Source organism: Pocillopora verrucosa, chromosome 2, assembly GCF_036669915.1.
Source record: "Pocillopora verrucosa isolate sample1 chromosome 2, ASM3666991v2, whole genome shotgun sequence".
NCBI lineage: Eukaryota > Metazoa > Cnidaria > Anthozoa > Scleractinia > Pocilloporidae > Pocillopora > Pocillopora verrucosa.
Window position 1 is genome coordinate 9,361,728 of NC_089313.1, and position 72,089 is coordinate 9,433,816.

The 72,089-nt window shown below is 38.7% G+C and overlaps 4 protein-coding genes and 2 pseudogenes across 4 annotated transcripts; 3 read left to right on the forward strand and 3 right to left on the reverse strand.

The window, feature by feature from the left end:
* Positions 1-979: 979 nt before the first annotated feature.
* On the reverse strand, positions 980-3,846 carry LOC131799589 (uncharacterized protein C22orf15). Its single transcript, XM_059117299.1, has 5 exons — positions 3,819-3,846; positions 3,615-3,701; positions 2,153-2,269; positions 1,626-1,700; positions 980-1,212 (listed from the first exon to the last, which is right to left on the reverse strand). The coding sequence occupies exons 1-5, from the start codon at positions 3,844-3,846 to the stop codon at positions 980-982; spliced, it is 540 nt and encodes a 179-aa protein (XP_058973282.1).
* A 711-nt stretch (positions 3,847-4,557) lies between these two features.
* LOC131799555 (uncharacterized) lies at positions 4,558-13,854 on the reverse strand. Its single transcript, XM_059117273.2, has 3 exons — positions 13,580-13,854; positions 7,339-9,046; positions 4,558-6,573 (listed from the first exon to the last, which is right to left on the reverse strand). The coding sequence occupies exons 1-3, from the start codon at positions 13,601-13,603 to the stop codon at positions 4,985-4,987; spliced, it is 3,321 nt and encodes a 1,106-aa protein (XP_058973256.2). The 5' UTR covers positions 13,604-13,854; the 3' UTR covers positions 4,558-4,984.
* A 12,444-nt stretch (positions 13,855-26,298) lies between these two features.
* Positions 26,299-26,862, reverse strand: LOC136279221 (S-antigen protein-like). The gene has a single exon (XM_066162818.1). The coding sequence runs from the start codon at positions 26,860-26,862 to the stop codon at positions 26,299-26,301; it is 564 nt and encodes a 187-aa protein (XP_066018915.1).
* Positions 26,863-27,138: 276 nt separating this feature from the next.
* On the forward strand, positions 27,139-33,190 carry LOC131799614 (uncharacterized). The gene has a single exon (XM_059117319.2). The coding sequence runs from the start codon at positions 27,314-27,316 to the stop codon at positions 29,384-29,386; it is 2,073 nt and encodes a 690-aa protein (XP_058973302.2). The 5' UTR covers positions 27,139-27,313; the 3' UTR covers positions 29,387-33,190.
* Positions 33,191-62,497: 29,307 nt separating this feature from the next.
* Positions 62,498-66,085, forward strand: LOC131799590 (mRNA export factor GLE1-like; annotated as a pseudogene).
* Positions 66,086-66,135: 50 nt separating this feature from the next.
* On the forward strand, positions 66,136-69,052 carry LOC131799592 (uncharacterized; annotated as a pseudogene).
* The last annotated feature ends 3,037 nt before the right edge of the window (positions 69,053-72,089 follow it).

Sequence of the window (72,089 nt, forward strand, 5' to 3'; positions counted from 1 at the left end):
CGCCTTTTTCACTTGTCTTGGTCAACATCGACTCGAATTCTGGGCATTTTTTGCCTCGCTAGGATAAAACCTTTTCCTTTTGGGGGAGGCTAGATCTTGCTTAAAAAAAAAAAGAAAAAGATTGAAATAATAGCGCAAGGTCAAAGTTGGGTACTGTGCCTAATATTCCAACTCTCCGTCCAGACCTCCAACTCATCAGGGATGTAATATTGCATCTTTTGCTCTATTATGTTTGATTGGCTACAAGAAAGCAAGGGTATGTACTCTTTTCTTTAATAACTGTAATTAACGAATTCAAACTCTACATTGACCCTTCATAACTTTTAGTGTCTGTGATATGAAAGAAAATAAGCAATTGTTAACTTTGGCTAACATTTATGCTCCTGGAAAAGATAACCAAACCTTTCTGTCAAATTTTTTTCACCACCTCGCTGATTTCAAAAGCGAGAATATTGTTATAGGAAACGATTCCAATCTTGTGCTTGACCTAGAAAGGGTCCTCCATATAAAGATTAGATAAAGGACCTTTTGCATGGCAGAGCTGTTTTAACCTCGCAAAAAAAGAGAGAACTATGTTGAAATTTCTTTAATTGCGAACTGTTGGGCTGTTTTTTTATCTGTTTCTGAACGTAAAGCTGTGCCAGGATATTTGGCTCTTCGTTTTTTTTCATAAGACCTTAAAAGCTTCTGAAAAGCTAGAGCAACGTGTTTTAACTAATGCCGTACGACTACTGACAGATGTTAGTAATGAGCATGAAAAAACGTTTTAAACTGCTTTCAGAAACCATCAAAATTCCCTTGATCCAACCAAGTTGACCCGGGTCAATCCTTTCAAATATCTGATGAAATAACTCGGTTAACACTCCAGTGAGTTTAAATAACCCTCATAGAACCAAATATTTTTTAAAGATGTTTCGTGATTAACAACAAGTTATTGTTTCATAAACTCGTACTTTCAAAACGAAGTACTGGTGATGCTTCAAGTTTTGGAAACTTTCCTTTGACGCAATTTCCCAGGTGGGGAAGGAGTGGGGCCAAGAGTTTTATTTTCCCCTCTAGAGTTAGTATTGGATTCTGATCGGTTGCGTCCTGCACTTGGCATACCACCGCGAAGCTTTCGTATTTTTGCAACATTGTTCCAGAGCGACTCCTTCCTTTGTCCAGATTTAGGTTTGGAATCAGTACAGGACTTCGATAACGTCTCTAAGCGAGCTGTGGAGAGGGCAGCCATTTAACATTATAACTCAACCATTAATCTTCATGCGATTAAATGGGCTACTTTACGTCGAGTGGTTGCAAGCAATAACACCCGTCTGCGTGGATATCTGTCCTCCGGTTACTTCCGTCGAAAGGAAGCAAAGCCATCGGAAAAAAGCCAGCTCAAGACCAGAGATTGGTTTGCGTTCTTTCATTCTATCATAAAGGAAACCTGAAAAACTATCTAATGATCTTTTCGCTGATCAGGCTTCCTCAGTACTGATTTTCTGAAGACTCACCAACACCTCCCTTTGACGACTTTAACCCACAGTTCTATTATACTCCAAGGGAGAAGGATCCCAAGAACAAAACAAGTGGGGACCTTAGTTTCGACCAGGGCACTTGTTCAGTTAACTCAGTTTACCCACCAAGAAGTTTAGGGTTTGATCTTTCCAGATCATTCAACAGTGCTGTGTACGTCGTAGGCTGATCACCTTGGCCTTCTGTAGAAAGTATATACACGAAACAAAACAAAAAAAAAACAAAAGATAAAAGAAAACAACCAAAAAGTAAGCAAAACAGGATTATTATTTGTATGAATAAATTTTACCTGAAATAAGCAGCTTATCTTATTATAAATGGAATTCCCTTTACGTAAATATCCAAACTTATGAACTCCACGTTATCTCGACTATGGTTCATTCCCTTTTCAGTGGACTTGTGTCATTGTGCCCCCCCTCCTCACCCCCACCCTATCCTTAATTATAACCCGGTATTTCAATCAACCGGTATTTGAAAGCCCCTAGTATCTCAAACATCCAGGATCTCAAGCACACCAGGGTCTTGAACCTCGTGGTTCAAGATCCCGCGGAAGCTCATACCATTTTCCTGCTCTCCAATACGTCACTCCGATCTCTTTAGGTTTTTGGTTATACGGGTCAGTCTCACAACTTACTTTCAACTTTGATGAGAACAAACACTTCCCTTCCTTTCAGGAATCTGTGAGCGTACTGAGTTGGGAATTCGTTTAGATTTTTTATTTCACCATCTTCATCGGACAAGTCCACCGTTACTGCCAAAGGGTCAAGATGAAAGAATGAACTGTTTGTGAAGTTTATAAAGAATACCACCCTCTCTTAAGGGAGGATTTGTTATGAACGAACTATTGTATGGTTACTTATAAATTTTAAATGAAAGCATCTTTCTTCACAACCCTACAGATTGCTCCTTTATGAATCCTCTTTGTCTTATCCCACAATTTCAAACCAATGATTCACAAAACGGGCGGTCTTGTGAAAAGAACAATCAGATATGTGTAAGCCACTCGGTCGCCTAGCAACTCGGTCTATTTGTTTCAAAACACGAAAATCATTCTTTGGAATTCTTGCTTGATAAAACAATTATGTCAACGAGCTTACATTTAGTTTATAAACTGAGTTGACTAATTATCTTCGTAAAGTGTGTAAGGAAAGTAAAGGCGGTAACGTCTTACGATCAATCTTTTGGGATTTTGACCGACATCGAGTAAAACCGATTCTCGCTTTGATCGCATAAATGAAAAGTTTAAGATAAATCTGAACAATTTCTACGAGGAATTTTTGAGTGAAGACCATCACATTTCACTCAACTCATGGTTATGTGCAAAAACGTCGCTCATGTCTCATCGACAATTTTAGGTCACAGCTGTCTGAGCGATGCGATAAAATTTTTTTCCAGATGGTGACAAATGTTTAATTAAAAACTAGACGTCTCAGTAACACCATTTTCAAGAAAATCATAATGAAGATAGGGAGAAGACTTCACAGAGTTGAATGAATGAACATAAGACATCAAACAAAAATATCAGAACATAGAGTCAGTTTGAACTTTCAAGTTTGGGATTAGCCTACGTAAAAAAATTACACAACTGGTTACAAACACCAAAGGAAAGGCTTCCGCAGTCGGCAAAGACTTCAAGAATGAACACAATAGCCAAATTCCTGCGAACGTTGAAAATTAGTCAATTTTACGTTCTTGCTGAGAGTAAAAACAAGTTGACGAGAAATTCTTTATACGAAAGCTACTTCTGAGTTCCGGATTTACGATGTAAACGTGTAGTCTGACTCCGTTTGTGCTGTTTTTTTTTTTTTTTTGATGGTTAATGTTAATTCCTGCAAATCTGCTTAGTTTTTCCGTTATCGAAGAATAAGTATTTGCATGTCTTTGCCGCTTACGCAAATCTCTGTTAATCAAGAGTCTCCAGATAATAAATCATTACTCTCCAATTGCTCCTCTGATAACGTATGTTTAGATTTCTGTTGGTAAGTTGCAAGGTGAAGCGGTAGTCATTGTGTTTGTATGCGACACGATTAACTAGCTTTACATTTCTTGAAAACAAGGAACCCTAACTCAAAGAAAAATGTAATTGGTTCTCCTACTTCCTTTTTGACAACCGCATCTTCTTCTCAGGTTATCCAGTAAATTGACGGTAACACAATTCGGATTAAACAACTCTTCTTCATTATCTGCCAGAATCGATCAGAAACAAGTAGTTAAGTACGACATAGCAAGCGCCTTCACCAGCAACTCAGCTTGGAAAAAAAACCCTCCAGATCAAACACTCATTTAGATTGATAGCTTACCACCAAATTTAACGGTTATAAATGACATGGGATACGATAGCTCTGCTAGTTCATTAGTCACTAAATCCTTTCCTTCGCCGTTGTTTAAATAAACGAAGCAAGGTTCTTAGTGCCTTTTGATAACACTTCCCACGGGAATAAAACAGATAGTCAATTTGCTTGACAACAGAAGAAAGAGAAAGGACCCCGCAGCAAAAAGCATCCTCATAAAGTCTGTTTTGAATTCAAAAGATAATGAGGCGTTTCTTTTGAGGTATCCTTACCGCCTTTAAAATCGATACTGGCAGCGCAATTGTTAGATCCTACCAGCATAAACGGCCCCATAGATGGGTCCGCAGATTTCACTAGAAATCTCAAAGGCTGGGACAAAGAAGAGGAATTGAGTTTAACCCTTCAAAAAACAGAGCCGAATTAAGAATAGGTAAACATGAGTTTTTCACTATATTGAAGGATTTTTTGGAAGGAGCCGTTGCTCCATTCTCAGCTTAGCTCTGGAGTATTTTGAGGCTATCTAGTTGCTTTCCTCTCAGGGTCACTTCTTTGAGCAATCTGTATAATTTAAGGCGGACTGGTCTGTGGTTCGAGATGTCGAGGTCAAACCCCCCTTCCCTTGGAAGACGGACTTCTGTATAACGACTAGATGGGGACGCTCCGTCATGAAGGGACAGTGAAACTTTATAGTTTATAGTGACTTTCCTTAATGGGAATGCACGAAGACTCAAGACCCAATTATCTCCATGTTAAGTTTATCTTCTTTAAAGTGTCCTTTACAATTCTTAAAAATTTTCTTTTTTGTTACGTGCCCATAAAAACGTTGTTTTTTCAATCTTAAGTCCAAATATCACAATCTTAAAAGTAGCCAAAAATTACCAAAATCATCCGAACCTGATCTGTTTGATTTTACATTTCAAGTGACTCTTTTGATGTTCTATGGTATGAGTCTTTCCTACATCACTTGACTAGCAATTGGTGCACAGCCACAACGGAGGAAAATTGCTATTCGTCGAGCGGACAAATACCGAGGTTAAAATCTTAAAACTCCAGTTAATCCCAATCCCAATTTCCCCGCTCATACATCTTAGAGACCTCAGAAACTTTTCTTCCCTACCCGGGATAAAAGCTTCCTCGTGTAAAAAAGAAACAGATTATCATTACACTTATTTACATCACTGTCTATTAGAGTCGTACTTCTTCAATTCGACTTTGAATGCCTCGATTTCTTTTTTCCTCGCAGCAATTCCGGCATGCAAAGCGCCTTCCTCTTGAGCAGCAGCAGTGACTTCTCTCCAGTTCTTCTGGAGTTCTTCCAACAACTTTCGTTTACGTTCCTCTAAATCGCTTTTTCGCCGCTGCACTTGAGCCAACGCGTTTTTATTATCAGCTAATTCTCTTTGTGACTGGGTCAACTTCGTTTGCACAGAGTCGCGCAAAGACTTCACGAGGCCCGGCATCCTCATGATTACAGACAAAATAGAAGAATCCATGTTCCTGTTCTTGGACACATTGTTTGCGTCGGGGTCGGAAGCCAATGTTATATTGTTTTCCGTTCTACCATTGACTGACGAGGAAGCCCTAGTATCCACATCTTGTATCGCAGGCGGAGACAAAGTAGGGATCATACTCTTTAATTTTCCAGGTACAAATTTGGTAGCAGTGAGAGATGGGACATCAGCCAGCACTTCAGAAAAACCAGAAGAGTCGTTAACTTCATCGGGGCTTTCTCTTGAAGGTTCCGCCGAAAAACCGTCTTCTGGGGGCTCCTCCTTGACTAGAACTTGAACACCAGTGCTCAAAGAGCTCTCCATAGGATGGAAAAGGGTGGCTGGTGGCGAGTTCATGGCTGATAATTCTGGTGGGGCTTTTCTCTCAGGAGTCGGTGGTGACTCCTCTACAGGGTTATCGCAGGCCTCTTTGGCGGAAGTCTCCTGGTTGCGTGGGCGAAGAATTTCCGCCATTTCGTAGGAGCAAAGATCCTCGGCGAGATCCGAAGGAGTTTTGCCATCTGCATTTACTGTCGCCTGGAGGGTGGCCATAATGTCTGGTTCGATGTTCCGCAGTAGATTCTTTATAACACGATGACCAACTCCGTGTCGACAAGCTAAAATATGCAAGAAGTTTTCTCGACTACCGTTAGTTTTCAAAAGAAGGTCTCGCACATCCTCTGACGTCAGCTTGTCAGATCTCCTCAAACGGTTTAACTCTTTCACTAAATGTTCAAAATAACCTTCGAAGGTGTTCATTCTCTCCAGGTCTCCCGTACTATCGAGTATCACCTTTGCCAAGCAGTGAAACGGCGAGTCTCCCTCTTTGTTACAAACAGTTATTATACTAGGCAGACTGTCGGTTAATATTCTCAACGTCTTGGAAAACACTTTTAGTATTGCCTTGCTAGGGCTTTTCTTTCGAATTAAGGCTTGATGAAGAGAGAAAAGCATTCGATGCAATCCTGTTTCTCCGGTGCGTGCAGATTTAACACCCAAATCAAATTCTTTCATGGCGGCTAGTTTCTCTAACACTTTGAATTTGCCCAATACACAGACCCAGTGCACCAAGGGGTACTTGAAGGAATCAACCGGGTCGGGTAGGTCAGCATTGGCGCGAACGTCTGAAAACTTTCCCAGTTGATTAACGTACTCTTTGACTTGTTTTATGAAGGAGTCGACGGAACGGTAATTGGAGGATTTCAAGAGACCCAAAAGGAGCCTATCGTGTTGTACATTACAGTTCTTCCCGCAAAACGGCGTATGCTTTAGTCCTGTATCAACAAAAATAAATGTAAATATGGAGCAATATTCAAGACTTGACCCAAACGTGCTCCGTTTTATTAACTGAATAGGTGGAACACGCTTCGGCGGACTAATAAGAACTTTATTATCTTCCAAGAAACTGGCATCTTATCTACTGCTAAGTCAATAACAGAACAATAAAAAAACCCAAATGATTTTTTACGCAAATCAGCTTCGAGAAACTTGCTTACAATAAGACTTTGTGGTAAGAACGTTGCTTCTTTGCTTTTCCAGTAAATTTACAAATCACTCGAAGTGCAATTTTCCTCATTGTTTGTCTGGTAGGTCCTGTTTTCATTGTAAGCATAATTACAGTCAAAAATGTATTGAGCAATACCGCACAAATTCACGCTCGTTTTCATTTAAGCGATGGTTGAGGGGATAAAACGAGTGGCCTCGCCCTGTATTCGGTAGCTTTACACGAAGGAATTGGTATCTTTCCCTAAACAAAGTATCAGAAGCCCTGTATATCATAACATTTGGGGTGCAACAGTAGAATCCAGGGCGGAAGGAAAACGAAAGGAGAATACAATTTTGAAGTAAACAACAACAACAAAACAAGGTATCGACGCGACTCTTAATAGGAATATCAATGTTCACCTCGCGTCGCCGTACTACTCCTTTCTTGTGCTTCACGTACACAACGTGAAAAAACACGGCGAAAGTAAAAAAAAAAACAAAGAAACAAAGAACAAAGACGAAGAAAGAGGAACGAACATATCGATATCACTTACCTGCTTCCTCCAAATCTACATCAGTTTCCACTAGGTTTTTTCCTTCCTTTTCTCCTTGTTTAAGGTCATCATCTTTATTGATTTCAACCACCATATCTTCCTCATCCTCTTCTTCGTCTTCTTGCCCAGCAGATTCAAGGTTATCATCTGAGTCATCGTCAGGGGCTACCCAGTCTGCATCCTCTTTGTAATCGCTGTCTGAATCTGACGACAAATCAGTACACACTCTCTTCTTTCTAGGACCCTTAGCCCTGCTGGATCCTGGAGCTTTCCTCTTTTGAGTGACATTATTAATGCTATTTGAAAGACTGACAAAAGAGTTGCGCTCGCCACGAGTGGGATCAGCTTCCAGTGCACCAGATGCACGAGACAAATCATCAACAGTGACAGCATTAACCAGATCCATCGAATCGGCAGGGGGTGACACGATGTACTTAGGAACAACAGAAGGCATTTCTGGTGTTATATTCTTTTCATTTGAAACATGATAAAGCTGAGGAAATGGCTCGAGTGGTCTTTTGGTTGGCACACTACAATCGTTCTCCACAGAAGATGGCAGAGGTTCACATGAACTCATTTTGAAATCTGCTGCGTGTAACTCTCTATCACTGATGATTGACACTTCAGGTTGTTCTGCACATGACACACCTAATGCACCTTTAACAACTGAACCCAAATGATTGGGAGCTGCTTTAGAGTTTCGATTCTCCTTGTCGCTAGATGTGGCATTCAAACTCGAGGAGGGTTTAGGCACCGTTATTGGAGTTTCCTTATTGTTTTGTTGGGAAGCCTTAGCTGCGGCAAGAGAGTTCTTTGGTTTACTGGAGACAGCCTTTTTTAAAGTGTTTATGACCACATCCGGTGCTCCAAGAGCCTTGAGCATTTTTATAGACCTTTTCTGTACAGCAATCTGCCGAGGTGTCTCACCAAGACTGTTTCTGACTTTAGAAATCTTCTCACCAAATTCGCTGAAATTTGCAAAAAAGTATGTCAGTGTGTCAGTGGACATTTCATCCGATACCATAAGATGAAGGAAAGTATCGCCTTCCTTGTTTACCGCTAATAATATTTCTTCTTCTTTCTCAGGTGGAAACTTCTCACTCTCCTTGATCTTTACCAAGAGAACTTCCAAATATTTTCTAGAAAGCGAATCTTCACAACACCGTTTGGCACAGAAATGCAATATGGTATTGTCGTTACTTGATTCTCTCTCAAACAAGCTTTCTGGGCTGTACTTCATGAAGATATCTATAACATTTCCAAACATATTTCCGAGCTTTTCTCTGGAGCTCTTGGGATGCATACCACTACTTAGATGCTGAACCATAGAAAACAGTGGCCCCTCCTTGTTCCTTCCGACGTTTACCTTGAGCTCAAAGCCTTTTTCACGAACGAGATACTCCAGGTGTTTGTATTGTCCAAAAATGCACGCCCAGTGTATTAATGGAAATTGGAGTTGATCATTTTTATCGGGGATGCAACCATCACGAATCCACCTTGTTTTAATAAACTTATCTAGAATGTTTTTGAAGTCAGATTTTTCAATGTCATTGCCCTGATTTGAACATTTGAAAAGTGATAAGATCAACTCATGATGCTTGCCAGAGTATGAGCATCCTGCTGACCTGGGGCACAGTGGCGTACAATTGTTGGGTGGCCAAACATTTCCTGTAGAAGACTGCATTCTTCTGGTCGCAGTGCTTGGTGTCTATGCAATTAAAAAATAAAAATTAACATATAACTATAATTCTCTTAGCTAAAAAAAAGAGATGCATGCATTTCCAATGGGCAACAATTATACCACATGCCACTATAATAAAAAAAAGTTATCTTCCAATTGATTTTTTATTGTTTCCTAAGCTAAAATAAATAAAACAGAATTTGATAATCTCTTGAGTAATTATTAACCTTATTGTGTCAATAACAAAATGCTCACAAATGATTGGTTCTCAGCATTCCATATTTGTGACATATTTGGCTATTTAAATCTTTTTAATTCTATCTGTCCAATTACAGACACTTAAACAGGCCAAATCAGACAGTAAGCAGCCAATACAAATTAAGTACCAGTACCTTAAACAATCAGGTGACAAAATTCAACTACCTAGCCAATGCTAGCCAAACAAAATGGAGAGAAATTCTTAAGTGAGCTGGTTGAAAGGTTCACATTGAAAACAAACAAGGACAAAATATAGTGGCTCAAGGACTATTTTTTAGCCTCAGTGATGAAAGTATATGCTTATGCTAAATTTTTCACTCCCGAGTTTCTGGCATTTTGTTATTGACTCAATTCATTGGTAATCTGACTCTGTGTCATACAATTCTGGAGTGATCATGTTCGTGATTTCAAATTAGCCCCACACAGTGCACTCAGCAAATTAGAAATCGCTCACCCAATTACCACCTCAATTGTACTCCACTCAATCCTATTACCACAACTACTACAAAGTCAAGAGTTATGTTAGGTCAAGTTTAAAACTACTGCAAGTAAACCAAGCAAAATGTCAAGCCTTTGATGTGGCACAATGGAGATGCTCAAATACAAGATGACAATACCATACATACTTTAGTGTAACAGAATCTTGATCCATGCACATATGGATCCATAACCACCAATAATGAATTCAAGCAGCCTTATCATGAAGAAAACAACACCCACTAGCAAAGGGGAAACTTAGTTGTGAATAAGTTGTTTAAAGAGTTCTGCCACCCAATTGACAACCTCATTAATTGTGGTTGCAAGCCATTGCCATCCTCATGTTCAGATAATTATACATCATTACTGCATTATCTTAAAAGCCCACATTGTAGAACAGTGCGGAGTTTCAGTATGCTGCAAAGCCTGGGTTTGTGAGAGTACTAGATTTCTAGAGGTGGATAAGATAATAACTGGTCATAAAAAAGATGGTCTGTATTGGTATATTGGACTACAGTTCGCTATTTGGAGCTGCAGGGACAGGAAGACAACATTCACCCCTTTGACTGTGTAGATGCAATTTCCAAAAAGCCCCCTACCTCAAGAGTCTCAGAGAGTTGGCCATAGTTATTTGGAGGAGAGATATGATCCACTATTGAAAAGCAAATATGATGTTGTGACACTAACAATAGCACAAGATTTCAAAGAGAACTCTATTTTTTTTAATTGTCTTCACACTCCAAAGATTTAGTAACAGATGTCTGCATTTTGAATCTTTCCTAAGAATCTGGTTGCTTTCTTGTGAAGAAACAAAGTCTCCTTTCCATCTTATTCATCTCTTGCTTATTTGATTCAACAATCAGGGGGAAACAAAAGAAGGCAATCTAGGTTTAAATAATGGTGCTTTTGTGATTACCAGAGCAGTAGCTCTTAATGATGTATTATATCATATTATATGATATATTTCACAGGTCCTACAAATGACTGTGGACTTTAGAGGGAAATCATGGCCCATTTCAAAAGCTTCCAAACAAACTTTGAAACATTTTTTTCAAGTATCTGTCACAATCTCACACCTGTTTTCAAAATGGAGAAACCACAACACTAAAGCCTTTCCAAAAGGTTAATGTTTAGGAGGTTTTGTCTAACAGAGCTAAAACTGAAATAGCCCTTGTTATTTTGGAGTTTTTATGATGTCACTTGAAAACCAAGGATCGTAACTGTTGATTTAAAACAAATGTGACTATCAACTACAAACATAGGCAGGTGATGCATTACAGCTGTTTTATCACTTGTGAACTACCCTCTAGGTGTGCTGACATATGAGACAAACTGTAGAAATATACAAATAAAATAACTGGAAAACTGCATAATAAAACTTTATATAATAATTTTTAAATGGATCTTTAAGTCTGAAAAGTCCCAAAAAGTGAATGGAAATGTTAACACACTTCTGTGTGAAGGTTTTTTCCCTCTAGTGACCATCCAAAATGTCCTTTTTAGAGAATTGTTCAAGACTGCTGGCTTCTAACATATGAAAGGCCAAGATGAGGAGAAGAAATGCAGGGAATTCATATTATCTATAATTACCAATCAGTGTAAGGAACAAGATGTCAACAGAGATGCAACATGGCGAAAAGGTAAGCACTTTTAAATGAAAAATATTATGACACTGACCAATTATTACAAATCTGATTTTACTACTACAGACCTTTACAAAGTGAAACTACTACAACACAGCTCCCACTACTGTAAGGCAAGAGTCACATTTTATTTATTCAAATGACTGATATATATATCCTTCTTCTCTCCAGAAAAATAACTGCTGTCCACTTTCAGTAAACCTCATCTACCATTGAATTAATTTGATGTATTTGCAAACAACATGGAGACTTTTTTATAATGAAAACAACATTAGAAAATGAGAACAATGGTATTTATTGGGAAGAACTTCACAGTGTGGAAGTCTTGGGAAGAACACTTTCCCTTTCATCTAAAGCATTTCCCATGTGCCAAGGACCTTAATCTAGGCAAACTCTTAGTTCTGTTTCTTTCTCTGGGAACACAACATCCCTGTTATGATGTCTCCTAATATTTGCTTAAGTAATACAATGGCCCACTTCCAAGTTTATCATGAACATTGACGATACTACACATGTTATGTATCTACAATACAGTTACAATTTCAGTATTTGATATCTCAAGTTTGTGTTCCATTAATTACAGCAACCATAAGAGCCTGTCATCCTTCATTGTGCATGTGCAGTAAATCTACACCAGACCCACTTTACTCAAGCATAAAACCAGTTTGCTTGAGAAATATTAGCACAGCTTTGCCACAATTACACCACCCAACCACTTGTACACCAAGAAGCAAGTCAACTATATTGATATAAGCCACACATTAAACACAGACCTTGATACAGTGTATCAGTTTTTCACGCTGAAGCCAAGGTGTTTCAGTACAAATCTTAGCAAAAGCAAAGCTATCATGATGCACAATATAAGTCCAGGTCTTTTGTTAAAGCCAGTCCAAGTTTAGCTGAATTGCTGGCTGCCAGTTTACTTATTAACAAATCTGCATGAATTCTCTTCTTGCGATGATGTAGAAATGTTTAATTTAGCTGAAAAATACTCAGTCATTCTGCCAGTTCAGTTCGAAGTGATAAAAGAGACAAGGAACCCTCACAGGTTTTGAAATTGTTTCACTTTATAGAACACAGACAGAAGAGAAAACAAGTTAAACTTATTTTCCAAAATTATTTTTCTAGGTCATCAGGACTTCATTACTTCTGCAAAAGGTTTAAAATCTGGTCTCCAAATTCCAAGATACTGCTATGAAAGTTGTTTTCTCTACTATCACTTTGGATCAAAGCTAAATGCGAAAAAGTTCCAGTTAGAAAGAATTTTTTTCCAAAATTATAGTGTGATAATTCAAAGTCTTAATTGAAAACTCCTCTAGGGTTATACTTTTAACATCATTTTCTGGTGGTATGAATCTAGACAATAGACACATATCTCAAATGCATACAAATGCTTCTAAGGCAAGTGCTGAAAACAGTTGACCAAATTATTAATAGACCATGTCAAAAAGTTTTACATGCCCTCATCATTATAAGTACTGGGCATCCCCCACTGACCATACATTGCAGAATAAAACTTTTATTTACCCAACAACACCAGGCATTGTCCTCGCTCACTTTGGCTATTACTAGCTGAACCTGTATAAAGTGGTCAGCCTGTATTAAGTGGTCAGTTGTCAAAGTCCTGAGTTTGTTTCCCCTTAATCACTTTTCACCTCTATTGATTGGTCACCTTATTTTAGAACCACTCAAATAAAACTAGAAATAATCTTTCCATTAAAATTTGATCCATGTTTCTCTCCCAAAATCAATTTTGGAAGTATTTTTGAGAGAGTGTTTATACATTAAGTGGTCAACTATGGCATAAAATGGCATTTTCATCGCATTTTTATATATTACTCCTCCTCTGTGAAACCTGTGCAAAGCGGTCAACCTGCATTAGGTGGCCAACTAATACAGGTTTAAATGTACTAACATTAAGTCGCGCAAATCGCGATGGGAATCACTAAATACAGGTTGTCTTCGACCTCATTTGTATTAAACAAGCTTTCCGCTCTGAATGTTTATAGTGAGGGTTGGCCAACCTCAGGCTTTCATAATTCTCTTTTAACTAACTGTTATGAACTGATCGTACATTGCTTACTCAGTAACATTCGTGCAAAACTATACTGAAGTTCTTTTCTTTGAAGTCCATGAGCTGAATGCATTCAAGTGAACATCTGCCGATTAAATAGGATCTTACCTTTGTTGCGTTCTTGGACGCCATTCACAATAACTGATGATCGTAAATAAAACCGACAGGGATTTCAAAAATCTTTCCAGAAATCTTGATAGTAGGAGAAAACGCTGACAATATCACAATGTGTAATTGAGATCGTTCCACAATGCACTCTCCCTTCATTGAATGTAAAAGATGTCACGTGATTAGAAATGTGTACTACAACGAAACAACAATTCGCCTCGCACGTGGTTCATTGTCAAACGCAATGCCTCGATACCTCACTGTTACTGTGCATACCTTTGATAGACAACATAGGATTTTATGTTGACAAGTCTTAACTGTCTCATCGGAATGAAAATGAGAAGAGATCCAGGCTATTTCAATGCAGCTTGGTACACGCAAAGATTTGTAGTGCCCACTTCCGATGTGAAGATTTGGTCGATCCAGCTACTAAAAAACGCCGACGGAAAAAAGGAGCAGTTCCTTCTATCTTTGCTTGGACAAAAGATACGAATAAGAGAGAAAAGATACAAGATAATTTAGCCAGAGGCAAGGTGGAGAAAGAAAGGTTATTAGAAGTAGACGCACAGATACTGCGTCCGAAGGTATTACAAAGTTCTATGAGGCCGGTCTATTTCAGACAAGCAGATTATTTTAAGGTCTGGATTCCCTGGATACTCTTAAAGCGATACTACTCACTGTGGAATTGCTAAAAGAGGATGCTATCATGGCAGACAAGGGCTTTAATATCGCAGATAAAATGGAGAAGCTTGGTCTGTGTTTAAATATTCCTCCCTTCATATTTTGATGAGGGTAATGAGCTCAAATCAAAGACAATTAACATACTAAGGATTTATATTGAGAAATTATTTTTTTCTCAGTTTGTGAGCGGGCGGTATTCTACAAATCCTACAATCTGATTGGTTCCGAGAGCGGGCAGTATTCTTCCCATTCGGCCCGCTCACAGCGGGCGGTATCCGATCCTTTGCGTGATGATATTACATCAATTGCGCCGTTGCAACTTTTCATTTACTTATCGTGTAAACTTTTCACTTTTTACTGTAAATATTAATTTCGGCGTGGACTCAAACCACAACGAGAGCGTGTTTTATTACCCTGATGAGGTAGAAAAGTTCAGTGACAAAGAAAATATCGGTTCGCAACATAAAGAAAACCAACAAAAGGCTCAGTTTACGATAGCTAGTGTGCAAAAGTATATTTTCACACAACGTCCAGAAAACACGGTGAAAAAAACAGAATACGACCTACACGTTTGGAAGTGTTAAGCACCGGCCCCATGGGCCACTTGGGATCGTATAAAGGCTTTTTACTTTTATCATTCACGTAGAGTGTGTCGTCGGGGATAGACAATTTTCTCACAGGTGCCTAAATTCACAAGACGTATTTGACCAGTCAAGGATGGTACACCTCTACACCTACGGTCTTTTGGTATCAATGTATTCATTGTTGGTATTTCACACCCTATCCTACCCTACAATGTCCCCATTGTAATTGTGCATTACGTCAGCTTCAGTTAATGAAGAACGAATGGGTATCTCCTAACTCACATCACGTCTGTATAAAAGTAAAGCACAAGGTCAATACGTTCCAACCCGGGGTCTTCTTTGGCATATCGATGACACTTTAGACACCATAGAGAATGAAGCAGACGACGATGATCTGAGACGTATGTTAAAAGAAGATTACACACTACCTCCTGACGAAGACGATCCAGAGTATGTAGAAAAGAGAAATCGTGTCATGGATGCATTGATGGATTTCCTCAGACTTTTGGAAGAAAGAGAAATGAATCGCGAACCCTGCGATTGTGAAGAATGTAGAGATACACCGGAACGATAAATAATAAAGCGTGTTTCAATATATATATACTCTTAGTTGTTTGAACTCATGGCTTGTGATGGAGCTCCCAATACTACTAAAGAATTGACCTATCGCAGTTAAGCCTGTCCACACCGTGAGTACAAATTCGATATAGATGAGAGTAAAAAGACAGGTCGCGCTCGTGTCTTGTTACATCAGATTTTGGGATGGGAAGAAAGCCCATTTGAAGAGGTAAGACATCGCATGGTCTTGTGTGTCCAAGATTACCACGATATCTGGATGTTTTTAAATGTTTCACGCGAAGTCTTTAAACGTCAAGATGACATTCCTAAACGCCACCATGGGGATCCTACAGGTCGCGAAGATTACAAGTGGTTTTGTGAAGAAGTGATTCACGAAACCATTTTAGATAAAATGCAACATTTTGCGTCACCCGTGGAAGCTCATGGGTAAATGAATATATTTACACACTGGTTTGATTTCGGCCGTTTGGGAAAGAGGATCCAAGAATGGGGGCATGAGTTTGAGGATGTCATGAAAGCCTACGACAGTTGGAAAAATTGTGAGAAAAGTGTGCCTCAATTGGTGGGTGAGATTCAAGCCATGACAACCGTCAAACATTCATCACGTTGGTATGTTTTTACCTTGAATCTCAATTCAAGGTAAAAACAGGAGAGAGAATTTCTATGGTCACAAATCTAAGTACCGTCTTGGATGCACATGTCTAAAAGGGGCAAGAAAACACGACGCCGTCGCATAAGAAACCTGTTTCGTGTGTTAAAAGTGTTTATAGAAGATGGGAGGATCTTCGCATGGTAAAAAAGTGCGTCGCCTTAAGCGCAAGATTCGTTAGCAAGCATTCTCAAACTGAATGAGGTTTGGATATGTGATCTTAATTATCATAAAATCTGGTGAACTTTCGCTTTGATTTTCTCCAAGAATTGTTAATGGTTTGAGAAGCTATATCAAACATTCTAAAGGGTGTTTCATCCGATATCCAAACACCTTGAAGTTGGTTAAAAAAAACTCGGCTGCGCCTCGTTTTCTCAACCACTTCTCGGTGTTTGGATATCGGATGAAACACTCTTCCTCGTGTTTGATATATTACTTGAAACATGCACAAGATGTGGAAAGGTATCAGAAAGAAATTCAGGAGTTGAAATTACGGGAGAGACATCATGACATTATATTCCGCGATGCCTTGCGACACATTTACCACCCCTATGGAAACGAACGATGTATTTACTATACTAACTGGGATAAAGAAATGGCAGACGGCTTTTTTTTCTGCATTTCACGAGTTAGATCATAGATAAGACAACAAACATGTAAAAACCAAGGTAAAGTTTATTTTTATACAAATGGAGTACAATAAAAATGAAAAATGTTATGACTGTTTCTGTTGGGAATGGTATCTAACCATGTACAATTCTCTAGATGTGGTGGTACCTCTTGATAGGGGATAAAATTGAAACAATTAATGTTCATGACATTATAAACGTAATTGACATTCATAAAAAAATCAAAATGGTTTAAAAGGACCAGAATTTCATCCTCGGGATCTTGATGATATAAAAAGACCCATAGCGTAAATAAAAATTTGTAGTAATCCATAAAGGGATACTCAATCTGAAAAAGTTGAAAAAAATCTAGCGTTACAAAAAGGATAATTGAGGAATACAATCAAGAAAAAATATGTATGACCTTATGAGTATCTCTGTGGTAATTGGTGGTTAACCATATATAATCATAATGAATTATAATATATATAGTATAATATATTATATATATATATATAATATATAATAATATAGGTGGCGCTACATCTTCATCATACTCGACGAAACCAAAACTTATTCAGGGTATAATATTATAAATATGGGTGACAATCATAAAAAACCTAAACTGATTAAAAAGGACACAGATTTCATCTTGGATATCATGCCACCATAATAATGATTTAAATGTTTCCAAAAAATCCACAATGTCCTCCAATGGAAATTCAGTCTAAAAATAAATTGTATAAAAATTAATTTCATGGTCATTGCTTGACCACATAATGGCTAACCATTCATATGGGTATAACTCTCCTTACATATCATGAAAACAATCTAAAAATTGTCTTATGTTATATAGTGAAACTACACGATTCAAAAAATCTACATCTTGAAATTGTATAGCTATATTGATACCGTCTACTCTTAAAACCATTTTTAAATTACTAAAGAACCAATAGATGACATCTCTGTCTACATAGTTTTGATGTATCTAAGAAAGAGAAATACCATATAAATGAATATGAAAAAGCTGGCCAAAAATGTAGGTTCGAAGGTGGTAGCTATAAAACAGAAAATAAACGAACTTACATAAATAAATTGCTATGACAGTACACTTGGTCTAAGCGTCTTGTTTCCAAGATACCTGCATGTATTCCTAATCTATGTCTAATGATCGTTTTTCCAAAGAGAACATCAAAAAGAAATTGATAACAAAAATGTGAGGAGATTGATGATGGGCTTGAAAAAACTCGTTTGAAATTCCCTACAAAAAGATATTTGAATTACATAACATTCCATTCTACATCTTCTAATGATTAAAGCTTGAAAAAGACTTAAGAGCGAATCTTGAAAATAACCTCTATCTGTCACATAGAGTGCACATAAAGTATAATTAGTCACATAGAGTGCACATAAAGATTACTTAAAATAGTAATTCATGGGAATCGATCTGAAAACATAAAAGAGCTGATGTATGGCTTAGCTGCAAATCTTTTGGACTAGTGTTACAAAGCATACTGTATACGGAACTAACTACCAACTCAGATAGCCCAGTTAAAGGGTTTAATTTCTGTTGATTTAAGGAAACGATGCTGTTAACTTTGGGATAACAAAAGGTTGAGATGATGATTCTAAGGTCGGAAACAACAATATTAAGAACCTTTATTTTTGCGACCATAAATCGTAAAAAAAAACTAAATCATAGACACGATGATAATCAACTGGTTACCCTCTGTTTGGACTCCAAACCAGTCTCTGTTCTCTGTCAAATGTGAGATTTTGGATGTGGAGTTGGAGGAGGGACGACGGTCAGGAAAATTGACGGCAATAAGGTGCATTTTGTACTCTTTTGTACATTTTGCACTGGTTTCCTAATTTGTTGATTGTATCATAGCTAAAGCAAATTTATGGCCCAGCCACAAATCTTCCAGTGTTACAAAGCATACTGTATACCAAGGGCGTAGCGTCCATATGCGCACGTACGCCCTTGGAAAAAAAAAAATTCCCTTCTAGCATTTGTTACAGTTACCATAAAAATAGGATCGATTTTTAAATTTCGAATTATAATGGTGTGTGTTTGTTTTTCCAGTACCTTTTCATTAGTCCATAAACGACAAGAAACGTTACTTGGCTTCCTAGACTTGTTAACTCTCTAGTTACTTTAGGAAGCCAAAACCCTTTTAGCTTTAATTGTTATTTGATGTAAATGTATTCTTTACTAAATATAAGGGCTAATAAAGTTATTGTTGTCGTAAAGTAATGGTGGTGAAAACGAAAAAAAAAATTCTACCCTCTGCGGTCCTCGCCTTTCCCCAATCCCCTGTCCAGGGTTATTTTTTAAGGACAAGTTACCCCTAAATGCTGTGTGGCTCCAGAAATAATTGCACTCAACTCAGATCAGGAATATATATATGCAAATACAACTGAAGTCATTGACTGTGTAAAGCCTGAAAACCCCAAGAAACAATTAGAGATCCGCGGAAATAGTTGGAAATGGCATTTTCGAGACCCTAAATTTCAAAATTTTCTGGGGGAGCATGCCCCCAGACCCCCCTGGTTTGGGGCGCCTTCGGCGCTCCCAATTTCCACGCTGTGAACACCTTCAAAACCTCACGCTACGCCCCTTTATACGGAACTTATAATACAAATGGCTCAAAGCTCGAAAAGTTAAAGGGTTTAGAGAAGACAAATTTAGAGACTAATATGCGTAACTTTTCTACTTTTTTAAAATTTCTGATAACGATTCTTATGAATTTTAGATAAATACAGGTTGAGATGATGATTATAAGGACAGAAACAACAATAGATCAACTAACAATTATAGTTTCCCATGGAAAAAGAAATCCTTTTCAAATGTTGAACAAGAGTGGGATGACTTGAATTTGTTTGTAAGATGAATATTACAGAAGTAGTGAACCCGCCTAAACCGTTAGCGAACTGTGTCGTTACCGAAACGATTGCAATTCCCTCAGTGGTAGTTTTGCAGAAAAAGCTTGGTTAAACTAAAAAACAAATACCTTCGCCTGAATGCTCTGCCGGGCGCCCAAATACATCATGTAGATAGGTGTTCGTTTTGAAGAACCCCATAAGAAAGCGTTGTAGACGTTTATACAACAAAGCATAACGAACAATGTCATGTGTTTTGCGGCCTGACTAAGCGTTTTGGCAAACGTTTTCCTTTTGCAGTTAAGGCTACTTTTCTACAACACCAGGACCTAAACGAAGTCGGGGTAGATAAACACGAAAAAAAATGAACTAGGAAATTATCTAGCCATCTTGACCACACAAGTAGGCTAATAAAGGATTTCTCGTTATTTGTATTTTGACTCGTCCTACGGGCTCGTCAAAATACGGCACAACTCATAAAAATACTCAGCGATACTACACAACAAAACGTCTAACAAGACATATTTATTTAAATTATTTAAAAAATATTAAAGTTACTCTTATGGAATGGACTCAAGTTATAGTATTATTATAGTTACAGGTTACATTACGAATGAGATGACGTATAATTTCACCTATGCGGTTTACTCCTTAATTTGTTATTTATGTTGCTCCTTGAATTAGCTCTCTGAGCCACCCCTCAAGGGAGCACTAGCCTTTACTGTGAACTGCAGGCCCCTTGGCCTGTGAACAGGCCTACGGGGAGCTGGTCATTACGTTGGTTCCTAATAAACCCGCGAAGTGATGAATCAATAGGTGCGGTTACACGCAGCACGGTAAATGGCATTTCCCGTGGTAAATTTTCCCACGGTACATCACATTCGGGTTTTCTTATACCGTGGTTCCAGCGGTTACACGCGAATGGCGATTTCCCAACGTAAAACAAATGTCAAGCATATGTGGTGTGAAAGGATCTTGACTTCGTTTGTTTACATTCGCTGAGCCAGAACCTGAGGAACCCGACGGGCTCTCACTGTGAAAAGGACTTTCATCGTGACTAGTAAATACATTAGGGTGAAACTGCTGACATTGCTGATAACCAGGATAGATTGCTAGGCCGGACGGTCCAGGTTGATGTTCGTTAGATTCTTGTGTCTGGTATCGCTGCAGGCGGTGTGTGCACTCCGATTGCGTTGCATTGTGGTAGCTTCATTTTCAATATGGCGGTGAAAGCAACAGAATTCGGCAGATTTTGACTGAACATTCCGTAAAAGTTAGGCCGTTCCTTTTTCCTTTCACCATAGGTAAATGTAATTAGATTTATTCTGAATGTGTAAAAGTATTTTTTGTTCGTATTTGTCGGGTATTCTATGGTTCTCAAGGACAAACGCGATCACTGTTTTTTTGTATGTAATTTGAGACCGGATTTCAAGAAGGTCAAATTTGATGTACGTCGTAGTTTGGAGCCTTTCAAAGATTTGGATAGATAAGATAACAGCTCTGACTAAACGCTCTCAAACGCTCTCCAACGGTACATGTGTTTCTCGCATTTTAAGTGCGGGTGTTTGAGATCGAGTATGGCCGACAAAAGGCTTATTGTTGCGTTACACAGCGTTACTATTATATACTCAATTGTGTTGTAAATCTACTTTCCTGATTAAAAGGAAATTAACTTATCGCGAGTGTTGTATGGTAAATCTACTATCTTGATCATTGAATGAAGGACAGTTGAATTTGAGCCATGAACGGAATCACTTGACCAATGAATAACTCTACAATGCGCACGGCGACACACCAGGTAAGCCGGAAAGCAAAAGGTAGTCGATCGTTAAACGGTGTTGATTGCTTGAGCGACTTCTGCCATTCGCTTGCGCTTTTAAATCTTCTAACCTGAAAGCTTAGCTGTTATTAGGATATCCTTTAATGACTTCCGTTTACGATGTGATATTAGGGGTTAGTTTTAAGGTGTCATTTCCCCATCTGTATGTTCTTGAGGTTTGGCAAAGCCGGATGAGATTGGTATTCTATATTCTTTAAGCATATTTGAAACTCTGTACGTTTTTTAATAAACGTTGAGCGTTATGAATTTGGTGTTAGGAGGTGTAAGGCTTCTCCTTTCGCGAATCCCGTATTCACGCCTTTAAGTGTATGACATGGAAAATAGTTCGTGTATTAGAAGGTCGCTGCCTCTTTGGAATGCGTTTGCATGTCAAGGGAAGATTCTCCGTTAAATAACTCGCGGATTTGATATTATTCACACAGCCATCAGCTGTGTGTGAAACTGCTGCCAAATGAATAGATTCTGGGGCAAGACTGCAGTTTCGATTCTTTCTGAATGTCTTCAATAGCCTCCTAACAACGAATTTGTCACGGAGGACAAAGAGAACTCCATAGTACAAGTCACCATGCATATTCGAATTTCTAACAAGAATAAAAATACTTTTGGTTTTAGCCGCTGTTAAAATAGCCAGTCAATCAATGGAAAGACATAAAATACTCACAGCATTGCGCGAAATTCCGCCATCTCCACAATCTCAAAGCCTCAGATATTCATTCCGGCGCAAACGAGTTTGTCATTTGGCGCGAATGAAAGCTGCAAAGAAACGTGTTGCTGTCAAACGGAGCATCGTGATTGGCTCTTGTACCTCGGACATCAAAACACCATTGCAACTTACCACGCTAAATGTCGTGGGCGCTTCGTCTGATCTTTTTGACGTATCCATGGATATTTAACAGAAGAAATTTACCTCGGGAAACGTCGGACAGGCTTCTAAATACAATTTCCCGAGGTAAAAGGACAATTTACCACGATAAAAGTGCCCCGTGTAACCGCAACTATTGACTGTGAATAAATGAAAATCATATATGTGAACTGCGGTTTAAGAAATGAATATGAAATGGCTATGAACAGTTGCCAAGTCAAGTCTAACGAGCAGAGTAAAGTCTCTTTCTCCTCTATTTCCCACCTTCTCCTAAATGTGCCTCCAGACAGTCCATGACCCCCCTCCCCCCTCCCTCCTCTCTCATAATTTTCTCAACTTGATCCGTTACACTACGTTATCACTGTGACCATGACTGCGCACATGAAAGTCAGTCTAAAGTATTATTAAATGACAACAATACACGAGCGTTAGACTTCTATATCGTGATTCAGGTGTCATGTCAAAACTCCTCTTAGCCAAAACAAAGAACTTAGAAACTCTCATTGACTCGGGAACGCCTCATGCCGCTCGATTCCCAAAGAAACTAAAAATAATATTTAAACAAAGTGGGACAAAAGGTGGCTACCTTAGAGGGCCTTGGAACTAGGTTGCAATTCTCCTCGCCGTGTCACCGTTTGCATTTGTAGCGTTGTAATTGTGACTCCCGTTATGTCCTCACACCCAGTAACCAATCGAAATGCGGTTTTATTTCTTCCAATCAAAGTGCTTTGTGATTATGACTTCTGCGAGTTTCTTCCAACCAGGGGAGGGGAGCATTGCAAAAGAGTATTTTTCCTCGCTCGAAGTTTTGGAATTTCACAGGCTATCTTTGATGCGTTTTGGGATGCTTCGGATTGGTGAAAGAATAAGAGTCTGGTAGTGTTTTTCGTTTTTAAGTGCGAAGTATTCGCGAATTTTTTTTCGATACGTTTGAGAGCTTAATAGGAAGCCGAAAATTTGACATTGAATCGTGGCTTTCCCTGTTGGTTTTCATCAAGCGTTTAGAGTGCGCAGGTGATCGAAGTTGTGCTTTTCTTTCGGAGCTAGTATAATACATTAGGTAAGGTATTAGTTACAGTTCATGCCACTATTTTTGTTAAATATGAGAATGATGGTGAAGACAGAACGGCACGGACTCCCTACGTGGCTTTTGTTGCGTCTTGAAGGGATTTTCCCTTTTTGTGAAAGATGATCGGAGGTTTGTCCAAGATTCCATCTGGGGCATCAAAACCCAATACAAGCCGACCGAGACCTTCCAATTTACGCACTTCGCCTCTTGCCCCTCCACCAGGCGTAAAATATGGTTTCATCAAAGGTGAAGCAATAAGATTGTTTGGAACTAATTCTTCGTAGGAGACATTTGATGAGAGGCTTTTGAAATTCAAACAACGCCCCAAAGCAGGAGGGTACCCAGAAAACACAACAGGAAGGTCATTGTAGGGGGTCAACTTTGCCTCCAGACAGTCAGCTCTTGCACAAACACAAACGCCAAAAGGTCACGAAAGTTTATTGCCATTTGTCATACCGTTCCACCCGGCAGTCAATAAATTTTAAAATATGGATGGAACAACGGAGTTTGATGCACAATTAGCCCATGCTAAAAACAATCTAGCCGATACGGGAAAATACAGGTCAAATTTTCCACTTATCCTGACCCGCTTTGATAAGTACTTTTGCTCAAAGACAACCACAATAACGGGTGTATAATAACATTATACACAAAAAACACAGGATTTTGGATCATGTATTTATTTTAAAAAAAAATATCCATACAACTACAATGAAAAGAAACATAAGATTCACCTTTCTGATCGTGAAATTAATACTATTCGCACTGTTATCGTAGCTACGTTCCCTGGCATCAAGTGAATCCAACATGGCGTCTTTCTTCACGAGCAGTTTGCATCTATTAGAGTTTTGTTCTTCAGTCTCACGGTAGTAGTGTTGTTCAATAGATTGCATAGAGTATATGAAGTTTGGTTTCAGATTTCAGATTTTGCTTTTTACAACAAGTGTACGTTTTTCAACTAAGACATTGGCATATTTGGCATACATGACAAGGCATACAAGGCATACAAGGCATTCAAATCTTTCATGGCTTTCAAGCGTTGGCGACTCAATCCGTTCCAAAATTACCGCTCAATTACATCTTTTAGTGTGGATTGGCCACGAACAATAAGACTTGTGTAAGACTGTCTGTAAGCATTTTGAGCGTTAGCGCCATAATGCTCCAGGTGATTGTAATCCAATCACGTTAAAATACAAAATAACTGGCCAAAGAGTTTTATAAGCAAAAATCTCGTGGTTCGTCATGTGACCCGGCCCTGTCCGTGCATGACAACGTCAATCATCATCAAGATAACACGCGTGATCAGCATGTGAACACCTCATTGGATCACAGTTAGTTGTCATGGTGCTGAGGGCCCAATGACCACTGGGTACCATTGCGCAATTTTTCCATTTCTTGGCGGTGGAAAAAAAAAGACGACAAAAAAACAAAGGCATTTTATGATTGGGCTACCACAGGTATCCCAGTAATAATTTCAGCATTAGAATCTTTATTTTGATCAACATGTTTCGTTGCGGCAATTCCCTTTCTAATAACATAGCGTGGTGAACAGCTCAATTTTTCGCTGTTTGTTCAAGTGCGAAATATACAACTTTGTCTAAACAAACTGTCGCGCTTCTTCATTAACAGTCATAGAAAATCCGTACTGTCAAGCACCGACTTTAATTTGAACGCGTGAGAGGGCTATACAAACGACATTAAACAGGATTCGGCGGAAAATAAATCTTAATTAAGGGTAGTATGTACGTGCAGAAACATAAATACGGTAATGTGACGGTGTCTACACAAACTTGCATGTTTCACGCTTGAACGAATACGTAGAAAGCTGAATGCTCTAAACAAAAATACTCCCCGCAGCTAAGAACACTACTGAAACTAGTAGTTGTAAGTAGGACCTGAAAAAAATTTCAGGCCCGTACGGGATTTGAACCCATGACCTCTGCGATACCGGTGCAGCGCTCTACCAATTGAGCTAACAAGCCAACTGGGAGCTGGTCAATGAATTGGGTACAAATAAACATCCGAGTGAATGAAGATTTAGATATATGAAAATTCACATATTTGCACTGCGGTGGAAAGATGAAATTAAAAGATCCTCGCAGCTAAGAACACTACTGAAACTAGTAGTTGTAAGTAGGACCTGAAAAAAATTTCATCTTTCCACCGCAGTGCAAATATGTGAATTTTCATATATCTAAATCTTCATTCACTCGGATGTTTATTTGTACCCAATTCATTGACCAGCTCCCAGTTGGCTTGTTAGCTCAATTGGTAGAGCGCTGCACCGGTATCGCAGAGGTCATGGGTTCAAATCCCGTACGGGCCTGAAATTTTTTTCAGGTCCTACTTACAACTACTAGTTTCAGTAGTGTTCTTAGCTGCGAGGATCTTTTAATTTCATCTTTCCACCGCAGTGCAAATATGTGAATTTTCATATATCTAAATCTTCAAAAATACTCCCTGTAGCACGCTTCAAATTTCGAAACTTTGTACTCGTGTACGTTTCCAAAAAGCTTTTAAAACATTTCTTGGTTACTCTATTGTCTGATACGAAATGTTCGTCATAACATGACAGCGACTTTAACTTCAGTTGGACGATTAATAAGTATAATATTGTCTATAAAATTCTATTTCTTTGGTGAAAAATTAACGGCAAGTGTGCTGAAAGTTCCAGCTGCCGCCGGCAGCCGCTATTATTTTGAAGCCTGAAGATCATACCGGAAAACGATGTAGATTAAAGTATCCAATAAGGCCAATAAAAGAATTATAATCGAGTGCCACTACTGTCCGCCAAAGAGAAATTGTTACGTTTTTTTAAAGATTCCCGCTTTTAAAGATTCCTCGTTTAAAGCCCCCCGCTTTTAAAGATTCCCCGTTTTAAAGATTCCCGCTTTTAACGATTCCCCATTCCTCCATTTTCCCATTCCCCCAATCCCCCATTCCCCCAATCCCCCATTCCCGCTTTTAACGATTCCCCATTCCTCCATTTTCCCATTCCCCCAATCCCCCATTCCCCCATTCCCCCTTCCCCCCATTCTCCCATTCTCCCATTCCCCCATTCTCCCATTCTCCTACTCCCCCATTCTCCCACTCCCCATTCCCCCATTCTCCCACTCCACATTCCCCCATTCTCCCATTCTCCCATTCCCCCATTCTCCCATTCTCCCATTCCCCCATTCTCCCATTCCCCCATTCTCCCATTCCTCCATTCCCCCATTCCTCCATTCCCCCATTCCTCCATTCCCCCATTCCTCCGTTCCCCCATTCCTCCGTTCCCCCATTCCTCCATTCCCCCATTCCTCCATTCCTCCATTTCCCCATTCGTCCATTCCTCCATTCCTCCATTCCCCCATTCTCCCATTCCCCCATTCCCCCATTCTCCCATTCCCCCATTCCTCCATTCCCCCATTCCTCCATTCTCCCATTCTCCCATACCCCCATTCCCCCATTCTCCCATTCCCCCATTCCCACATTACTCCATTCCCCCATTCTCCCATTCTTCCGTTCCCCATTCTTCCGTTCCCCCATTCTTCCGTTCCCCTATTCTTCCGTTCCCCCATTCTTCCGTTCCCCATTCCTCCTTTCCTCCTTTCCTCCGTTCCTCCTTTCCTCCGTTCCTCCATTCTTCCGTTCCCCCGTTCCCCCGTTCTCCCGTTCCCCCGTTCCCCCGTTCCCCCGTTCCCCCGTTCCCCCGTTCCCCCGTTCCCCCGTTCCCCCGTTCCCCCGTTCCCCCGTTCCCCCGTTCATTATTTTAAAGATAGCTACCACAACAGCGTCTTTAACCAGTCCCAAGCCGCTTGTAGCTCGATAGATTGCAAGATATGATTGGCCACTGTATCACATTACTTCAGTGGACATGGCTACATGAAGGGGGCAAGAGGTAGCTTAAATGACGTGAGAAGACTTTGAGAATTTGTAACAACCTTTCAACATGGGTGAGAAGACTTTCAAAGTTATCCTGAGTCAAAGACGGTGATCAATGGCGACTAAATTCGAACCCGATCATTTCGGCCTTCTATGCCACCTGGTAACTTTCTCAGATTGGCATAGTCCAAAGTTTGGACGGTTTGAATTTGAATCAATTGTGGATGCTCTTCGAAAAATACTTCCTTGGGAAACCAATTTTATTATTGAGCGCAGTGGAAGTTTAGCGGAAAGACTGTATTTACTAAGGCTGGAAGTGGCCGAGGAAAACGAAGGAAGTAGCGTTCGATATCGATATGGAACAGATCTTGATGTGATGTTCCTGCCACAACTAGCTATAATCAAGGAAATTACTGAGTCTGATGAGGAAGAAAACAGTGCAGATGAATCAATTAGCGATGTTGTTGCTTTTATTGAGAATGCAAAAGAACCAAGGTATGTAAAACTCCGTGTTAATACTGCTTGCCGGTGGAGTTTACCCGATGACGTTTTAGAAAGTGAAGGGGACTGTGTTTACGTATCAAGCTCTAAATTTTGCGACGTATTTCGGAAGAACTTGAACCAAGTTCAAGAAGTTGCAAAAGCAGCTGGACCTTCCTTGTTAGTCACAGAGCATTTGATTCAGGAATCCGGCATCCGCATGGATAGTATGGATCTTGTCTTTGCTTTCCGTTGTCCTAATTGGCCTTCTGTTGCTGATGAATGGGCGAAGAGAAAACGGAACTGGCCACAACCAGAAGTCGTGCAGATGATTCTCCATCAAGGTTATGCCGTGGTCGCAAAAGGGTCTGGAGACAGCAGCGCTTCCCATCTGGAATGGAGGTTGTCATTTTCTTTTGCTGAAACAGTTCTGGCACAGAATCTGAATTCAGTGCAGAGGAAGTGCTATCTGGTTGTAAAAGGTCTCGTGAAAGATCTCCATTGTGAAGGTATACCTTCCTACTGGGTTAAATGTGCCTTCTTCTGGTTCTTAGAGGAGGCAGACCCAGACATCTGGAACAATTCAAACCTTGGCCACTGTGTGCTCGGAGTAATTGAAAGGCTTACAAAATGTCTACAGAGTTACATGTTGCCCAATTACTTTGTCATACAGAGAAATCATCTTCAAGAAATTTCCAAAGAATCTTGTGCAATCATTTCCAAGGAGTTGACACAAATCATGCAGAAGCCTGTCTTAGCTCTAGCAAACTCCCCTAAACTTACAAAATGCATTGAGTCAATTTATAGTCAGGCACCCAAGAAGTATGGATACAGCACTCTCATTGCACTTTTAAAGGAATTCCACAGCTCCCCAGATAAGAATGTTTTGAATGATTTTCTTAAATACCACCTCTACAATCTTGGCTTAATGTTGATGGAAAATCCCAAAACAGCGCAGAAAGGGATAGAGTACATTGAGTGTGTTGTTCAAATTTTGAAAGGGACTGGAAAGCAAACAAATGCCTATGAATTACTGTGTGATTCAATAGTACAATGCCAAAGACGCCATGGTGATGGTGATGCAGAAGCAGCTGCCTGCCGCTTGATTTCCATGAGGAGCCTGGGATTTTCAGATCAAGAGGTAATTGCAACACTGACAAAGGCCACCAACGGTATTGATCTTCCTGCCAGTCTATTCCACAATGCTGGATGTTTCTACCATGTACAAGCATATGAAGATGATGTTACTGAACCTAATGGAGAGCTTCTAAACCATGCCGAGATGATGCTGAAAAAATCAGTGGAGTTGCAGCCAACCAATGCTTCTCACTACGTAGAGCTTAGCATGTTTTTATACAGAAATGATCGTTTTGATGAAGCTATAGAGGCTGCAAAGCAAGGTATAACTTGTAGTAAGACCTCTAAAGTGTTGAAATACCTTGGTTATGGTCAAAGTGAGGAGATTACATTGGATGGTAACCTCGGTCACCATATTCAGCAAAATGACACTATTGAAGCTCCAGCCCTGATATTTGCATATTATGTCTTGGTAGCTTGTTTGGAGGAGTTGCATAGAGAGGATGAAGCACTAAAGTTCATGGACTCTTACAGAACAGCTTGTAGTGATCCTTGTAAAGCTATTGATGAAGATGATTCACTGGTGCTTTATAATTACTCTTGTTTATTGCTCAAGTTACCTGGAGTTTGACTTTGATTTAAGAGAGTTATAAAAATCACTGACAGTGACACTGTGAGTATGAAATCCAGAGCAATTTTAAGCTGAATGGTAATCGCAAGTAGTTTTTTAGGATTACATTTTTTTGCTAAAGAACTTGCATTGCTCTCTAAACCAATCACATGCAAAACTAAATTCCTTCCCAACTAGTGAGTAATCACCTATTTCAGCCCCCCCCCCCCCTCAGAAGTTTGCTTGTTTAAGCTTTGGACTCTCTTTGCCTCAATGCAATTTTTTTCTGTTCTGACTGGCCATTGTAATTTCTTTTGTTTTGGCTTTTAGCATCACTCCCTTTAATTAGAAAGTATACCATTGTGTATGGCAGGCAAGGCGTAACCCTTTAATCCCTAAGAATGACTGGCATCTAACTTCTCAAGACCACCCAAATCATAGGAAATGATCACCACCTGAAGCTCTCAATAGTTAAACAAATTCTCCTTGTCAGCACCCTAGAAAACATATGGAGAACAGTATGGAGAATATGAATACTGATTTTAAGTGTAAAAAGTTACCCTGCAATAGATTAGCATCCCACCCAATAGGGGTCAGAGGCAAGTTTGGGGAAAAATCTTTGTTGATCTAAGCCAATAAAATCTGGATAAGCTCTGGCAGGAACAGCCCTATGACTTATGCACTGATGCTACTTTTCACATGATTTCAATTTTTCAGCAGGGTTTTTTCCTGAGAGCAGTCATAACTGTGTATAAACTCAACATTTTCAATTGTTTACAAATTTGGACTCATTTCAGCCCCACCTTTTGGCATACAAAATCAAACCAGCTGAATTCCAAGGAAGATGTTACACAAATGGACAAATGGGCAAATCTAATGGGCTAAATTACTGTTTTTGTGGGTTGTTTAATACATATAAATGGAAAAAGCCTGGAAACTAGAGAAAAATCCTAAAGAAAGTTTATCACAGAACAGCCTGAAAAATGTGTTATCATAAATTTTATCTAAAAAAATTAGATCTTAACACAGGAAAACTGCTTATTAGAAATAAAAATATGATAATACTGGTATACTTGGAAAAAATGCTTAATACAACAGGGAAAACAAACTGTACTTAACCTTTTTACAAGGGGAGAAATCTTTGATTTATTTATTTTGACTTATTATATCTCACACACCTGTTGCATTATTATTTTCTTTAAAGTATAATTATAACTATGGTACACTTAAATTAGCAGATAGCCTTTTCCCACTTTCAGGATTAGCAATTTCAAAAGGTCCAAAGTACCTACTAGGTCCTATGTACCAAACTAACATCGAGAAACCCTTTCACCCCCTGGATCAATCACGGTGTAAACTCTCCTTACCATTTGTTATACAGTTCTTTCAATGTGAATTTTGAGAAGGTGGTAGTAAATCAATTTTCTCTTTATCATGAGGTTGATCATTTTCTTTACTCTCATTACCTTTTGGCTTATAGATGTATTGTTTTTGTGAGGAGAAATTACTCATTTTGTCTCTCTTAAGAGAGCAATTGAGTGTCCAAATTAAACCACAATTGCACTGGTTTTGCTTTACTTCACTTAATGAATGGTCTAGAAAACTCTACACCCTCTCAATCAATTAAATGCCATAGCCTAAAACCAATTAAGACTTGGTGGGTAGCATTTTCCTGCATATCAGACAGTCTGCATGTTTTCAATTTCAGATTCCATTGCCTCTGTGTTATTATCTTTTGGTATGACAAGCCCCTGTGATAGCCTTAGTGTTGGTTTTTATGTCTCTTGAGTGGAAAGCCTTCAAATGACTTCAGCTTTGGTTTAAAAGACCTCATGCATAGTGTGCAATAGACTTATCAGACTTTATTTCACAGCCATTCATGATGCTCTCTATCTCCATGCAAGGCCATGAAGTAGTAATTTTCATGTAAACTTGTGAGGTTGCTGTTTTAAAACTTGATCATGAAGGGCCAATAAGCTAAGAGTTTCTTATGGCCCACTTCTCACTGAATAACATACACATTGACCCTAAAGCTGTCCTTTTTTAGCAGGACACTGGTCACAGACTCAGACCGGGTGATCCCAACCTCTTGAAGCCACGGGTCTCCTACTTCCTGAACAGTTGCTATAGACACCCATACCACTGGCTTGGCAGTAGTGTTTGGTATCACTTCCCTTGAATTCAGCTTTGCGACAGTTACAGGCTAAAATTTGAGAGTCTGGTACCCAGTAACCTGGCCTTGCTTTGTTTTTTAATTTTTAGATTTGGAGACAACAATCTGATGTACATTGGGATTTTCAAGTTACAATTCCTGATTTTGAGGATTTGTTAACATTACTTTGTTGTCAACTTTTAAGATTTATGAGAATGGTCGTATCGTATTTACCACCTAATTTTCGCAGATTATGTCTGTCTCCTTACCATTCTTTTCCAACTCATGGTATTTTGTGTAATGTAGTGTATCGTAGTTTTATCAATTTCTTAATTTTGTTCTTTCCTGCGGGAGTGTGTCATTTAATTTTTTTTCCCTTACACAAGACCAGAGGAATTAATCCCTCATGATTATGTTTGGTCCTTAGAATGTGTGTTTTTTTATATTTAGATTTTTTTAATTAGGGATCTTTTTTATGTTTTCAGATCAGTTCCCATAATTATATGTCAACTTTATGTGCACTCTATATGACAGATAGAGGTTATTTTCAAGATTCAATCTTAAGTCTTTCTCAAGCTTTAATCATTAGAAGATGTAGAATGGAATATTATGTAATTCAAATATCTTTTTGTAGGGAATTTCAAACGAGTTTTTTTCAAGCCCATGATCAATCTCCTGACACTTTATCAATTTCTTTTTGATGTTCTCTCAGAAAACAGAATCATTAGACACAGATTAGGAATAAACGCAGGTGTCTTGAAAACAAGGCGCTTAGACCAAGTGTATTGTCATAGCAATTTATTTATGCCAGTTCGTTTATTTTCTGTTTTATAGCTACCACCTTCGAACCTACTTTTTTGGCCAGCTTTTTCATATTCATTTATATGGTGTTTTTCTCTTTCTTAGATACATCAAAACTATGCAGACAGAGATGCCATCTATTTGTTCTTTAGTAATTTAAAAATGGTTTTAAGGGTAGACGGTATCAATATAGCTATACAATTTCAAGATGTAGATTTTTTGAATCGTGTAGTTTCACTATATAACAGAAGACAATTTTTAGATTGTTTTCATGATATGCAAGGAGAGTTATACCCATATGAATGGTTAGCCATTATGTGGTCAAGCAATGACCATGAAATTAATTTTTATACAATTTATTTTTAGACTGAATTTCCATTGGAGGACATTGTGGATTTTTTTTAAACATTTAAATCATTATTATGGTGGTATGATATCCAAGATGAAATCTGTGTCCTTTTTAATCAGTGTAGGTTTTTTATGATTGTCACCAATATTTATAATATTATACCCTTAATAAGTTTTGGTTTCGTCGAGTATGATGAAGAAGATGTAGCGCCACCTATGTAAGGGGATTATATATGGTTAACCACCAATTACCACAGAGAAACTCATAAGGTCATACATTTTTTCTTGATTGTATTCCTCAATCATCCTTTTTGTGACGCTTTCAACTTTTTCAGAATAAGTATCCCTTTATGGATTACTACAAATTCAAGATCCCGAGAATGAAATTTTGGTCCTTTTAAACCATTTTGATTTTTTTATGAATGTCAATTACGTTTATAATGTCATGAACATTAATTGTTTCAATTTTGTCCCCTATCAAGAGGTACCACCACATCTAGAGAATTGTACATGGTTAGCTACCATTCCCAACAGAATCAGTCATAACATTTTTCATTTTTATTGTATCCATTTGTATAACAATAAACTTTACATTGGTTTTTACATGTGTGTTGTCTTATCTATGATCTAATGCGGGTATCAGCGGCCATCCCGAGGGGTCGACCCCCGGGCAACCCAAGGGCAACCCACGGGCTTAGCAGGGGATTTGTAGCAAAGGCATGCCCCGCACGCGGGGCATTAGAGCGCTTTTTCGTTTTTGGCAAAATACCCCTGGGCCATACCCACGGGATTTGCACGTAATCTGCTGTCTCAACGTTCAGCGAAACGACCTGATCTCAGTTATTTTTGCTTTCCTACAAGGCCCAATGAGCGTAAGAAGTGGGAGGTTTTCTGTAAGCGAGCGGATAAAAAATTCAAGACACTCGGCAATCCAAGAATCTGTTCATTGCATTTTAAGGAAAGCGACATCGAGATTTCAATTTCATACGGTTAGTTCGCATTCGAAGCGTCTTGCCGATAGGAAGAGACAGTGTGATGAACAACCGCAAGCCAAGAAAGTTTGCCCCAGAAAGCTCGAATTTGAGGACTCCATAGAGACTTGTGTGGATTTTAGTGCTGATGTGGCTTCAGTAAACCATGATCACTCGTACTTTTGCATCGAGGAACAGGCAACACCGACTATATGTTGCCCAGGTTGCTCGAGGGGTGGGGGTATTTGTCCCAATTTTTTGCCCTACCCGAGGGGCTTTAGCATGTATTTGTCACGGCAGCTGTGACAAATGCCCCTGGGTACCCGGGGGTCGATTCCTCGGGATGGCCGCTGATACCCGCATAACTCGTGAAATGCAGAAAAAAAGCCGTCTGCTATTTCTTTATCCCAGTTAGTATAGTAAATACATCGTTCGTTTCCATAGGGGTAGTAAATGTGTCGCAAGGCATCGCGGAATATAATGTCATGATGTCTCTCCCGTAATTTCAACCCCTGAATTTCTTTCTGATACCTTTCCACATCTTGTGCATGTTTCGATGCTTGCTGACGAATCTTGCGCTTAAGGCGACGCACTTTTTTCCCATGCGAAGATCCTGCCATCTTCTATAAACACTTTTAACACACTAAACAGGTTTCTCATGGGACGGCGTCGTGTTTTCTTGCCCCTTTTAGACATGTGCATCCAAGATGGTCACTTAGATTTGTGACCATAGAAATTCTCTCTCCTGTTTTTACCTTGAATCTCATACCAACGTGATGAATGTTTGACGGTTGTCATGGCTTTAATCTCACCCACCAATTGAGGCACGCTTTCCTCACAATTTTTCCAACTGTCGTAGGCTTTCATGACATCCTCAAACTCATGCCCTCATTATATTCTTGGATCCTCTTTACTGAACGGACCAGATCAAACCAGTGTGTAAATATATACATTTGCCTATGAGCTTCCACGGGTGACGCATAATGTTGTAGTTTATCCAAAACGGTTTCGTGAATTACTTCTTCACAGAACCACTCGTAATCTTCGCGACCTGTAGGATCCCCATGGTGGCGTTTAGGAATGTCATCTTGACGTTTAAAGACTTCGCATAAAGCATTTAAAAACATCCAGATATCGTGGTAATCTTGGACACGCGAGACCATGCGATGTCTTGTGCTTTACTTTTGTACAAATGTGATGTGAATTAGGAGATATCCATTCGTTCTTCATTAACAAGCTGACATAATGCACAATTACAATGGGGACATTGTAGGGTAGGATAGGGTGTAAAATACCAACACTGAGAACCCAGTGCTTGCTTGATAACGCACAGACAGCAAAATTTACTATCCTGATTTACTGTATAACCAAAATAAAAGAAAATTGACTGTAACAACTTATCTAAAGACTTATTACATCTATAATATTGCTAATCACTTCAATTTTTTGCATTTTGGTATGTCAAAAATTATTATCACACACTACAAAATTTTTCCTAAAAAACTTGAAAAATTGACATTACAGATGAGTAATTTACTAGTCAACAACTACCACTGAACTTTCCACTTTAATCGAAACAAGCGTATTTTTAATAATAACATGGACAGTTTATTCTTTAGGTCTGTTGAAAAATTTACTCTAGAATTATGATAAGTTCAGATAGTTCTGGTGGCTTTTCTTTGTTGCCAGAGCATCGTACAGCATTGAGATCAGTTTGATTTCGTCTTTCCCATTCCTGGTGAAATCTTCTGTATTTATTCTAGATTGCTGTGTGGCTCATTCACTTCAAAGAAGACGAAAGCCTCAAACAGATTGGAATACTGACTGTACTGTACAAACACAATGTTGCTAAGAAGTTTGGAAGTTTGCAGTACCGAGTGACAGTATCACTGGTTCTTGCAAGTGGAAATGTAAGATTTCTGGAAGTGAATTTGTTTCATAGAGCATCATTTGGTAAGTATGCTAAGGATATCAGCATAAAATAAAGATCGCAAACAAGAATAGCAGCGCTCGTTTTAACTTAAAAATAACCTTTTGGAAGGTTGTCACCTGTAGAGTATTCATAAGTCAAGTGACTTCTCTCATTCTGACTCAAATGCAACTGTCATTTACTCAATGATCAATATATTTGCCATACAATACTCGTAATTAGTTATTTTACTTTTACTTATGAGGGTAGATTTACAACACGATTAAGTAATACAACGTGCCTTTACAGTGGTAACGCTATATAACGCAATACACAACAGCACCTCTGAAAGAACGCTAAAATGCGCTTTTATTGGTAACTTTGCTTCTTTCGAGAACAACAAATCTCTTGGGTATCAATTAAGTCGATATGCAAAAGTCCACTTTTGTGACCAAACAGAAAGCCGGTCGCTAGAGGGATTTTGCCAAAATCCCTCTAGCGACCGGCTTTTTGTTTGGTTGTTGGCATGCAAATCTTGAGCGACATTTTTAAAACAATACAACGATTCCAGTTCATGCGAGAATATTTCCAATTTCGCTTATGCAAACTCCACCAAAAGAAGTGTTCCAATCTAACACAGGTTAGTGCGTTTCATGCATGAGATATACAGGAAGCCATTCAGAGGTAATGTTGACTTGAAATTTAAAGGAAACTACATATTGAGGGTCACGTACAGCAGTGACCAAAAGGTTTCTCCCAAAGCATTGTGATTTTCGACATCTTATTTCAACGTTTTTATGTCCGAATCTTTCTTTTGAATGTCTGGCGAGCTTTGTTTTAACGCGACTAAAAACGTTTCAGATGGAACAGGCTGAGAATCAACGTGCCTATTTGAAGCTCGACAAAAAAGAATGAACGCGAACGTTAATGAATCGCTTTTAATAAACATGAAACCGACATCAACTAGTACCACATAGGTACTTGCCACTTTTACTTACGAAGTGAATAGTCGGCTAGGTTTCAATCTATTTCTAATGGAAACAAAACAGCTGGCTGATGGAAGAAGTCTTTCAGTTGTGCCGTATTTGAAACTTTCGTATCCACACGATGGAGTTGAAAAGGGTTCAGTACGAACACATCCAAGTAGCCGCGTGATCTTCTTTGATGAGAATGGGGATAAAATTACAGAAGGGGACAAAGAAGTACCTTCTTTAAAGGAACAAGGCCAGAGGACCTCAAAGGAAGCAAAGGCAAGAAGAGGTAGTGCTTTGTTGGTTAAAAGACGAAGTGTATCGCTGGACGCAGCGAATTTCATGGCATATTATGTGAACAGGAGAAACAGTAGCCTACGTCGAGACCACTTCTTACGATCGTTTGGTAAAACAACTCTCAGGTATCCAAACTTAAACGACGAAGATATTGAGGGAGATGTTTTTAATGGGAAAGCTGCTCCACCGTACATAGAAGATAGAGAAACGCCTTTAAACGAGTCCGTAAAGTCTTTTCTAAGAAGAACTGCATCTGCCAGCCCTGTCTTAGTTCGTCCAGCTTCAAGCAAGAAACCTTACTCTTCTACCCCGGTAAAAAATTTGCTCGAACTCAGAGGTTCTGCATATAACGGGGAACCCTCTTGTAGTGATTTAACGGCAAAGATACGAAAGCAATCGGCAAAGAGACGAATTAAGCGCATTATGGAAGCAGAGAAAGAAAAAGCAGAGAGAGAAAAAGCGGAGGAAGAACTGAGATTGAAAGAGCAGGAGAAAAAGAAGAAAAAGAAGACTTTTCGAGGCGCAGCTCTTGCACTCATGGTAACGAACGTTTCTGCTGCAGGATTCAACTTTAAATCTTTCTCAGAAAAGAAAAAATGGCTCGCTGATAAGAGGTTGTGGACCAGACAAATAGTAAGTGTAATTTATCTGCCCCTCCACCACCCCCCTATCTTTCATTGTAGCATGGCTTAATTGAATGCTATCCAACCGTAGCATTCAAGATAACAAGTCTAAAAAGGATAGCTAAGATATCCGAGGATTGTAACAAGAAATTATTGGCCTGAAAACTATTTAAGAATGTTGATAAATTATAGTTTGCCAAATGGTAAAAGCGTGAAAGAGGTATGAATAAACTACAATGTTACAAGAATGGTTAACAAGGGAAGACTAACACGGATTGTACTTGAAATGTAGAACTTTGTTCTACATTTGCAATCCGGAGAAAAATACTTTCTTCTTTTATAATTTAATATTTGAAAATTCCGGGGAAAATATTTAATATGTATATGCCTTGATTTTGCTATAGAAAATTGTGTCTGCTGAAGATTGATACAGACATCAAGCAAATGCTATCCGGCGAAATTAGAGTAAATGTAAAAAATAATCATTTCTTGCGATGGAATGCTTTTATGCAGTAAATTATTGTTTATAATCATTTTTATAGGCGAGTACTAAATTCCGTTGGGCCGTTCGCGTGGTTGTGGTTCTCGGCCGTGTATTAAAGGCATTAGTATCCTACTCCACCGTAATGGTACCAGAGACTGCGGCTCAGAGGTCCTTTCGTACCCTGCGTGATAATTCAGAAGTCAAGGAAATGTTATTTAACAAATCATTGTATCAAAGGGGAAAATCGGTAAGGTGACTCATTTATTTTTCTCTCAACATGATCGTTTGATTAAATTCAGCTGTTGGATGTTGAATTCTTCCAATATTGCAATTTCCAAATAAAGGCTATGTTTGCCTCGCAAAGGTGGAGGGTACAAAAAAACTTTAATAGAGTGTAAAAGCACAGAACTTTGGCTGATTCGTCAGTGACTTTAGCTATCAGTTGAACTAAAATATCGCTAGGTCCAAGCTTTCCTGGGCTGTAATAATATCTCTGAAGATAGATAATCAATTACTCTGTAATCTAGAGAGAGCCCTGAGTGTGTTCTCAGACGAAATTTCTGATTGTGAAACGCAATCTGAAGGTTGCGGGGTATATTCAACAAGTTTATATTACGGTTGAACAGCAACACCTGGGAGCAAACTCAGACCTCTGAAGGGATGACAGAGAAATTGACTACGTTCTTTATGGACATCTTTGCAGTCATCTTATTGATAGGTTATTTCAATTGAAAGATGAGGTGGCCGACGAGTCTACCTTGGTAGATTACTGATAATAACTTTATTTATCCTGATTAAAGACCGGTCAGTCAATCAATAGTGATTGACTGGTATCGATCGGTGACCAGAAAATATACATAAAAGTCGATAAAAAAAATATAAAGCATGCAGTTTACAATTGAATAACAAAATATATTTAAGAATTATTAAATAAAATCTACGTTTAACTTGTACAAATGTGATTGGAGCTGTCCTTGTTCATTAGGTAAGTAAATGTTTTGCCCTAAAACTGTGCAAGTGTTGTGAAATCACGTATATCTCTTGGCAGTTTGTTCCAGGCACTCGCAGCTGAGAACTTAAACGAGGTCTGTCCACATTTAGTCTTAACGTGTGGTAGATCTAATAGTGTTGGATCTCTGAAGGATCGACAATGTCTTTGTGATCGTTTCATTGAATACCCTGTCAACTACTTAGGGCAGTTAATGTTGTTAATGGCGTAAGTCGGTCGTGATTGGTCGGTTTCGATCCTGTCGGTAAAGCTAGGTCGATCTCTTCTGTACGTTTGTAATGTTAATGTCGTGAAAAAATCGCTTGTATGGTGTCGGCAGTACTTGACAGTACTTTAGGGGTGTGACATCTTATTTAGTTCACCAGCTTTCCAGAGTCAGTCGTTTAAAGTAGTTAGTGCTATAGGTTAGGCATTGCGAAGAGTCCTAGTGAATAATGTGGTGCGTAAGTCGATAATCTTCAGCGATGTGATTATTGACATCACCTTTCCCGCCCGCTTGTGCTCAGTCAGTCTCGTTGTGAGGTTTCTGTCAGTCTCTCCGAAAGAATGGATGCTTGGCAGTCGAAGAAAATGATCTTATAAACCGCTCTTTTGGTCGGTTTCGATCCTTTGGCGAGGTGAGGTCGTTCTGTATGGTTCGTTTGTAATGTTCATGTGATGGGTATAGTGCCGGTAGTAGTTGACAGCTGTTAAGGGGAGTTTCTTCTAAGTTTGTAAACCAGCTTTCCAGAGTCATTTGTCGAAACGTCTGGTTGTCGAAACGTCAGTCAGCGCTACTGATAACAGTCCTTTTCAGGATAACACTCGCCCGGACGATCAGACTACACTATCACAAGCTTTCTGTTAGCAAATGAAAAATCAACTATCTTATTTCCAGATCTGGGCAAAAGAACACCTGTAGCAATGTTTGATCGTTTGAAAATAGATCAACGTTGACAATCGATTTCAAATTCGATTGTTGTGTTATTACCTCCCGCACTTTTAAGTTTCACTTTCATTTGCTATTTACGTTAGTATCTAGCCCACTTTTAGGATTCTCCTTCATTTTATTGTTACATTAGTGTCTTAAAAAATTTAAGGATTGTTCAACATTTGGTTTTAATGTTGGTATCTTGTGCACTTTAAGGATTCTCTTTCATACGCTTGTTACTTTAGTGTCTCTCACACTTTTGGGATTTTATCTCATTTGATTGTTGCAGTGGTATCTTTCTCACTTTTAGGATTCCCTTTCATTCGATTGTTGCGGTATTATCCCGCGCACTTTCAGGATTCTCTTTCATACAATTGTTACGTTAGTATCTCGCGGACTTTTACGATTCTCTTTCATGCGATTGTTACGCTAGTATCTCCTGAACTTTAGGATTGTCTTGCATTGGATTATTACGTTATAGATTGCGCACTTTTAGGATCCTCTTTTATTGGAATGTCACGTTAGATTAACGCGCTTTTTTAGGATTCTCTTTCATTGAAAATTTTTTCGTCAATATCTCGTGCGCTCTAAGTACTCTCTTTCATCGATTGTTTCCTAATTATCTGGTGAATTTTTAAGATTCTCTACCCTCGATTATGCGTCATGTCATATCTTACATACTTAAAGATTTTCTTTTATTTGGCTGTTATGTTTGTTGCCAGCGAATTTCTGGCTTTTTGATTCATTCGATTGTTAGTTTGTATTCGCGAACTTTTAGGATTCTATTGAATTTGACTGTTACTTTACTTTAACTATTCTCCTTCATCGGTGGTTAGTATCTTACACACTTTTATAGGATGCTTTCATTGATTTGTTTTTTATCACGTGCACCTTTTAGGATTCTCTTTCACTCAATTTTTACATTATTATCTCTTGCACTTTTAATTTTCACTTTCATTTGCCCAATCCTAGGATTCACTTTCATCCCGTCGTTACGTTAGTATCTCCCGAACTTTTAGGATTGTCCTACATTTGATTGTTACGTTGGTATTTCGTGCACTTTTAGGATTAACCTCACTTGTTGGTATGTTTGTTGCTCTTGAACTTTTAGGATTCTCTTTCACTGAGTTGTTACTTCAGTATCTCGCACATTTTTTAGCATTTTCTTTCATTTGATTGTTCCGTTGGTATCTTTTGCACGTTTAGGATTTTCTTTGCGTTAATATTTCGAGTAGGTTATGGATTATCTTTCATTTGATTGTTACCTTAGTATCTAGCGCACTTTTAGGATTATCTTTCATTCAGTTTGATTGTTACCTTAGTATCTCGCGCACCTTTAGGATTATCTTTCATTCGATTATTACGTTATTATCTTGCCCACTTTAATGATGCTCTTTTTTATCGCTTGGGACATTAATATTACTCGCATTTTAAGGATTCTCCCGGCTTTATTTGTTTGCTACGTTAGTATCTCGCGTCTCTTTTGGATTCCTTTTCATAGGAATGTAACGTTAGTATCTCGTGCACGTTTAGGATTCTCTTTTTTATTTGATTATTACGTTAACATCTTACGCACGTTTCAAGTTTAGAATTTTCTTTCATCTGTTGTCATGCTGGTATCTTGGACACTTTAAGGATTCTCCTTTTTTCGATTGTTGCATTAGTATCACCTGCATTCATAGTTACTGCCCAGCCTTTTTATCGTTATGTTAGGATCTCGGTCACGCACTTCTAATATTGGTCTCTCTTGCACTTTTAGGATTTTCTTTCATTCGGTTTTTACGTTAGTATCTTGCCCATGCACTTTTAGGATTTTCTTTCATTCGGTTTTTACGTTAGTATCTTGCCCATGCACTTTTAGGATTCTCTTTCCCTCGATTGTTACGTTGGTGTTTCGCGCACTTTTAAGATTTTCTTTCATTTGGTTGCCATTTTAGTTGCTCGCGCACTATTTCATTTGATTGTCACATTCATATTTCGCTTATTCTTTTATCGATTGTTTCGTTAGCATCTTGTCCACATTAGAGATTGTTTTCATCGTTTGTGACATAAATATCGAGTGCACTTTAATATTCGTTGGTATCTTGCGTAGTTTTAGGTTTCTCTTTCATCCGTGTGTTACCTTAGTATCTCGTGGAGGTTTTCGATTCTGTTTCATTCCATTGTTGTGTTTGTATCTCGCCCATTTTTTGAGATTTTCTCTCTTATTCGATTGTTACGTCAGGATCTCGTCTATTTTAAGGATTCTCTGTACTGGATTGTTTCTTCAGTAGCTCGTGCCTTTTGAGGATTCATTTTTATGGATTCTTTGGTCAGTATCTCGCGTTTCAAGGATTTTCCTTCATCGATTGCTTCATTTAAACCTCGCGCACTTTTAAGATATTCTTTAGATTGTTTGTTAATATATTGTGCACTTTTAGGATTCACTTTTATCGCTTATTTTTTCAGTATCTCGTGTAGTTTTAGGATTTTTTTCATTTGATTGTTATCTAAGTTGCTCGCGAATTACTAGTTCTCAATTTTCATTTCATCTTCTTTTAGTATCTCAGTTACTTTTAGAATTTTCTTTCGTCGGTCTTTTCCATAGTGTCTTTCGAACCGTTGGGGTTCTTTTTCTTTCGACTGTTACGTTAGTGTTACACGTATTTTCCTTACTGTCCTTCATTTGGCTTGCTATTTTAGTACCTCACGCACTTCAAGGATTTTATTTCTTCTGGTTATGTTAGTGCCTCCTTCATTATCAAGAATATCTTCCATTTGATTTTTTGCGTTAGTATCTCGCAAATTTTTGGGATTTTCTTTCATTATATTGTTACGTTGGTGGTTCTCCCATTTTTAGGATTTTTCTCATCTGTTTTCGATTTTCACGTTAATATCTCGTGCATATTAAGGCTTCTCTGTCATCCATTGTTTCGTCAGTATCTCGCGAATTTTTAGAATTTTTTTTTATAGATTTATGCGTTTGTGCGTCGCCCAGTTGTAGGATCCTCTCTCATCGACCTTTACGTCGCAGCTTTTGGATTTTCTTTCATTGACTCTTACGTTAGTGTGTCCTGAAATTTTATTATTTTATTTTCTGTGCGGTCAGTATCTTGTGCATTTTAGGTACTCTCTTTCGTCGATTTTTTTTGATATCTCGCGCACTTCATAGATGGCCTCTTTGAGTATCTCTGGCAATGTTAGGATTTTCTTCCGTATTGTATCTCGCACATTTTTAGGATCATCATCCATCAATTGTGATGTTGATGTCTTGCGCATATTTAGGATTCCCTTTCCTCAATTGTTTCGCTAGTATTTCGTGCAGTTTTAGGATTCTCTTTCATCGATTGTTACGTTGCACTTGTGGGACTTTCTTACCTCAAATTGTTGCGTCAGTATCTCCTTACGTTTTAACATTCTTTTTCATCTATTGTCACGCGCACTTTTAGGACTTTGTTATTTGTGATGGTTACGTTAGTATGTCGCCCAGTCTTTGGAATTTTTTCGTATTTATTGTTATGTTTGTATCGCGCTTTATAAGGAATGCGTTACATTTGATTGTTACGGTAGTAAAGCATGCACTTTTATGATTCGTTTAGACGCAGTTACCTGGTAAATCGACAGAACTGTTTCACAAACTCTTTCTTTGTGCCCAGTTTTGTCCGCTATGTTTTAAAATAATTGGTTTATGCTTTTAGCCATGCGTATATCAAAAATGGTCATGAATGCACTTGGGAAGTTTGGAGAACACTCAAGACCTTAAAGGTGTTCTCGGCTGCGTCTCGGGTAACTCTCCGCTTCTCTCGTGCTCTCCAAACTTCCCATCTGCATACACAGCTCGATATACGTACGCTAAGCATGGATCAATTCTCGAGTAACTCAGGAAAAAACAAAACAATGCTACAAGAAACAAGAAAAATTATAATAGTAAATGTGTGAATAAATAAGAATAAAACTAAAAGAAAAGAGATAAATCTAAGTCTTTTACTGTAACTAAAACAGAATGATAATGTTGTAATTCGTATTTTCTGTAATAGATCATAGATGACATCAAAATGTGGTAAGAACGAAAAAAGAATAAAAGGGGCACACGAAACGCTGTTGCTAATGTTTTCACGCACTTTGGCATCTTTTGTAATATAATACTGTTAAGACCCACGGCAATATAAAATGTAATTGTTAAAAAATAAAATCTAATTGTTAAAAAAAAACAAAATGTTTTTTATAGTGACGTCATCTTTGCTCTTGTTCTTCAAAACATCATAAGTAAGAACCAATCGTGTATCAAGGGGGTAAGTTTTTAAAGAAAGTGAGGTGCTGCTTGGGTGGGGGAGTATAACAGGTTTAGAACCAATCAAAGAGCGTGTATCAAGGGGGTTAGTTTCTAAAGAAAGGGTGGTGCTGTGTCAGCGGGGGAGTATAACAAGAACATTTTGGTTTCATCATCAGATAACAAAGGGCTATCGCTGATACATTTTAGGGCCTGTTCCATGGAGGTGGGAGACCCTAGGTAGGTGAGGTAACCCACCTAGCCGTGGTCGAAAAATAAAACGCGTTTACATGCAATCTTACAACCCCGGGGTGCTGAGGTGAGGTTTCTTGAGGTTGTTGTTGCGCTTGCCATTAAGGACTTTGAGCAGAGGCATCCCAAGCTCACATCTCGAAAAAGACGAAAGCTTAATTCTCAAACACATATTAATTTATTCATGAAAGCGTCACGCGTAGTGTTACGCGGTATTTGGTTTCGCGACGAACCGTTGACTAATACGTTGTACGGAATAGTTTGGGGAAACAATTATGGTCGATTTACAACGCTAAATATTCCGAAATGTGAACATTTTACACTCCTCGTGTGTCTGTTGCGGTTTCTGGTGATTTCTGCCGTGAGACGGCTAGGAAATGTACAAAGTTTTAAAACATACATGTTTCGCTTTTGAGCTTTTTGCCATGAACGCGACCCCGGCTGGGCGGGTTACCCCACCTTGACACGTTTGCATGGGAAATTGTCACCCCGGCTGATAGGGTTACCCTACCTGCCAGACCGGGCAACCCGCCTAGGCGGGTCACCCCACCTATCATGTAAACGTGATCAAAATAAAATAAGAAATTATATGGACAAGCGGGTTACCTCACCTACCTGGGGTCCCCCACCTCCATGTAAACTGGCCCTTAGTCGGAGGATGTAAAAATAGGTGCTGTCAAATTTTCAAATTCTCTGTACCGCGTTACCCATCAAATGTCGCTTTCCGATGCAGAGGTGTGTTGTGCATCTGAAGTAAAATGTATATGCCTTAAGCAATGACCTTCGACCAACTTAATTCATTCCTTTTAATTTTTTTCTTTTTTGTCAAACAAGGTCAACTTTTTCCAAATATTCCAGGTGTTAGTTTTGCATCGATGTAAGTTTAAGGAGTTTGTATTTTTGATAGTGCGATACCTTATTGCGGGCTGAAACTTTGCTTGTGAACTGTAAGTTTTGGGATGTTCATCATTTGACTTAAAACTCGGGAAGTTTTGGTTTGAAGTCATATGATGAGATAATTTTGGGGAAATGCTGTTCGGAAATTTTTTAGTATCTTCCGAGGTACTCTTCTATTTTCGTTCAGAACAGAATAACGGAAAATTTCTATCATTTGAATAACTCCTCCATTTCCAGGCTTTTTCTTAAAAATGGTAAGAACCCTCTGTGTCTAAGTTCTATTAACAAATGACCCGATGAGTGATTTGACAATTATTGGACCGAACTCAGCTGTCTGTTGGGTAATTTTCCGACATATCAGATGAAAAGTCTGAGAAATCTGATTGTATTCTCGAACTATTTACATTTCGAACGTCTTCCATACAGCAATATGCTTATGTACCTGAGTGGGCCAAGCGGATATTGACGAAATCTGCCATGGAAAGATCTGAGAATGAACTGAGTCAACTCCACTCCATGCTCAAGGGCCTCACATCTTATGACAAGTTCACCTACCGCATCCAACTCGCCATGTGCAGGGCTATGACATACCTTAAGTAAGTCAGAAGACCTCGACAAGTGATCTTGAATACTATTGACACTTTTTGACCCATTTTTACTTCACTTTAAAAAAGAAAAGTTTCCACACGAATTGTCACCAGAGGAATCAAAGAACACACATGGTAGAGTACTTATAACCAGAAAAAAATTAAAAACCTAAAGTCCAGTGATAGAGCACCATTCTATCACTATGTGCCTTAATGTTACGGAAACAGTGCTTAGCTCTTATGGTTGTGAGTCACGAGGCTTCCTTAAATTTACCTTTGGTTTTGAATTTCAATATTGTTCAGAATGTTGCAGCAACTGTTAAAATTAATTTGATAAGTGGGAGGAGAGAATTGAAAAAATGTGGAGAATTATTTGAAAAAACTGCTTCCATTGCACCGTTTAACGGCAATCGATATTTTGTTTTTCAGAGTGGAGCACCCCCGGGTAGTGTTGCGCAAAGGACATGTTGGTGTCTGTTTTTACTTCATCTTTTCCGGTTCCGTGTTTGTCAACGTTGAGGAGCTGCTCACGAAGACTGGTCACGTGATGTGGCATACAGCAATTACGTTGCATCGAGGAGACAGCTTTGGGGTAGACAGACAACAGTCACCATGTGGCGCTAAATGTGCTCAAATATACTTTGGTGAACAGTCTCTGTTCCTAGAAGTGAACTGAGTCTGGTCGGTGATAGTCTTCCTTCAAAATTTGAGTCCTAACACATTTTGCGCCACATGGAATCTGTTACGCTTAAATGTTTTGAATGACTTATTGCCAAAATTTCACTTTTAAGTGTGTGTAGGGCCTCCTTTATCAACGTAAACAACCACAACAACAAGAAACAAATAGGGAGGTGGAGAATGAATACTGGACTTGCCTTGAGTTAGCATTCTTTCGATGAACGATTCCGTCACCGTATTCAGGGGCGGATACAGGACATTTTCTAAGGGTTGATTTAGCTGATGATTGATGTAAACAATTTTTAAAAGTGAACAACGAAGAAGTAGGCTGATGACAAGGTAAATAACATAATATGAACTGCTGAGAATGCAGAGCAATACAGCAATTTTTTTTTAACCGTGAAGTAATATCATAGACCCGTAAGTTATCTGGGAAGAGGGGGTGCATACCTCTTGCACCCCTCCGCAAGATCCGCCCCTTATAGTCACGTACCATATTTTACCTTCTTACCAAGCTTTTCAAAACATATTTCACAGGCGATTTGATTTAACTTATTTTCAGTCTTCTACTTCATTGCCGCAATACGAATTTACAAATGTGCATGGTTTTGACGTCTCTGTCAGGATCTTCTCTCCTTTATTATCAAACTACGAGTATACCCGGGATTCTACTTAGTGTGATTGGAATGAGGCCATTTAAAACTTGACTAAAGTGGACCTGCTTGTGGCACTTTTTCTAATTAATTTGTTGTACATCCAATCTTTATGCCTAGCTTTATGATTGTGCTGCAAATTACGTCTACCATACATATGTGTTGCGTGTTTCACTTGTTCATGGTTCGAGTTCACTCGGCTCGAAAAACGGCTTGCACTCTTCCAATTTTGCTTCATCTTGCAGGAACTTGCTCTTCTAAGAAACATCAAAAGAACTGCATCAGTGGTGGTGAGAGAGGACACGGAACTCCTGGTGGTAGAAAAAAATGTGTTCTCTAAAACATGCCCCAGAATCTACGACAAAGAACTCTTTGACAAGATTAAATTTTGCAAGTATGTGTAACGTCAAACAGAGAAAAACTCATTGTAACTTGTTAATGACATCTTTGGGCTCCCTAATAAATTATTTCAGTACTTCTCATCAGTAACTCATACTGACTCTTAAAAACCTGATTTCACTGACGAAGAACTTGTTGCATCTTATAAGCTTGTTACTTACACAATACTGATTTATGACATCCTGTATAAAGTACCAATCATATGCTTCGTCGATCTATCTTCTAAGCCTATGCTTTTTATCTAAAACGACTTAATAACCAAGAGTGAGGTCGTTACGGGAAATCACAAACTGAGGCTATTGCTCGGTCAATACGGCTAAGTCAAGGTTTGATTTTGAGATTTGAGGTTTGAAAAAAGAACTCTGTCAATGTCCAACCAATTTGACCTAGCCCTTGGTTTTTCACGCATGTATGGGCTGTATAAGGTCCAACACAGATGGCGAGAGCAATTGAAAATTTCCTTTCCAAAATTCCACTCTACAAAAAAAACTGATATTTTACTTGGACGATTGATAAAATGACACACATACATATGAAATGAAAGGTCACGCCGTAAGTGTTCAATTTTATTACGTGGATAACCGGAAAGCCACAGCTTGTTAACTGCTTTAAAGAAACAAGATTTCCATTTCCTTTGCTTCCAGGAAATGATAGCCATTTCACTCACGAATTCTCCTGAATCTTATCTGTTGTAATAAACTGTGAAGTGCCTGTAGTCAAAATAGCATGATTTCAACAAGTTAGAGTTTGTGATGACTCTGTTTACTATCCGCGATTAAAGTTTAAATTTAAAGTTATTAGCCAAATTAAGCATATTTGACACTTACTTTCAATTTTGACTAGGACTCAGTGAATGCTTTGAGCTAAGCATAAGTTATGAAATTTATCATGTAAAGCAAAGCATTATAGTGTCAGGGAATGATCTTAAATACGATTGAACTTATTTTCGCGGCTGTTTTCCAATCTCGCTGCGTTTATATTCGCCACAATTCTTAGAAGTAAGTCAGTTTTTATGGAAAAAAATTAACCTTTATTTCAATTGCAAGACTTTTAAAGACACCAGAGCTATTTTCAAGGCTTTCAAACTTTCGTGCAATAGTTCACTACTGTGGTTTCAGACTAGTGTTCTCACCACAAATTTTGCGTCCGATCACACTGAAGTACCCAGTTTCGCCTTCATTTTGCATTTCACGATTGTTCTTTGTAAAATACTCGGATTCTTGGTGTCACTTTATTTGCTGTCGTCACTTTTCGCTTTTTTAAGGTTTTACCGTAGAGGCGCGGTGACCTCATGGTTATTGCGCTCGACTCCGGGTCGAGTGACCTGGGTTCGAGCCCTAGCCGGGGTCATTGTGTTGTGCTCCTAGGCAAGACACTTTGCTCTCACATTGCTTCTCTTCACTCAGGTGTACAAATAGGTACCAGCAAATATGCTGGGGTAACCCTGCGATGGATTAGCATCCCATCCAGGGGGAGTAGCAATACTCCTAGTCGCTTCATGCTAAGGAAACCGGAGTTAAGCGCCGGCCCCATGGGCCACTTGGACCTGTATAAAGGCTTTACTACAAATAAACCTCCTGATAACAAGACTAATTCAACATCTATAGGTCTGAGTCTGCGCTTAACTTCATATCAGTTGTATAAAAGCAATAGACTACATTTTCTCGGGTTTTGTAAAAGCAATTGCTGCACTTTCCATCAGTTTACCGGCGTAATAACCCACCTGGGACTTGACCCACTTGACTGAGTACATAGTCATTACTCTTCACAACATTCAAATGGTTAAGAGAAGCAACTTCAGAACATGCTACAGTGATAGAAAGTGAGAGGATTTTTTTTTCCAAATTTCTTTTCAGAGGTTTATCTTTTTTCAGACATTGGGCAGAGGAGGCACTAAGAAACGTTTGTTTTGAGGCACAAATCCAGGAGGTAGGCAAAACACTTTGGTACTATTGTGGATAATGACTGTAAGAATAAGTTTCTAGAAATTTCTAGAATGCCTAGTCATGCTGATACACATACCGTGGAAATCTATCGAACATACTCTTAGGTCACGTAGTAATAATGTAATTCTACCAAAATGCTTATGTTTTAAGCTTCCGGAATGTTCTAGAATGCTTTATAAATGCATGTAAGGACTCAGTCGTGTGGTAGTAGGTGGTTGTTGTTGTTGTCGGGAGTGACCGACTGTCTGGAAAGCTATACCGAGAGGGTAGAAGTACTGTGTTCGTTTCAAGAAGATTTGAAGATAACAGTGAATTTGTGTCAGTGGTGACCTTAGTTATAGTTTGTAGTGGGCTTAAGTAAGTTTATTAAGGATAATAACGGTACAGCCGTTAGGAATCGCTCCTTAATAAGAATATTAAACATTGTTTAACAAAGTAGTCGGATTTTTGAGAGTATGGCCTCCTTTTCATTGGTTAAATTATACCGTAACAGAACATAACAGATAAAAGAAATCTCTCTCACCTAACCGTCTTTTACTTTCAGTGGAAATCGAATAAGATAATCGTGAAAGACAGCAGTAAAGAGTTGGAATGGATTTACCTCTGCATGCAGGTAATTTTCTATCGTATCAGTCAGACAAAACCAATCAGTCCGTCGCTTATTCAATTTGCAAGCAGACAGTTTTTGAGCTAGACAGCTGGCATTAGAACGAGCGCACTAATCGTCAGTCACTCGGTCACTAAGTCGCTGAATTATTCAGCTTCCTACATTACTTCATTCAGTCAGTCAGACACTTAGTGCGTCAGTCACTCAGTCTATCAGTCAATCATTCACAATCAGTTAAGCAGTCTCTCAGTCGGTTAGCTACCCACTCAGTTAGTCGATGGAGTTTCAACTTATGGCTTGCGAGTAGGCTTTCATCAGTGCTGCAACACGAGTTTCTCACCCCCGGGTGAAGTGAGCGTACAAGAGGTCTATGAGGGATCCCGCACTCAAAATGAGAGCTGGTGACGCCAAAGTTCTCGAATACAGTGCCTTTGCCTATAATGGCAGCATTATAATCGGTGAAAAATGATAGAGACCAGCGAGTTATTGACAATCAAATGCAAGCGTGGCTTCCGGTAAACCAAACTTTGAATCTGTCGTTTGAATCATGTTCTTACTGTGTGGCACCTGATCGGCCCATTGAAAGAATTTGCAGTGGCTCTTTCGACATTTTAGATAAATCCTCCAATGATATTTCTCGAACTTGGATTCGCGCAACTTCAAATGTTTGTTGCAGAAGCGTTTCAGATTATCACGATTGCATTTCTACCAATCTGGTATCTGGTCTTAGACATTTTGTAGGTACCGAGGAACCTCTTGCGGACCTGAGAACAAGCAACAATCGCCATAAGGAAAGACCACAAACTCCCATCCCGTCTTGTAACGATGAATACATTGTTGTTCATAATCAGAAACATACAAACTGTTATTCTTGCAATCTCTTACACAATGGCCCTCGCTATTATTACTAGGGCAAATGTTCAGTAATTAAAGCACTTGATCTGCGCGTTCCACCCAAGCCAACCCGTCTGAAGAGAGTAACGAATGATGACATTTATTTTCCTTCCGGCGTACTGAGAAGAAAGCGTAGAACCCAGTCTGATCCGTCCAAAATTTGGAGAAAAGAACTGAAAGAGAGTTTGAAAACACCATTTAGCTTTAATGAAAATGAAATGGTGGATGGAAATCAGGAGGATAATGAAAGGCAAGTAAATATTTTCTTAACCTGTAATCTATTTATTTTGTGCATCAGTATTTACAAATGAATTGGATACAGACGATACAGCTAATATGTCAGTGATCAAGGAAGCTCTAATTGTTTAATCAGCGAGACGTCCGCTAAGTCAGAAATGCAGTGAGTCATTCTTTCCGTCAGCCATTTCGTAATGGTAATAGGACTGAAGGGAATCCAGTTTGGTCTGTGATCATACGAGTTAAACAAAATCGGACGACGGCACAGCGGGAGTTCGATTTGTTTTTCACGAGTTTATAATCATAAAAATCACAATTTTCGAGAAAAGAGGAATAGTCAAGTTATGAAAGAAAGGGAAAATGTGCATCAAAAGACTGACAAAGGAGACGTTAATTGTTTAATTTTGTGATTGGTTGATATATGGTACAACTTTGAATGCGATTGGTTGATTTAAACTAACTTTGAATGTGATTGGCTCGTTGAACTGTCCGATAAAAAGCTGTCGGATAAAAACTTGACGACCCAGACAATTATTAAAATAGATAAAACCAAAATTTAATTCTACATTTTCTTACAACTCCTGACTGTCGACACTCTGCAGAACTTCCATGTCAGAATCTGAGTGGTCTGATTCAGAAGGTGAGATTGCAGGAGCTGAAAGGATTTTGGAGGTGATGGCCGTGCCATATAAGGATGCACCTCACGCTAAGGGAGACACCGATTATATCGTCAATGAAGAAGATGAGGATGATAAAGCGGAAGTGGAAGCTGAAGTCCAACAACCTGTAGTCCAAACTGCCCCATCTGAGCTAGAAAGACGAGATAAGAGGGCATCGGAGAGTTTTTCTGAGCTGATAGAAACTGAATCAAAAGCGGGAAAACTGAATAAAGACGTGGTCTACTTAAATATAGCATCGTTAAAGAACGGCGACATCTTCGTGAGTAAAAGAAAACTAATTTTGTTATTTGTTCTTTGTGCGTAGTTCGGATTTATTTCAAGCACGCGCGAGCGATATTAATCGATTGTTCGGTAAGATATGCACGTCATGTAATGAACTATCAATTTAGATACCTTAGTTTTGCTACCTTTACCTTAGTTTTCTACATGGAGCGAAGTAACTTATGTTGGGAGCGAAGTCACTTATTTGACGGAGCGATCTAACTTTTGGTTAGAGCAATCTAACTGGAAGCGATCTAACCATGGTGTGATCTAACTGTAATTCAGTCAAAACTAGACCGCATAGCTCGCAAATGGCTATTGCTCTCATTATTTTTTAAGAAAAATGTTTCAAAATTGACTTAAGTAATCGCGTTGGGATGGAAAAAGAGAATCGCGACCTTGTTACCTCGTCAGAGGCTTACTATGAATGGCACTGGCAGTGAAATGTATGTTTGGTTTGTCAGACTGTTCAATCACTACCCTACCACAACCAGATTTATTTACCAAATTGAGAGGACTCATGGCTCAAGAAACGTAAATCATATATTTTGTTCATGGCTTGCTGAAAAAGGTGCACAATAATCTCCAGCCACATTTGGTTTTTTCTTTTGGGTTAGCTACTGTATCATTGATAAGTCACTAATAAGTCAACATAAGTCATTAATGACTTAATAAATCATTCCTCAAGAGGTTCTAACCTTGCTCACGTATAAATTTCACGTCGTGAAATGCTCTGCAAAACCGCTTATGTCGTTTTCAATTAAAAATGTTTAATTGAAAAAGAAAGAGAATCATACTAATCATACTACAGGCACTCGCTGCCAGAATTTAGAATTTTTAAAGAGAGGAGTCTTTTTAGTAAGCCAGAAACAAAGTCAGCTTGAGGCATTCCACGGCTTTCGGTTATCGATTACGTTTGACACCAATACAACGATGACATGTATTTGTGCTTCGATTACCACCAGGTGGCCTGCATATAACGAGAGGTGGTCTGAATGAGTCCGATACGCGCCTTCCTGAGTTAAGCTGCACTCTAACTGCCTTTTGTGATAGGTCCAAATTCTACAACAACTTGGTCAAGCCCGTTTTATCCTAGATCTGGGTTTACATATCAAAATCCTCCTTCCTCGTCGGGCTGTATTATTTGTAATCCTTGTGAACATTTCGGTGCGACTTAACAAGTACTTTGATATTTCAATTTTCATAATTTCTTCCTCTAAACCTTTACTATTACATCCAAGTTTTGGAAGTAGAATTTAGTTCGTTGCACGGTGATTCTGTTTGCAGGATGTCTCTGAGGTTCTCAGGCCGACGGGGCGAAGATTGATGCTCGTCAGCAAAGGGGCGGTCATGTTAAGAATTAGAAGGGATGACTTTTTCCGCTACTCTTCCAAGACGACGTTAAGGGTGGCCAGAAAAATGGTGCAAGAGCTAGAGTGAGTATCAATAGTTTTGCGATGAAGTGACTGTATATAGAAATTGTTGGCTTGATGCTTTTATCCTCTCTTAAAGCCTGTACAAATTTCTCTGTTGTTTTCCAAAAGTGTAGGAATGATACAAATAAGTTATTCGCCAGCCAAGTCAGCCAGGAGGTCCGAATTGAGAAAAACTGTGCCCTTTGTCCACTCAAGAAAAAGAACGCGATATTTCCCAATGCTAACCGACCTAGGCTGGAGAATAACATTTTCATTTTTTTTCTAAAACTCAACGAAATTCTTGCTAAAAGAACCCGAATGATTTAGGGCTGTAATTACGTCAAGATCCTCTCGAAACTGAACATTTTTTGAGCGAATAGATGGCACTGAAAACAGAGGTAATGCATTTTTAAAACATCTCTGTTTACGTGATGATAAAGGTGATTTACAAGTATCTGTCACGATCTGTCAACTAGAGAGCGCGATAGAAAAAAAGTGCATATACAGTTTTAAAAAATCATCGGGAATGATTTGGCATACAAACTCAACTTCAATGACTGTCGCGACAATTTTAATACGGCTTTTTATCATATCCTCTAGTTGCTGTTGTGTAATTTACGTTATAAATGTCCAGATTTAACCTGGTAAGGTTTACAAAAGTGTATTTGTAAAAGAGCTCAAAAATAACTGTTTTACGCCAAACAAATTGTTTAGGATAGTTTAGATATCAAATAAATGAACGTTCCATCGATTTATTCAGTTATGAAAAAACAACTTACGTTTTGACATTATGAGTTACTTTTTGTAAAAGACTAAAAATAATTGTCAACGGTTTTAAGGCCAGGCGTCAACCATTTAACTTCTTACACCGTAACATCAGAATGCATATTCTTCATCTTCATACTGTCCTCTATACGTTTCCAAAGAGGCTGACAAGGAGAATTTGTTTCACAATGAAGAGCTGCTTTAGTCGGTGATCATCTCCGCTATTCTTATGACTTTCATGTTCGTTTCAGGGATGATACTGTAAGGAGAAATTAGATGCTAGTCACTCTTAGGGGTTAAAGGGTTAATAGCACATCTGATACCACAAATTTATTTGAAAGAGGGAGAAAAGAGAGGACTGATGAGTTATTGATCGGCTTAAGGTCGTAAACGACGTATTCACTTATGAATACTGCCCAGCCGGCAAAACGGAATATTTTTATGAGCAATGACAACGAAGCTAGGAACTCGGCGATTCACGAAAGGAAAATTCGGACCACGCTAAGAACCAATAAGACTGCAGGATTCTTTACCGTGCCCTCTGAGAAAAATATAATACCTCATTATCTGTTTTCAACACGAACTATTTTCTCTATGGTAACTGGTCAGAATAAAAGGTAAATTGCGAACTGCAGAAAATGTATAGATTTAGCCAAGCCTAGAAGTGGAGCTCCCGTTAGTCTATTTTCTATTAGACCTCCTAATGGGCTGTTGAAGAGGTTAGGCGAGGAAAATTAGGACTAACGCTCGAATCTTCGGATTTACAAACTCTCTATGATGGCCAATTTACATTATCAAGTCAGTTGATAAAGCCAAATTATCCTCACATCTATTAGCCTATGACAAGCCTCTGTGTAATGCCTTACCGTGTCTGTGCAGTAACTTCACTGGAATTCGGCATTCGTGTATGTGTTTTTCATCATCTTCTACCAGTGTTTCTTGGCGCACACGAATGAGATTTCCAATTAATGCACCCAATCCATTACCTTGTTCCTTTCCCTTCTACTTCCATAAAGCCCATTTTTGTACCCACAATGCAATTGGCCGTGCATGCTAGAAGTAGCGCCTTTTGCATACGGTCACACTCTCCAACCCCTATCATTTTCTTTCAGCTTGATCTGTTACTGTCATTTTTTACTTCGCTTCGCTTTTACTTCGCTGCAAGCTCGCCATTAATAAAGATAATAGGCCTGAATGGAGTCTAATTCGGTCTGTAATCATGCGAGTGTTACAAAATCGGACGACCGTGAAGCGGGAGTCCGATTTGTTAATCACGACTATGTTTACGGACAGAATTGGACGACACGAAGTCCTGTTACAAATTAGTCATAACCATTATAATTTCCGACAAAAAATACATCTAGAAAATAAATCTCCAGTGAAGACAATGTATAAAGTTAAAATTACTCCAATTTGGAAATTCCCCAGTTTTTCATAGAATAAGTGGTTGTTGCTATGGTTCTTGTGATCGATTGTTTGATTGGTGGATTTAGCTGAGTGAACTCAGTACGATTGGCCGCTTTAACTGTCCGATTACACTGTGTGATTACAACTACACAAAATAATTAGTGAAAGATAAAACAGTTAGTGCTCCAATCATATTTAAGGAAATTCTTGTTCTGACTGATTAACAGCAATTTTTCAGTTTTTCGCTTCATTTCAGCTTCTACCTCATCGTTCAAGAATTTCCCTTGCGAATTTGTTTCATCTATTATTTCAGTTCAGCCGTTAGGGATAGGTTCTCATAAAAAGCATGATCAATTTTCGCAAATTTCAAAATAGCTTTCTTTAATATAGGAGAGATTAAATTAATTCTTTCCTACAGCAATGAAAATTGTGTTTCAATTCAGCAATAAACCAATATTTACGAAGAACCTGGGTCTTTGCATGAAATATTGCGGCTTTACATGCTAAGAAATGGCATTTCATCAAGCTCAACGCGGTTGTGAAAAATCCACTACAAATTTTTTCAAGATAAAAACCTCACGTAATCACCATACAAGATCGTGTTTTGCACTTGGCCTCTGGAGTGCAGTCCGTGTTTCTTATTTTAGTCCCCGTTTTTACCCGGTTCCTTGCTCGTAGTCTACATTCTGTATTTATGTTTTACATTGGGATGGAAAGCAAGAAAATTAATTCTCGTTTAATACTTGCCCGATAAGTAAAAAAACATTCCTTACCGACAAGAGTTAGTAATTCCAAACCCACGTATCTTTGAATCCATTCCCTCCTAAGTTAATCCGAAAGATCGAATAACTAAGAAAAAGCGCACAGCGAATGCTGCCACAAATCTAGATTTACGAAGCCAAGGTTAAAACGAGACGAAATGTAAGGCGAGGGATATCAAAGGTGAAATCTCTTCTGGTACCCAATTTTAATTGACAAAGAGCAGTATAACTTTTAAAACCAAAAATTTGTTCCTACATTGTTTTTCCTGGACTAGGGAATTTTTCTTGCCAAAGCAAAAAAAGAATAAGTCATCCGGCACAAGAATTACGCCACCTATTATACATAGTGACTAATACGAAGTCTGACTTAAATTTCATCTCCATTTCAGTTATCCTTCTGAGGACATTATCTATCGCTCTTACAACGAACGTTGTGCGTGGGAACAGGTAAAAAACACACAACTTCATTCTACTATGAACAGCATACAGGAGAAATGTATACGACACATTAAGTCGTTCAAACAAGGCACACCTGGGGCAAAGAAACCGTTGACACCAGCTCGGTTTTCTCGCGGTCAATCGAACGAGGAAGAATTCGATCAGTATCTGTCATTTGTATATGACAGCCACAAGGTTCCCGGAGATGTCTTCGAATCAGCTTCATCTCCATTTAGGAAGTCGACAAACGAGCATTTGACTAGTAGTACATTCAGAGAACGTACATCTGGTGTGAATGCAGGACAACCGAACATATCAAGAAAAGTTACTTTCAGCCCTTAGTAATGTAAATTATTCCGAAAGTCGATATGTTAATGCCTTTCACGCTGATTACGCATACTTGAAAACTTACAGCAGCCACTGAAGGCCCAAACCGCAAGGGGGTTGAGGTACGTCCCCCAAGAAATCTTCACTTTGATTAAGGAACTCCGTGTAGCAATTTCTTAGGTTTTTTATTGAAGATTTTTTGAATTGAAATCAATGAATATTGAACATTTAGTGACTATTGATATTAAGATATCAAACCTTATTATATCTCTCGGTAAGTCCGAGTGATCAATTTAGCTGGCCGCATTTCACTGTACATCCCGCTCAAAACAAAAGTTTGTTTGAATTGAAATCTTCCAACTCTATATTAATCCAGAGATACAATAGATATGTTATTAACCTCACGGTCCGCACTAAAAGTTATGTAATCTCGTGTTTTCCGCTTGGACTTACGACCCGCGCGCCGTGCACAGCTTTAAGACCCACATGTCTGCAAACCCCACACGAAGCCATGCTCACTCTGTACTCTCTGCTCGGCTCGCTACTGACCTCTTTTAAACTTTTGGGTGTATTTATGAGCAAACACCAGAACTAAGCCAACAAAAAACATTCAAATCCTCTGACTATTTATTAAATATACTTTCACCCTTTCCCTGCAGTAACAAAAATCTCATCAGGCTCTCCAATCTTTGCACGCAGAAGCCTCCCCTTGACAATGACAGCTACCTATGAGTGAACCAAATTAAGATCTCCTACATTCTATTTCTCCTTCCGCTGTTGAAGGTGTGTAAAAAAAGTGTGAAATTATAACTATATCGCTATTTTGGTCAATTTCTAGGTTAAAAGCCGAGCTTTGCACCAGACAACTTTGTGTCGGGATAAATTTGAGCCACGCAAGATGGCCGATTTACTGTCTAAAATTTAAAACTTACATAATTAGCTACTAACGATTTCAAATTTATTAAGTTCTAGCAAAGATGAGGGCACAATAAAATAGGCATATGCCCAGAATATATAGACACATCAACGAAAAGAGGAGGAGCAAGGGAGGAGGAGATTTTAAATTTCGTGCGAGCGAAAAAAAAATTTCTTAATTAGCTGTAGCAAAAACACATGCACACTCTTATCGTCAGCCTCATTCCATATTGAAAAAAAAAAACAAGACGAACATTAAAAGATGAGACATTAAAAAAAAACAAAGAAATGGAAAGGAAACCAAAAAAAACTTGCCGAAGCTCTGAGACAACAAAATAAAGCACTGCCTAAAAGAGAAAACTCCCAATACCCCGCCTGGAATTCAGGTTAAACCTTACCCGACTAAGATCAAAACCCAGTGCTTCTCCTGATAGTCATTATTGGAAAAGCATAGAAACACGTACTCAATATTCAGTTTTCTCATCCACCCACTCCCCTGGATTTTTTTCCAATAACCCTAAATGCTCCATAACCATCAGAATTTAGAGTGGGTACTGGTGCAGATGTCACAGTGGTTCCGCCAAGCCTGTATTGCAGCTTAGAACCAACTCCTGTACAACCTCAACAAGGCGACCAAGCTTATTATGGATCTATGTAAACAGAAACTAAGCTGCCTAAGGACTTTCATCGCGGAGCTGCAAGTGAAGGATACTATTGCTAGGGAACAAGTGTATGTTATAGAAAATTTAGAGTGACCTCTACCATGCAGGGAGCCAGCTGAACAACTCAAACTCACAAGCAGACTTGACAGCTTAAGCAGTGATGACTACAAGAGTAAAGTGGCAGACAAGCACCCTACGTTATTCCAGAGACTGGGTACCATGAAAGACAGTTACTATGTCAAACTCAAAGAAAGCACTAAGCCCTTTCAAGTTACAGTTCCAAGAGAAGTCCCCTTACCATTGTATCAGAAGAAAAAAGAAGAATTGGATAGAACGTTAGAATCAGGTGTCATATCCAAAGTTGATGAGCCCACAGATTGGTGTGCTCCCTTAGCGGTTACCCCAAAAAGCAATAGCAAAGTCAGGGTGTGCGTGGACCTCAGAAACCTGAATAAGTATGTCTAAAGAGAGAACTATCTACTTCCAGCAGTAGACACAACTCTGGGAAGATTGGTAGGTTTCAAAGTCTTCTCAAAATTTGATGCAAACTTAGAATTTTGGCAGATCAAGCTTGCATGGGAATCAAGACCACATTAATCAACCTATGGGGCCAATTCTCGTTCAATGTTCTACCCTTTGGTATTAGTTCTAGTTCTGAAAAATTCCAGAGGAACATGAATCAGATTCTCCAGGGATTAGAGGGCATAGAATGCAACATAGATAATGTTTTAGTTCACGGAAAAAATCAAGAGGAACATGACGAAAGAATAAAAGACGTACTTAAGTGTCTGGTTAAAGCCGGCATGACACTCAACCTTGACAAGTGTAAATTCAACAAAGACAAAGTTAAGTTCCTTGGGCACATCCAGCTCCCATGGAATTGAGGTGGATCCTAACAAGCTCCAAGCAATCGTAGAACTCCCACCACCTCAGAATGTGCGAGAAGTCAGCACATTTCTGGGCATAGTACACCAATTAAGCAAGTTTTCTAAGTATCTTGCTGACCAGGCAAAGTGCATCAGGGAATCAGTGGACATGGGGAACTGAGCAACAGAAAGCATTTTAGTAGATCAAACCTGACCTCACATGAGTTCCAGTACTGGCGCTACATGATCCTAACAAAGAGACCACGATAATAGCTGATGCCTCATCCTATGGCCTAGGTGGAGTAGTTCTTCAGCTCCAACCAGACAACTTCAGGCAATCAGTTTCCTCTATTTCGAGAGCGATGACCCCCACTGAGACCAGGTATGCGCAGATTGAAAAGGAGGCTTTAGCGCTCACATGGGCATTTGAGCGATCATGGGAGTGCATCGTGGGAAATACAATCTCTGTGGAAATAGACCATAAACCCCTCATACCACTACTGAATACGCACACACTGGATCAACTCCCACCGAGGATCCAGCGGCTCAGAATGTGACTGATGAGATTCCACTTTAAAGAGATCAAGCATGTTCCTGGAAAGAAGATATACATAGCTGATGCACTTTCAAGACTCCCAAGCCAGAAACAAAACAATACAGTCTACAATTGATGACGATGAAATGTACACACACATAGAAAGTGTGTTCTCCTCAGATACCAGACTATTGCAGATAAATGAAGCACAGGAAGAGGATCCTGTCTCCAGACAGATCAAAACCTATTTTCTTCAGGGATGGCCTGACAAACATTTGCTAAACGTTGCCATGAAACCATATTAGTCGAGCAGAGGTAAATGTTCTATCATGCAGGACATTCTACTCAAAGCATCCAGGATCCTTATCCCATCCTCCATGCATCTTGAGATATTAGATAAGATCCATAAGGGACATCAGGGAATCACCAAATGCTGCGAGCGGGTCAAAAGCTCTGTTGGGTGACCAGGACTTAGTAGAGAAATCCAGGATCTGGTTCAACAATGTAGGGTTTGCGCTTTGCATAAGAAAAACAAACCAGAACTGCTCAAAATAAGAGAAAATAAAGGTTTAGCATAAGAAGACTCTGTGTTAAGAGGTCTAATTTAGGCTGTGACCATGACCTATCAGACTTTTTCCCTACCGTGGGAATAAATAATGTGATCTCTGACTTTAAACAATGGTTTTATAACTCGCTGAGGCCTAGTAACAAGAATTAGTGTTACAAGGGGTACTAGGGTACTAGAAAGTCTCTCTTAGAAACAGGAACGTCCTTTCGAATAGGTGTTGCAGCCTCTGCTGAAACTTGTTTCTCCTCCAGGCCTGCTGATCTGGTAGTGGGGTTAGGTGAACACGGTTTCTTCTGATTGTGCTTGTTGGTTTCTTAACTTTATATGACTGGGGTGTTGCTGCTGCTGTGATGACTTTAGCATATTTCCATTTCCCAAATTACAGCTTTCTAGAAATCTCTAATTTGGAAAATGGCAATATGCCAAGGATTTTCAAAATAGAAATCTGTAGTTTGCACAAAAAAAAGTTATTCTGAGACTCAAGAAAATAAAAGAGCTTGGGTCAGTTACATTTTCTGAGCAAAAATGATGTTTCATCTAGAACATGCTGTGACACTTTCCGTGTGCATTTCCAGTTAGGTAAGTGTTGTGTCACGCATTCAAATTATTCATCCACAATGTGCATTGATAACACCTTATAGAAAGTATAGTGTCAACTAACATTTCGAATTACTTTCGCTCTATATGGCCTTAACAATGCATTGAGTTATTCATGAACATATTGGAGATCTCGCAACGTTCACCATGCCAATTTTGCAAATCATTAGCATATTTCCATTTTGCAAATCACAGACTTCTAGAAACAAAAGAAACGAAATGAAAATCTGTAATTTGCAAAATGGAAATATGATAATTTGCAAAATAGAAATCATAGCATATTTCCATTTTGCAAATTACAGACTTTCATTTCGTTTCATTTCATTTCTTTTTGTTTGTTTCATTTTGCAAATGTGCAGACATTTTGTCTATATGTGTAGATAATTACTTCAGAAATTCCTATTTCTTCCTATTCCTATTCAGAAGTATAGACATGATAATATGCTTTTGCTTTATTTAATTGTAAGAGGTTTCTTTTATGTAACATATATCCATTACTTTAATTTCCTCCTTAACTTGCCTGCAAATAATTAACTTTCTTGTTTTAAGTCAAGTGTGAGAAGATAAAACAGAAGTGTTACAGAGTTCTCTTTCCAAACTGAATTCAGGTGAGAACATCAGTATACTAGTTAATGTTATATACTTCCCCTGAATCTTCAATTTTGTTGCCTTGGTTTTTTTCGCAAAGCCTCTTTTATATCTGTGTGCCAGCTAACGATTAAAATCTTAGTGGATAAGATATGCTATATTTTAGCAGATTTTTTAAATTCCATCTTTAAGTTTTTGGCATTTATTATTTTAAAATTCACAAATGGCATTCCCTTTTCATCCTTGTAAAGAGATATTACACAAATGTGAATCATGAAGTCAAGTGGATTTCAATGACTTTGAAACTTCATTCTACATAAGATCATTTTACTGGAGTATCTTATATTATACGGATACTGATGAAGTACCAGGATTTTTTCTTTTAATAAAAAGTCGTATCCTCATTACGCGCAGTGAAGATACTATTTTTATCTTTCACATGTGAGGATATTGGTGTTGTCATGGTTACTAACATGATTGGCCAACTACAAGAGAGCTTCCTGCTCAGGCACGCTGCCGGTTCTTTTGAAATTTCATTCACAAAATGGCTTCAAGATGCAAAGACGGTACAGTTACCAGTGACTCTCAATGAGCTGTCAAATTTTCACATCAAAATTTTTCAAGCATGTAGAACGTTTAGGAAGATTTGCCGAGGTCTCAGAAAGTGATGTTGAATTATGACTTAAAATTAGTAAAAAAAGTTTCTGGTGAAAGAGCACCATGAAATCAGAGAAATAGAGAAGATTCCTCCAACTGAATTAGACAGCTACTTGAGCCAGTTTTTTTAGCTGCAAGGACCAAAACTAGCAAAGATTATGAACCGTCATCTCTCAGTGGAGTTCGGGCTAGTGTTGAACGCCATTTAAGTCACTCCAGTTATGGCATAACTATCTTCAAAGACAGTCGTTTCAAAAAACAAGAAACACGAAAGTGAAACAAAAGCAACTCAAACAACTGGACTTGCAAACAGACCAAAAGCCACATTGGCTCTTATGAATGATGAAATTGGGATTCTTTTTGACAAAAAGTTGCTTGGATTAAGTTCACCGCAAGCTCTGTTAAATACTGTGTGGCTAAATAACAAGATTCACTTTGGCCTTCACGGATGTAAGGAACAAAAAGAACTCCACCGGTGAGACATCGTTTTAAAAACTGAGTGATGGTAAAGAATATCTTGAGTACTTTGAACACCAAACAAAGACTCGAACGGGAATCAATGGCCGATCAAGCTGCAATGTATGCTAACAACAATGCCATTTCTATTGATTGTGATTTGGTGCACGTTTACAACATGTCTAGAGAAAAATTGCCACCATCCATGCTAAAACTGGATTCAAGTTTCTGCTTGTCTGTAAATTACTTTAAAACAGAAGCTCATGCATCAGTGGAAGGCAAAAACTGGTTCAAAGCACAACCAATGGGAGTGAACAAGTTAAACAATATCATGAAAGATGACAAAAGTGGCGGGAACTTCAGGCAAAACAAACCATAGTGGTAGAAAAACTTTAGTGCAAAAATTGCAGGCCAGTTGAGTTCCTCTCAACCAGATAGTTCAAATAATGGGGCATAAAAACTTACAGTCAGTTGACAATTACAGTTCTCTGCAAGAAAAACAAATGGAAAGTATTCCATGCATTCTTTCCTTGACAACCAAAGCAGCAACCAACGTCGCACAGAAAAGAACTTGACAGCGCAACCCTTGGCTGAGTATTAAATTGCTTCAATGTCTACCCCTTCATCTAACTTGGATGTGAATTCCTTCAATGAGAATAAGCTCCAAATGATGTTTCACAGAAATAACATAACTCGCTTTGCTCACTTGTGAGAGATACTTTCAGCACGAGAAGATAAAATTTGCATCCCCAAGCGGCCATGTAAGATCCTCTTTTTATTTGCTGTCTTTCTGGTACATATGATTACCATATTTTTTACCATTTTTCTGGTACATATGATTACCATATGTCTTGACATATAACATCCTCATATAACATCTTTGACATCCAAGATTTAATTAGTAAGTCTCCTAACTGTCTGCCATACAATTTATGTGATGTTAGTTGGGAGAATTTGGAATTGAATCAACCAATAATCCCCTAATTGATATTTTCTTCTTGTTTTGGATGATCAACCTCAGGGATTAAAGGGATACGAAATGTACACATTTATTATGCTCCTCGCATTTGTTGATAACAATAGTTAAGATTGTTAGTAAAGCATTCTCATTACTTTTCTGCTTGATATCATATTGATAAAGTAAGGAGAAATTCTGTCTATGTCACTAGTAGTGGGACACAAAGGGTTAAAATGGGGGATTTCATAATATTGTAATGATTGAAATATTCTTATGCTCTCAAATGTAACAAAAAATGTGATGAGAATGTGATGTTATGAGACATTTACAAAAAAAAACCTGCTGAAAAAACCTGTTGCTGGTAGCTTGTCTTTAATTTTTAAATTTTCATGGGAAATGCTTTTCTTTGAAAGCTGGGATACAGAAGTTTTTTTGTTTCATCTAATTATCCTTGAAATGTTTCCAAAAATCTCATTTTCCTTTACAGTTAAAGGAAATTATTACTACTTTCATGCAGCTACTCTCATGCATGATACAAATTGGTTGTCAGGCGTCTTATCATTTCACTTGGTCTTCGTTTTGTTTTGATTAATCCAACGAACTCTGATGTGAGATATCAGAATAAAACTTTAGCGGTTGTTCCATCAACAGATGATCAATTTTAGCTTCATAAATGATTTAGCTAAGACTATTCTGTTTATCAGTTGAGTTTCTACTACATCCAGGCTTGATAATTCATGATGATCTGAAATTGAATTTCCTAATATTAAGTGTGATTAAAACTCAACTAAACAAAGCCTATTAAAGCTAGCTTTCAAAAATCGCCACTATACTGACTTTAGGAGGAAACATAAGTTTAATCAGTTCCTTACCTCGACTACTGTCATAAAGCGTAGCATTTCAAAAGGTAAGACTTTGACATTTCTGCTATTGTTATTTCCATTTTTTATTTCTTTGAAATTGTTATAGATGAGCCAAGTTTTAGATAATACTCTGAACTGAAAACAAACCAAGAAAAATCAGAACTAAAAAGAGATTGAATTTGAAGTTAGGTGTTGTTACCTATCTCATATGAAGTTTTGATAATGTGAATCTTTTAGATTATCAACGTCAGGCTTTGAATGTATTATTCCACTGCTGTTAATCCTGAAAGTGTAAAGTCATGGGCGAGGTCTGTCTTACTCAGCAGGGCCACTCTTTAGATTTGTGAGCTTTAAATTCAATCAATTCAAAAGAAAGGGTTTTTTTTGGAGTAAATTTTATTCAAATATTCTCTTTGTTGTTGTTTTCTCAAAGCAATGCAAACTGAACAGCACAATATTATACTGTGCAGAGAAGTAGTGTTTGAAAATCCCTACGTATACAAAAAGGGGTCTCCCCAGTGCAGTGAAACTTGGAAGAGAATTGTAGATGTTCTAAACAAATGTAGCACATAGCCATCCGGGACCACATCAATGTCTTGGTAAACAAGTACAAGAAAAAAATTAGAGCTGAAGAAAGAGCATCAGGAATATCTCCAGATGAGCCAAGTGAATTAGATGGCCTAATACAGCAGATTACTGCACTTGAAGAGAGTTCTCCCATAGATACATGCAGTAAGGATAAAGCTGACAAAGGTAAAGCAGATGATGCAAGAATGAAAGCTATGGAAAGGCTTTTCCAAGGCAAAAAGAGGGCGTCAGAGGGAGCCGAAGAGGGTGAGAACAGACCAAAACGAACAAGAAGAAAAACTGGAGATGCCATGGAGTTTCAAAAGGAAAGAGTACTGAGATTTGCAGAAATTAGAGAAAAGGAACTTGAGCTGGGAAAGGGAAGACAGGAACAACAACTTCAAACACAACAATAACAGGCTGATATCCTGAAGCTAATGCACCAGCAACAACTGCAAAATCAGCAACAACTGCAAAATCAGCAACAACAGCAAAATGACAGAAACAGGAAAAACATGTTGAGCTTTTTCCTATTCACCAGTAAGTTAATTAGATTTTAGATTCTACCTTCAAACTGAGGGAGATTAAATTTTTTATATCATGCTACATTATGGTTTCTTTACATGGAAAGGTAATTGTTTTTATAGCTTTACAGATGTTTTTGTTGCCATTGCGATTAACATTCATAACAAAGTTTCCTAACATGTTTCAAGAACTCTCTTCCTTTCTTCAATACTATCTACTATTTCTGGAGCACAACTAAGGGAAGCAGGTTATTAAAAAATACATAACTTTTACTTTAGGTAATTATTTGAATATGTGAGTAACATTTGATTCTTTCACATGTAACAGGATGATCAAGTTGACAATAGCATCAAAAAAGAGTGAACTCCACTTTAACAATTAGGTGACTAATTTGGAAACTCGAGCACTTGGTAAATACACCTTGGCTTGCAATTCTGATAACATTTTGCTGATGTAATTGAAATGTCAGTCCTCAAGCAGGAACCTTCCACATGACCTGTACAGTCATATGCTATGAGATAACTTTAGAAAAATGCATTTGTGTTGGTAGAACTATTGTAAGTACAGTACCACCTAGTGACAAAAAAAAGATTTCATGTAAGCATGAACGATTGGGAGAAGTAATGCTGGTAATTGACCCTTTCTTTGCTGGGATACATAGGGTCTGATGATTGTAATGTACATCTTTTAGCTTTCAAACTTTCAACTTGGTATTAATTGTAACTGTTTACAATATCTATTTCTCTATACCTTGAGCCCTCAAAGTTAAAAGAGGTGAGTTAATAACCTGGCTTCCTTTGTTTGGAATTGTGTGAATATATAATTTTACAGTAAATGGTTTGAACCCAGGGTAACCTGTAATAGTGTAGTTTGATCGTCCGGGTGAGTGTAGTCCTGAGAAGGAAGTCATCATCAGAGTCAAGTAAAAGGTTGTTGTCAGTCAAATGTACTTATTCCGGTTTGTGTACACTGATTGGTCAGTTTTGCCATGATGGTATTGGCTAAAAGACTCAAATGGCGTAGGTCAGTCGTGATTGGTTTGTTTGGATCCGTTAGTGAACTTAGGTCGTTCTGTTCGGTTTGTTTTTCGTATAATTTTGCTGTGTAAGTTACCACACTGTAACATGTAATATTTTTTTACTTAGATTGCAATAAATACTCTAGCTCAAGCTTTCATGCATGCATGGTGTTTCTTACCAATGCTCATGCCCAAACTAAACTTTGACACAAGTGACTGGTCACAAGATAAGTGAGTTTTAAAGGGTGGGAATCTGGAAAAGCAAGGATCCTCCTTTAGTGAGGACTTAGAATTAATGGGGCCCTCATAATTTTATTCATGTTTAGGACACGTAGATGAAGAAAACATTGTTTATATTTTGAAGTGTGAAAGTTAAATTAATTGGCATGCACATAATGCACAAAGCAAGAATATAAATGCCTTAGCGAGGTTTAAAAATTAAAATAAGAGTGATGCAAACAGTATCTTACTTGTTATGCTCCTCTGGATATTTATTCAAATAACACAGTCACTATCAGTCTCATTCACTCTCACTTTCCACCGACCTTGTGGAAAGATGATAGCCTCAGTATTTCTTTAAATGAAGAAAGGATAGCCTGTCCTTTTACCTCAGATAGTTCTTTTGTGCGTTATTAGTACAAACCTAGTCTAATTTAGGTAACTGTGAAGAACAGCTCTCCCCACTGACTGTCAGCCAACAGTCAGCTGACTGTTAGTAATATGTTGGCTGACAATCGGCCAACAGATTCATTTGGGTTTTGCTGAAAAGATAACTTCAACCAAGGCTAACAGTCCAACAACTCTCAGTTGACTGTCGGTAATCTGACAGTAAGGTGTTGGTAATCTGTCAGTAGAATGTTGGTAACTTTAGACCGATTATTGCCTTGAAAAGTTTATGATTTACAACCCCTGATAATTGCATCAAAAAGATAAAATGAAACTCTCAATAGTCTGCCTCTTTTATGTTAGTTCAGCACAATTTCTAAGCAATTTCGTTTCCAACACTCACTTCGATTCCCGGTCTGTTCACCATTTTGGACTTTTTGCTTTGAATTTTGCATGGTCTCAAGTAAATTAGTTCACATTGTTATGACTTTATTGTTATTGGTGTTAAAGGAGAGCCAACTTAAACTGTAAAATCGATCATGAAATTTGAGCGGCAATGGCTGTCCCTCTCACTACATGTTTGTCATCGCTGGCAGGTGTTGCCAAAGTTTTCTACTGCAAACTGCTTCTAGTTCTTTAAGGGCACCCATGCATATTTCTCTTGATGTTGGTTTGAGTTCATGCTCATAGATGATTCTTAATTTGGCAATGGTGACAAAATCTCCCATGGTTTTGCAGGGGCAACCAGCCAGGCGAAACGCATTTGACATGCTACAATTGTTGTCCTTAAAGATGTGTAGCACCCTCAAATTAACAGGGCAAAGTGTCTCTTCTAATAGACCTATCACACTGTATGGTCATCACATCACTGCAGAAACTCAGAGACATCTACTCTTTGAAAATCCAGCATGGGGATATCAAGCTAGGAAGCCAAGGAAAAACTGTAGAAATTGATAAATCCATGTTTGGCCATGAGCGCAAGTACAACCAAGGGTACATTTCTAGAGGCATGTGGGTATTTGGCATGGTTTAAAGAGGAAGTGGCGGGAGTCTTGTCTTCTGAGTACCAAACTGTACGAGAGAAACTTTAGTAACTGGACTAATACAGCATTTTGTTACACCTGGAACCACGATTATTTCTAACAAGTTTTCCCCTGACTTCAACCTCAACAACCAAGGTTACATCCACCTCATGGTCAACCACTTGGGAAACTTTGACGATTCTTTTACACAAGCCCACTTGTACATTACCGAGGGAGTCTGGAGTCAGGTGAAGAGAAAGTTAAGGGCGATGATCAAAACCTCCAAAGGCTAACTACCCTCCTATCTTGATGAGTTCAACTGGGGAAAAGTCTATCTGGGTGAGTACTTTGGCTGACATAGCAGAATTCTACCCACTCAACTGAGCCACTTAACAAAAAAAGAGGCTCCTTTTGGAGCCACCAAGTGCAATAAAAGCTATGACCAACAGATATTTTGTCGTTCGTTTCGTTTTGACTAGGAGTACTTGAGTTAAATGTGACAATTGTAGAAAGAGGTCCCTGAATAAAATTCAAAATAATGATTCAAATTTAAGCAACATATGAAAACAGGTTTTTTGCCTTCACAAATAATGGATGGATGGTTAACAACTTGATAAATTTCTTCTGGGAAAGGCTTTCCTGGGGTACTTGCTGGCTGCCGGAAGGTCGGGATCTATTTTGACCCTTGATACTCCCAAAGAAAGATCTATTTAAGCCTAGAGTACAAAAGATTAGGTAATGCTATGAATTATCTTAAGAACCACGTAACCTAATACAATGCTTGGTTAAGTAGGGATTTTCCCCTTCTACAAGATTAATTAATTTCAAAAAGCTTGAGTGGCTAACTGGTTACAGTTTAACACTAATTACACATAATCTAATAACAACTGTCTATGGCTGACTGTTTGGGGACCGCTATCCTTTATGCATGCTGAACTTAGCAAAATCTTGCAGTTTCCACGTTGACTTTTATATATTTTTTAGCGCTAGCATACAAACTTGATAACTAAAAGTCCTATCGTTAAATTCCTCCCACCTTAAATCAAGACCACCTGGTCGAGGGGAAAGGCAGAAGGCATAGTAAACCAACACAAAAGAAATCATTATCAAGGAACCTAAAAACACAGCGAAGAAAACGTATGATGGTTACTTTTGTTTGTTTTTTATTTTTTAGTTTTGTTTTGTGCCTGAGCTGCAGCATAAACCGAACAATCCGACATGTAATGGCCTTGGGGGGTTCAAAAGAACAAGAAGCAAATACAAAAATGTAATTGAGTTAAATATAGCAAGGAAAATGAAGAGTAGTCCAGAGTTCTTGACGATAAAAAAATTGCATAGTGTACTGCTGTCTGTGGGGTGAATGTTCTTCAACCCGAGTAGTGAGGCAGATGGCCTTTGCTAATGTTTCAGGAGTTGTATACTCCCGGTCCAGTAACAGCTGCTGGATGGCTAGGGATCCCAGGTTTTCTACATTCTTTACTTCTGGCATGTACCAGGAAGAGGAGTCACAATGAAATACGAATTGATGTGGCCTTTCGTCCAGATGCAAACTGGTGGGGACGGTAGACACGTCTATTTCACCCAGGTCAGTTGTACCTGGCACAAGGCTCAGCACAAATGGTCCAGCACCCTGTGCTACGCAGCTCCTGGAGTGTTTATGGAGTGACCATGAAGGTTTTCTTGAATCTTGTAAGTGTTCAAGTTGTCCCAGGGGTGATCCATGAGGAACGCAGTCTGGTAGGTCTGGGACCACTGGAAGGAGATCTTCAACAAAATCATGGCCATGGCTTGTAAGATAAACTCTTCCTCCCCATGTTGGAAACCATCTATAGTGACAATCACGTCAATATATCTGGCCATTGTAAATGAAAGAAGTTAATGAGGCTTTGTCCAAAATATGAGTAGCCCAGCAAATTTGGAGATTACAGGTGAGAGGGAAGGGAAAAGGAGTGAACTTTACAGAAGAATAGACAAAGGGTGGTCAACAAAGGGAATAACAAATGTGAAAGGTGAGGATGAAAACTGGAAAGTGCGAAATTAAATAACGTGAAATGTGGTTAGTCTTGTTTGGTGGTTCCATGAGTCCACAAAGAAATAGTTTTTGCAATGGTTGGCGTGGTTGGCGAGTAAAATAAATAACAGCAAAGGTAAGGGCCTTGTGAGGTATCACAACTTTTCCTGGTAAAAACATGGTGTAATGCCCGGAATAGGCCAAAAACTCCCATACGGCACATAAGAGGACTGTGTCTTTGACGGAGCTGCAACCACATGAGTTCATCAGGTGCCGACATATGGCAGGTAGCACATGCCCATGATTTGTATTCCTGCAAACTATTGGCATAATGGCGTGTAAGACAAAACATCTGCGAGGGGATTCTGGTGGAGTAAATGTAAAAACAGCAAAGAAAACTACCACATTCCAAAAGATTAGTCATCCCTTGCAAGGAATATAAGCGGTGTGTCATGCAGCAGAGGCTAGTGATGAAGTTTAAAGCATTTGCGTAAAATGCCACTTGAATGGGATTACATGTTATATTAGGCTTTGGAAGGACTCTTAGTGGGAGCACTTTCAAATCGGTGTGGATACAGACTAACTTTGTGTCATTGAAGAAAATTAGTTGGTGAGGGTTGATTGTCATCTTCAAACTATTAGGAAAAATGTTTTCCTCATGCCAGACTTATCATACTCTAGGGCAAAATTTCATTAACCAACAAGTCTGTGATTGTCAGGGCATCATTCATAAATACTGCAAAGGCTTCTGGGTTACAGGTCAGATGGTCAGAAAACACAAAAATGTAGCGATTTCCTGAGTCACTCACAGGAAATTGACCCAGGCAATCAACAGCTACCCAATTAAAAGTATCTTGTACTGGTATTGGTAAGATGGGGGCTGTCTGTCACTGTTTAGTGCTCCTCTTCATCTAGTAATGTGTATAGGAAAGACATGACTTATGACTTTACCATCCGCTAATTTCCGCTAATTTCAAGTTTTTTTCTGGGCACATAATTTGATTTGACCCTTTCTTTGATCCTATCCAGAGAACCTTGGTTTTTCTCAGGTTACACCTAGGCCAGACAGTTGACCGAAACTGTCTAACAAAGCAAAACACCTCTCAAGTGATGTTTGTGAACCATCTAATACTGACTTAATTTACACTTGACATTTCTCACAGAGATTCCTCTTATCTCATTGTCTCCACGAATAGCTGTAGCCAATACCTCAACACTGAGAATAGATAGGTAAGGCAAGAGGAGGCAGCCCTGCCTTACCACCTCTACCTAAGCTAAAGAAACTCCCCAACCATCCATTATTTATTATACTGCTTGGATATCATAGTAAAATAAATTTATCCAATTAATTGAAAACGAACCAAAACCAAAGTGCTCTGGTG

What these genes read in the sequence shown, in the direction of transcription:
- LOC131799555 (XM_059117273.2), bottom strand. Translation starts at nt 13,603, where the DNA reads ATGGCGTCCAAGAACGCAACAAAG. An exon ending in CGTCCAAGAACGCAACAAAG is followed by an intron (nt 9,047 to 13,579) that starts GTAAGATCCTAT and finishes TTAATTGCATAG; the next exon opens with ACACCAAGCACTGCGACCAG. An exon ending in TGTAGATTTGGAGGAAGCAG is followed by an intron (nt 6,574 to 7,338) that starts GTAAGTGATATC and finishes TTGTTGATACAG; the next exon opens with GACTAAAGCATACGCCGTTT.
- LOC136279221 (XM_066162818.1), bottom strand. Translation starts at nt 26,862, where the DNA reads ATGGGGGAACGGAAGAATGGGGAACGGAAGAATGGGAGAATGGGGGAA.
- LOC131799589 (XM_059117299.1), bottom strand. Translation starts at nt 3,846, where the DNA reads ATGTCATTTATAACCGTTAAATTTGGTG. An exon ending in TATAACCGTTAAATTTGGTG is followed by an intron (nt 3,702 to 3,818) that starts GTAAGCTATCAA and finishes CGATTCTGGCAG; the next exon opens with ATAATGAAGAAGAGTTGTTT. An exon ending in ATGCGGTTGTCAAAAAGGAA is followed by an intron (nt 2,270 to 3,614) that starts GTAGGAGAACCA and finishes ACCCTTTGGCAG; the next exon opens with TAACGGTGGACTTGTCCGAT.
- LOC131799614 (XM_059117319.2), top strand. Translation starts at nt 27,314, where the DNA reads ATGGCGACTAAATTCGAACCCGATCATTTCGGCCTTCTATGCCACCTG.